This window comes from Anopheles coustani, chromosome 2 (genome assembly GCF_943734705.1).
Source record: "Anopheles coustani chromosome 2, idAnoCousDA_361_x.2, whole genome shotgun sequence".
Taxonomy (NCBI): Eukaryota; Metazoa; Arthropoda; class Insecta; order Diptera; family Culicidae; genus Anopheles; species Anopheles coustani.
Genome location: NC_071289.1, coordinates 57817762 through 57880329, shown reverse-complemented (window position 1 = coordinate 57880329; position 62568 = coordinate 57817762). Strand labels below are relative to the sequence as shown.

General features: G+C 44.6%; 8 protein-coding genes across 9 annotated transcripts; 4 read left to right on the top strand and 4 right to left on the bottom strand.

Moving 5' to 3' along the window:
* The first annotated feature begins 7910 nt into the window (after positions 1 to 7910).
* LOC131266787 (protein anachronism) lies at positions 7911 to 17548 on the top strand. Its single transcript, XM_058269433.1, has 6 exons — positions 7911 to 8212; positions 14148 to 14375; positions 14456 to 14580; positions 14666 to 14890; positions 16748 to 16823; positions 16909 to 17548. The coding sequence occupies exons 1-6, from the start codon at positions 7911 to 7913 to the stop codon at positions 17357 to 17359; spliced, it is 1407 nt and encodes a 468-aa protein (XP_058125416.1). The 3' UTR covers positions 17360 to 17548.
* A 4070-nt stretch (positions 17549 to 21618) lies between these two features.
* LOC131266783 (solute carrier family 28 member 3-like) lies at positions 21619 to 24893 on the top strand. Its single transcript, XM_058269429.1, has 7 exons — positions 21619 to 21663; positions 21745 to 21798; positions 22748 to 22967; positions 23049 to 23226; positions 23309 to 24088; positions 24155 to 24482; positions 24556 to 24893. The coding sequence occupies exons 1-7, from the start codon at positions 21619 to 21621 to the stop codon at positions 24835 to 24837; spliced, it is 1887 nt and encodes a 628-aa protein (XP_058125412.1). The 3' UTR covers positions 24838 to 24893.
* A 1374-nt stretch (positions 24894 to 26267) lies between these two features.
* On the top strand, positions 26268 to 28407 carry LOC131264705 (solute carrier family 28 member 3-like). Its single transcript, XM_058266975.1, has 6 exons — positions 26268 to 26342; positions 26426 to 26579; positions 26641 to 27592; positions 27668 to 27995; positions 28062 to 28242; positions 28308 to 28407. Exons 1-6 carry the CDS (start codon positions 26268 to 26270, stop codon positions 28382 to 28384), a joined length of 1767 nt encoding a protein of 588 aa, XP_058122958.1. The 3' UTR covers positions 28385 to 28407.
* Positions 28408 to 28824: 417 nt separating this feature from the next.
* LOC131266793 (ceramide-1-phosphate transfer protein) lies at positions 28825 to 30018 on the bottom strand. The gene is made up of 4 exons (XM_058269438.1): positions 29913 to 30018; positions 29674 to 29814; positions 29385 to 29596; positions 28825 to 29240 (listed from the first exon to the last, which is right to left on the bottom strand). The coding sequence occupies exons 2-4, from the start codon at positions 29787 to 29789 to the stop codon at positions 28945 to 28947; spliced, it is 624 nt and encodes a 207-aa protein (XP_058125421.1). The 5' UTR covers positions 29790 to 29814; positions 29913 to 30018; the 3' UTR covers positions 28825 to 28944.
* A 1170-nt stretch (positions 30019 to 31188) lies between these two features.
* LOC131266794 (large ribosomal subunit protein eL14) lies at positions 31189 to 32863 on the top strand. Of its 2 annotated transcripts, none has more exons than XM_058269440.1 (4): positions 31189 to 31211; positions 31590 to 31691; positions 31976 to 32170; positions 32500 to 32863. In XM_058269440.1, the coding sequence occupies exons 1-4, from the start codon at positions 31209 to 31211 to the stop codon at positions 32713 to 32715; spliced, it is 516 nt and encodes a 171-aa protein (XP_058125423.1). In that variant the 5' UTR covers positions 31189 to 31208; the 3' UTR covers positions 32716 to 32863. The 2 variants fall into 2 exon arrangements, with proteins under 2 accessions (XP_058125423.1, XP_058125424.1); XM_058269441.1 differs by lacking the exon at positions 31189 to 31211 and adding an exon at positions 31225 to 31267.
* A 70-nt stretch (positions 32864 to 32933) lies between these two features.
* Positions 32934 to 35723, bottom strand: LOC131266784 (cytochrome P450 302a1, mitochondrial). Its single transcript, XM_058269430.1, has 8 exons — positions 35607 to 35723; positions 35127 to 35333; positions 34976 to 35058; positions 34656 to 34899; positions 34354 to 34580; positions 33772 to 34290; positions 33377 to 33699; positions 32934 to 33293 (listed from the first exon to the last, which is right to left on the bottom strand). Exons 2-8 carry the CDS (start codon positions 35210 to 35212, stop codon positions 33177 to 33179), a joined length of 1599 nt encoding a protein of 532 aa, XP_058125413.1. The 5' UTR covers positions 35213 to 35333; positions 35607 to 35723; the 3' UTR covers positions 32934 to 33176.
* Positions 35724 to 40497: 4774 nt separating this feature from the next.
* On the bottom strand, positions 40498 to 43784 carry LOC131264703 (uncharacterized). Its single transcript, XM_058266974.1, has 4 exons — positions 43764 to 43784; positions 43050 to 43203; positions 42819 to 42940; positions 40498 to 41604 (listed from the first exon to the last, which is right to left on the bottom strand). Exons 1-4 carry the CDS (start codon positions 43782 to 43784, stop codon positions 40498 to 40500), a joined length of 1404 nt encoding a protein of 467 aa, XP_058122957.1.
* Positions 43785 to 45674: 1890 nt separating this feature from the next.
* Positions 45675 to 46580, bottom strand: LOC131264702 (uncharacterized). Its single transcript, XM_058266972.1, has 2 exons — positions 45989 to 46580; positions 45675 to 45922 (listed from the first exon to the last, which is right to left on the bottom strand). The coding sequence occupies exons 1-2, from the start codon at positions 46578 to 46580 to the stop codon at positions 45675 to 45677; spliced, it is 840 nt and encodes a 279-aa protein (XP_058122955.1).
* Between the last annotated feature and the right edge of the window lie 15988 nt (positions 46581 to 62568).

The window sequence follows — 62568 nt, the reverse complement described above, 5'->3', positions numbered from 1 at the left end:
TTGTTTTGAATGAAATGATAACGAACCTGCTTTCTCCGTATGGATTTGTTTTGAAGCATTGATTTGTTCATTGTATTTGCTTCGATCGAAAAGTTTTAATTTCTTTTTTTTCATTTCAAAATTAGATAAAGTTTAGGTTTCTCATAGCAACAGAATTATTTAAACCTAATTTTAAATTAAGTAATTTTTCACATCAATTTGATCAATTCAAAGTTAGTGTAAAGGTATACGTGGGTTTGAACTGGTGAGTTTTATTAAATTTTCTTCGTTTGTTAAGCTTACGCATTTTCGTCCGATTTGAAAACACGATCTGCATGAACATCCCTTATGTGGTGCGGGTTTTCCGGTTATTCATTACTCAGAAACAAACGACTTTGCCCAGAATGAAGCTGTCGAACATTTTGGGCGGATATAAACGAAATGAATGAACCCGTTGGCAAAAACCAAACCTTTCCAAAACAGGGCCTACCGGAATTGATGCCAAAAACACTTGTTGTTTCACTTTCCATCCACGAGAAGCAGAACCCTGACCAGACCAAAAAACCGTTTGCGACGCAATTTCCTTTCCAAAGCAAACGGACGGTGGCGACATTCTGGCTCATTATTTCGGGTGGCTTCGGTTGGACCAATTTTAAGGGTCTACCCTTGCGGGCAACAAAACAGGTTCAACAATGTTGGTGAATTTCCGGTTTCCGAATCATTCGGCTGCACATCCGACGACGTCATGAACCATAATGTGAGGCCATTCTGGTCATTCAAGGGGCTTGTTCACTGTTTTTGGGCCCCGGTCTTTTCGGGGTCTCGGCCATGGCCGGTGACCAAACTTGGTCAAACGAGGGTCCTCTACGTCCACGTTTGCCCGTTTCGTCATCGATAAATGTTGTTATTGCGTATGTGATGAACGTTTTTGGGCAAAACTGCAACCGAAACGATCGTTTTCCCCACACATCCACCAAGCACAAGCGTTGCTCTTCAGTCAGGTGTTGTCTGGTGCTCAAAGATCAAGCCATCGAATACAGCTTGCACGTAACGAAACGAGTCACGAAGCCAGGGCGTGATCTGTTTCAAAGCCATCGTCTTCCAGTCGTGCCCTGATGCTAATAGGATTTCTGCCTGTTTTCCAGACAGACAGTGTTGGGAAAACAAGGACGAAAATTCAGCGCATAATTTATGCGTCGTTGGTCAGTTTACATTTCACGCTAGACACCACCCGGACAAAACAAACAAACAAATTATCTTGGGGTCCAAACGACTTAATAAGTGTAGCTCAGGTGATCATGTTGGCGATTCCTGCGAAGGGTAGATCCGATTTGCGATTTGAATTGCGAGGTCAACTCAATTTTTGCATTGGCGGTTCGATTAATGGCTGAACAATCGACGGTTGTAGATTTCGGAGCCGATCGGCAATTCAAATGAGTTTTGGAAGAATTTCTTACTAGCACCAGACATCGAGGGCTCCGTACCCCAAACACTTATTTCAATGTTACTACGCTGGTTTGTTTAGACGTGATCGAAAATGATGCAAAAAACACGTGTCCCTCGTCGGCAGGACATACGGGAGAAGATCATCATAATCGGCACCTTCGAAGTCGTCCAGAGGTGGGTGAATATTCATCGCTTTTACCGTCTAGACACCCATCGGGGGTCTTGTCCGATAGTATCATGCAAAACCAATCGGATGTAGCATGGTAGTAACCAATTGATTATGAGGAGCTCCCCGACAGATTCCTCTGTATCCTTCTGTTTTACATCGTTAGTACTGTTGAAACGTAGGAAACCGGCGCCTGGGAATTCTTGCTAGCGGCGTGACGATTGTATTATGAGCAATTGAAACCATATCCAAATGCGACGCAATTGCATACCAAAGGTTAAGCTGACGCAGAGTCGGCCGATGGGAAGAAGGAACGTGTAAAATGAGAACTAAAGTTGAAAACTATGACATAAGCATATCAACATTTACTTTCCGTTTTCGATCAACATTTACTTCGATTTTTAGTCTCTTGAATTACAGCGATTGATAAGTGTTTTTGGTGTTAGATTAACAACATGAAATTGGAAAAATTGGACTAGTTTTACTTGAAACAAGGTTGAACTGGTCCAATGAGGACATGTATTGCTTGTTCGTGCTTGGCAGTGTATTTGACTACTACAAATAATTCATTGAATTGAGATCTGATGATTTTTTTATTGTAGTCTTGTAGAAATAGGCTTACATTTAAAGACGCAAGAATCTAGAACTTTAATGTCAATCGCAGCGTTATTGTTTGCATTGATGTTAGTTGGAAGACTAACGTGAAACAGAGATTCGTTTTTCCGGGCTAAGCACAGTTAATGTTGGAAAAGAAAGACTATTGAATGAGGGTGAACACCCGATTGATTTTCCTCCTAATCGCGGCTGCACGAGTTCCAAGGACGAAGTGACTCGTGGACACAAAGCAAGTTTGTATTCCAGGGTATCTGCACACAAATAGTTAGGATGCGGAATTTTCCCCATTTTTTTTAGATTTTTCCCCATGGGGCAAGTTTTTATGTGCCACCATGAAGAGTGTGGTTTAATAATAAATATATATAATTATATATAAATAAATAGCCGGACGTTCCGGCGATGCTCCGTGAAAAAGGGATTGAGAAAAGAATTATGGTTTAACTCTTTACTTGGGAGGTAAATGGTTTTAATGTTTTCATTGCAATAATGGCGTATTTAAAATAGTTGATATTTAATTGATTTTCCTGTGCGTTATAAACCGTGGTGTATATCTTTGGTGGATACACTTTGACATATGCGCTGAGTTTCAATTGTAAAATGTACAAGATTTTATAAAAAACAGAGATCAAACAAATCTTCAACAACATCTGCAGTGCTTAAACGTGTGGAAAGTTCCAGAATGAATGACATACTATATTTGTGATCTCTTGTGTAACAAACATTGGAATAATTAAAGAATATGTGAACAGTGTATAAACTGCGGGGTGAGCACTACAGCTCTACGAAAAGTGTACAAGGAAGTTCAATATATTCTGTATATTTTGAACTATAAAATTTCACTTTACAGCCTTGAAAAGACAAAAGTATAATTTAGATCAAAAAAATATTATTTAACTTTGTCTGAAAACACAGAGGGTTTGGCTATTTGTAAACCTGTCCTTGGCTGTTTTCAAACATTATCTTCACTACCCCGGGATCATGTTCACTGTCTTCATTTTGCTACCTCATAATTCAGAGGAATTGGCAACTTAAAAGTATATTTTAGAAATACTGCACGGCAGTTTGCTCACCTTACCAGCTCAGTTGAACCGGAAGTAAATGTTACCTCTGCAATCGAAACCCGCTCGGGGCACGCTTTTGGCGCACGTTGTAGGCCTAATAGTGCAACGAGCTAACGCTTGTCAACCGTCCGCTGAATACGGCGAACGGCTACGACTGCGAAGCAGCAACATTGTAACTTCAGCTCGCGTCTAGCCATCGAGCGAGAGTGTGTTGTAATTGGAGCAGGCGCGAACGTGCGACACCGCGATGGCTATAGTAACAGGGATAAAGCAGATTGACCATAGACATTTAATCCAATCAACGTGACCGCACAAGGGGGAGAGGCTTCCGTTGGTATCCGTGCGTACCTATTCCCTTCTAGAAAAGGATGTTTACATTGGCCACGACGGGGCATGTCAAAGCAATTAATTGTCCGCTACCGAACTGAAGCGACACCTCACCTCCGTCCTGCGTGCAATGGAGACGCGTGGTGCTACACGATTGGGTTCGTCTTATCTTTTGAGATTTACCATAGAAGCTACTGGAAAAACTTATGAGCAACTACCATTCATGCGGCTCGTGGTCCCGATTCGTGGCGAAGCGTGGCGTACCTCGATTATTCATTCATTTAGCTGCCTAGACCGCCCCTACCAGGCGGTCCAAGGGAAAGGATGGAGGGGGCCACCCGGGGTCTATTTTGTGCAATCGTCTGAACAAGATTGCTTTCGCTCTTACGCTAATAGAACACAAAATTACACCAAATCACCAGCTCTCGGCAGACACCGAGTCCCAGCCCAGACGGATGAGCTGGCGGCTCACGGGCCGCTTGGGGTGGGGTGCGGGTGCACGTGGATCGGGCGGGGGAGCACGCGGCCTAGGTCGTTAGACGCTGCCGACGAACCACCGGCTGTCTCCGACATCGCGCCGAGGAATGGATAGGAAGCGGAACGGCATCGTGGCTGTTCCGTGGATGGCAACCCCAAACCCCGTTTCGGCATGACGGCTTCGGGTTGGCGGACGGTGGCCGACGGTGATAACTATGCAAATCGGGCGACCAATTTCTATTAGCTCACTGCTCTAGTAGGCAGTGTCAGTGAACTTGTTGAACGGGCGAGTTCATTGCTATCAACTTATTTTGACGGACGATTTTGTTTGCCCTTTTTCTTCCAAACGGGGTGGAGAGGCCTATCTTTCCGCCGAATTGTGGGATGCTGGGATAAGTAACGTAATCTTGAACATAACATTATTGATAGTTTCATACTAGCTGCTCAACCGATTCACACTATTATATCATTGGTTTATGACGCGCCACCCACAAGATTAAGCCACGCTTGCTGATCAGATTTTGGAATAAATTTTTCAAAAATTTAAACACAAAGCTTAGCACATTAATTTAATTTAGAAAAAAGACATACTTTTCCAAACACGACATGGTGCTGATTGATGGAGGAAAGAAAAATGGACGCCCCGATCGAGGGAGTCATTGTCGCGCGCCACCCAGGCCACGGGCCTTCCCGAATAGAGTTTAATAGAAAAATATGCGCGGTCACTGCCACTTGGCGCATTCTGCACAACCAATTAGATCTGTTATGCTACGTCGCAGAGTTCACACCACGCCGGTCTAAAGCTGTCGGCTAGGTCAGAAAAATATCACAACAAATTTCTCCTCCCCCCAAAGCCACAGTGTGGAACACATCTGAAGAAAAAGAGAGAGAGCAAGAATGTAGGAGGCTGCTCGAGGCAGGGGGACAAGAAATTCTAACCTAGCCTAGGAGTGGAACGAGTGACAAATGCCATCGTTGTCGCGGTCGTTGTCTATAGTGCAGAGATCGCAGACAGACGAAGTGGCTGGCGATCGACCGGGGAAGGGGACGTTGGTTGGGTGGGTCGATGACGGTGGTGTCTAGCGTTACCCTATTGCCGGCCGGCAAAACCAGCCCCTCCGGTAACCTTGAAAAGGAGTCTGGCCGGCCCGGCTGGAACTAGGCGGTCCAGGAGAGTTACTGCTGGGTGCGAGGGAGGACCGGTGTGTTCCTACGCAATGGGACTCGTCGGTCTAGCGGTCGGTCTAGGCAAGACTAGACAAATCGCGATTCTGTGTCTCGCAGACGGTACCGCCGCACCGGTGACCCTCCCCGGCCTGGCGGTTGCGGTTGGTGACGATCGGCAAGTCTTGTCTATTTTGCCATTAAATGGCGGCCAGACTTATTTTGACTGGCACGATCGTGCGACGTACCGAAGGCGTAAGTGCTGCTCTGCACCGATCTAGCACATTCTCCAGGAATATATGGAAGCGCAATCTTAGATCGTTAACTTTGCCGTGCGGATGCGTGTACGCATCAGGATAACACCATTGGTTCGCACGCAACGGGCGAACGGATTTTTGGAGCTGATCAACCGAATCAACGACTTAGGGTTTTATGATTTTCGGGACGACTCCGTGATTGCGCGGCATTGGAAAATTGTGCGTAACTTGCGTTTGGCACTGGCCAATTTCGGTCCCGCAATGGCCACTCGGTGCGTTAAGTACGGCTTCCGGTGGGGCCTTTTGTGCGTGCTCCGGTCCCGGGTTGAATAATCCTGAACCGGGCTATACCAAAGGTGACAAGAAGACATGCTACAGACGTGGCCAATCGCTAGACGAAAGGTGGACGAAAGGAGAAACGCAACATTGTTGCCAGAAAACCGGCGGCGGCTGACGAGTGCAATTGGCCACGTCTAATGATAACATATTTGCCGTTTCCTGTTATTGTCGACCAGGCTTCGGGGGGACAGGGGCTCCACCTAGGGGCTCATTATCTCTGCCTAGACCGGCGAGACGGATCGCCTGGGAATAGATCACGCCCGGGATGAGTTTGACTTTGGCCGCGAATAGTGCTTGGGCGAGAAGGGGGAGGGTATTGCGATGAGGCCACGGTGGCTGTTGCGTATTGACAGACACCATTTGAGTTGCAAAGTAGCATCCAGGTTCACACGGGACGGCAGATGAACTCATGCATATCCAGTATCGGCAGTATTGGTCGTCTGGTGAGTTGGTGATTGTTGGAAAATCCGGAATAATTCTATTGGCATATGCTGGATTTCGATTTTCGTTGTTGTTTACCACAATAAACGAGTTATTGCATCGGGTTTTGTTGTATACTCTGATTTTGCTCTTTTTTATTAAATGAGTTTCCTTGTTCGCGATCCAGCATGCGTGAGAATAAAGATACTCATTTCGTTATAATGATTTATGCGCAATTATTAATTTTTAGTAAAATATATTTATTTATTTTTTATTTACTACCTACCAATTAATTATCTAGACAATATTGCGTGTTGTCAAATTGTTTTAAGTATTGCTGTTTTTATCTGCACTGTTTCAAATTAATCAAACACTTCTATTGCATTTTCACTATTGATTTATAACTTGTAATAAACGTACTATGCAGGACGAATGTGAAGTGTTATTTAGCAAAGGTAAATTCAATCAAATGTAATCCTGCAAAATTGAAAATAAACTCTTGTAATAGTCAAATAATCAGCCTCTAGTGATTAATGTAAATAAATGAATGAAAAATCATTTCAAAAACAAATTCCATCGCGAGTTTCTTACTTTTGAATTCCAAATTATTTAAAAAAAATATACACTTCTCTAAACAACTACATACACATACTAACAAAAATGGTGTACAATGGTTATACGTCTTAAAAAAACATGGTTTAATGAAAAACTTAAGGGATTCCAGTTAAATTTAATCGAAATTACACATTTACGTTCCAGAAATGCGAATATGCATTACATAAATTAAAACCAATTTGTTTAAATGTTATAGATACGAAAATAATATTTAAAACCAACTTAATCAGACAATGAGTATTATACAGAAACCTGCAGAATTTCATTCGGATCATTCCTGTAATGATTTTGCGAAGCACAAAGTTATAGCAGCTCTTGGATCTACTTGTATTTGCAGCACGGTGCTGCTGTTTTGCTCTGCACACTTACACTTCTCGGTTTTATGCGACGAGAACTTTTCCTACGCCCTTCACGGCACTGAATATGGGGAAGAAAAATTATGGTTATGGTTTTCCTGTTGGAAAGCTTCTTTTTAACAATATCCTTTAAGCTCTCCTTGTTATTTCTCTCTCCCTCTTTTTCCTTCATTTATCTCTTGCAATCTCTTAATTCTCTGGCCGTTAGCAACCGGTCCGCTAAGTGCCGGTTCGCGAATCGGTAAGAACCGGTTCGCTGAGCCAATCACAGCTCCCCGGCCTGTTGGGGCCGGCGCGTATAAATATAATACCGTCTTCGGCAGGGATCATTTGATTCGTAGCTCTTGGCAAGCGCAAGTGTCCAGTTCCGGCGAAAATAGAAAACTGAGCGGCAAAGTATTGGAAAGTCGACGGCAGGCACAACGTTTTTCTTGCGATAGTGTTTTACTCCGCCCCAGACGTCGCCAAGACGGCTCGTGGAAAAACTTTTCAAACGATTCAAAGTGATCCCGTAGAGAGAGAGAGAGAGTGGTTTGGTTTTTCTTCGGCAAATTTTCGATCGATCCCCGATCGTGCTTTAGCTAAAGGAACAATATCAGTGCGATCCTCGTTGAAGGGGAAGTTGGGAAAAGGCTGCGTGCCAGTGTCACTTTCTACGGCAAGGAAATTCAGACATTGACTTGTGACGATGAAGATGCTCATTCCCGTGGCCCTTTGGTGCCTGTTGCTGGCAAGGCCGGGCACCGGTGCGCCCTTCACCCTGCTCGATGAGTCCATACCCGTGCCGGAGTCAAAGATGATCGATTTTGAAAATCTGACCGAAAGCGAACGCGAGCAGTTCATGCGGGAGAACGTCAACATTACGGCGCTCAAGATCCAACAGCGGGTGCTACGGGAGCAGCAGAACAAGAACCGCACCAGCGGCCAGCCCCCCATCACCCAGAGCACCCACGAGCAGAACATTTCGGATCCCGTGAAAAAGCGGAAAATGTAAGTACATGTGCAGTTTTCTATTTGGTTTTTTCGCACAATAACTATTTCGGTCAAAAAGAGGCGTTTGTGTTTGAGTATGGTTTATAGCTGCCGTCGTTGGCTAGTAAAATTAATAGCCGAAAGGAAAAACCGGTATGGCGCTGGATAGATTTGGCAACGAAATCGAATCGTAACTGTGAACTGCAATAGTTCAAAAGGGGGCGTATAGGAACTAGAGGGCGTAAAAGTGGACGAGAACCAGTTTTCCCTATTTTTAGGCCCACACGTTTTTCCGTTTTTCATTGCGTTGACCATTTTTTTTTTTTCGCGCCTCAATGTATTCCTCGTGTTTTTGCGATCGCGGAAAAGCGCCAGCGAAACACGGTGCGAGCTATGAAAAACTGCACCGACGCAAATGAGAGTCACGAATGAAGTGGCATTTTACCCGTTCCTTCCATTTAGGTTCCGCGTATTTTCGAGGAAATTTTCACACGCAACATTTGCATTGCCTTTTTCTTCGCCCGTTACGTTTGCTTTTGCATCGTTAATGAAAATTTCCACAGCCTCAACGCCGCGAGCAATGCGGTGAAATTTATCACTTAACTGTACACAAAAATGAAGAATTAATAATCGCACACGGGCCGCGGAAAGGTGAGACCCCGAGGGCGCATCCCGATGATAGATTGCTTACTGTTGCAGCGGTTGGCGAAATGTCGGCCGATTGCGATCCGGGTGATTTATGAAGTGCCCGACGTTGTGTGGCCGATTTTCCGACTAGATTGCAGCGGACACTGAGACGCGCGGCCGACGAAGGCATTAGAAAATAAATTAATCGCTACTGTGACTGAGACACTAGTTGGTTGTTTTTGAATCTAGGAAAAAGAAATAACCATTTCAATACCATTTTGAGAATGTATTTGGTTGTGGAGTCCTGAAATGTAGCGGCTTGATTTCTGCAATTGAAATCAAATTTGCAATCATCTTTATTGGAGCTGCAACCTCTGGCATCTTTTCCTCCGCTGCATTTGCCTTTGGCATGCATCGATCGGCCAAACCGGCCGCGACCGAGGAAACCGATCCGCGTGAATGTTTACCAGATACTATAGTGTGCGTGTGTGTGTGTATAATTTGCACCACTTGTCTAAAGTTCAAATTCGGGTTGAAGTCGGCCATAAATGGATGTTTATCTAGTAGCGGGGGAAAATTTACCGACATTCCAATCCGAGTTCGCCAAATCGAGTGCAGCCGACCGGATGCAGTGGAAAGAGGGGGAGGGGAAGGGGAATGTAAAAGGTCCCAGGCGGCCACTTCGATTTTCATCGGCTCACAGACTTCATACCGTACTGTTGGGACGATTTTCCGGACCCGACACACCCCACTACCACTACTGCGGTAAAAAGAAAAACAAAAAAGCCGATGAAACCAACAGCTGATGTGAGGTAGATAATATTCTTAGAAAACTTCCCGGCGGAACCTGTTTCTCACGGCAACAGCGGACACGGCACGAGCATGCGAAAGGTGAAAGGTATGCCAATGAAGAGCAAGAAGAAGGCGACGCCAGCATCAAGCTGGCGGGCCCGGGTTGCGTAGACATTGCGTAGCCGCCGGCAACGAGCACGTGGCTACCGGCGACCGGCTGATGAGTGATGAAGTAGTGCTGCCTCGTGTGCCGCCTACGCGACTAGCGCGACTCAGCTGATGAGCAGATTGGGGGAGATGCAAGAGCAAGTTGGTGAAGGTCTTTGGCTGTATCTTATTTTCTCCTAATTAATACGCGTGTAGGAGGATTTGGGGTGATGCCACTAGGAGGAGTGAAACGAGGACACTTCGGGAATACCGTCATCAAAATGAACCTGAGTAGTTCTTGGAATGATATATTTAAACAAAAATTATAATACGGTTTCTTTACTGGTTTTTGACACTATCAATCTTATTTGTAAAAAATATACTTTGTATGAAATCTACTGGATTTAGGTTCAATGATTAAACTAAATGCTAATAGATGTGTAAACGCATAAGAAAATGTAAAATTGTTAAATTATTTTAAAATATTTTTTTAAAATTTTGCTTAGATTTATAAGTAAATTACCAGATTTCCACATCACACGCAACATTTACAATTTAATGAAAATCAGTGAACATGTGTTTAGAACAAATTTAGTTTAGATGTTTGAATGTTTACTGCTGCTTTCTTCTTGAAATCGTCGAATGCCTAAGTGTATGACTAATACTGCAAGCTAACCACATGGCTGCTCACGATTTTGTTAGAACCAAAGTACCTTTGTCCCGAACCAAAACTAGATGCAGTTTTGTTGCACTTGTTCTAATTTTCCAGCACATTGCACTCAACATGCGTCATATTCGTTGGCATCTGGTCAAGAGATGTGCGCTTCAAAGAGAAATGAAAGGTACAGTTTACCATTGCTTAGCATTATCAGGTGATGTTTTCCCGACAGAATTCTAGGGGATGATTGTTTTCAAATTCATCCTTCAAATTTGAAATAATCTAATTTTTATCGTTCTACCAGTGCATTTTTGTAGAACATGAACATATTTTGAAAAAAAAAATCACATTTTCTTAGTTATCTTGTTTCTCCGTCATGAGTATCTCCGTTTCGTTCGCACCATTTGCACCTGTTGGTGGGAAATTTCTCGCCAAACGGTTTCATCGACGAGGCGGGATGAAAAATGGTTCCCCGTTTGTTCCTCACCATGCATTTGATGTATCATAAAATGAATGGTCTGATGCATTCCTTCGGTCTGGCATGTAACGCGTCGACGCTGCCTAACGCTACAGGCTGGAGAGCATTTAAAAATCTTCCACACCACGCAGGGGGAGTCTGCGTTTCAAAACGATCCCGACCTTGGGAGTCGCAAACCATATTTTATCCACTCTACCAACCGGCTCCTCCAGATGGAATTTTCCGTTAAGCAACAATTAGCATCTGGATCCCCGTATTCCCCGTGGCCGAAACGCGATGTAAGCAAGATTGCATCGTTTCACCGTCTAAAATCACTGTAGTGCAATAGGAAAAGATGAGATGTGATTCCGTCGCTGGTGCAAAGTGCAGCTCGCCTACCTCATGCCACGATTGCCTGGTCTTCCACATGGTGCATTCCAAAACTGTGGTGCTTGCTGATTGCCCGTTCCCGGTCAGGAAAAGTGCATAAGTGCACCGCATTAAGCCGGCTATCGAAGCGGCGGATGACGAACACAGTTGTGCGACCGGCTTGCATAATAGGTGCAAAGAAGAGGGAGACAAAAAAGTGCATATAATCGCAACCGCCTGTCAGACACGACAGACAGTGCCATCCAGACGAACATGATGACTCAATGTTGTCTCATTGCTGGTCCCGGCACCAGATGTGCGTCTACGATTGCCTCTTCCTTAGCTACTGTCATTATTAGCTTTGCTTCAAGCCACAGTTTCCATCGCGAGCTATGCACGGTTTTTGTGTGTTTCTAATAAAGCCCAACAGATTTTTCTGTCAATCGGGCAGCATTCTTATGAATTTTCCTTTTATTTCATACTGGTTTTAGCTGAAACTGGTTTTCAGACATTGAACAAAAATCCAATGTGGCCCTTGCCACTCGTACCCCATCCCCAAGCTGGCGGTCGGCATACTATATTTTGTGAAGCACTATTGTCCTTACCTCGATTTTCCGGAGATGACGTTTCGCTTGAACAGAGTACCAAACCAAAGCAAAAAAGAAATCTCACTAGAATGTAAAAACCACGTTCAAGGTTACTATGTTGCGTGATAAGGGAAGAAAATTTCCAGGGAAGAAAGAGAAACAGAGGAGTAGCTTGAAAAAGGAGGAATCTAGGTCTCGACACGACACGACAGAACCAATGTGTCTGGGTGTGCGTGCGAGTGGTATGGGGTTGTTGACAACTGCTGCAGACTCAATTCCTCGGCTTTGCGTGGAAAAATCAAATGCAAACTATGTGGCAACATGTGTATGCATTCTTGCCAGCTGAGGTGAACAACACTGGGGAAAACGGATGAAGGAGACGAGCGTAGTTGTTTGTGGAGTGCATACCGGTATTCTAGTCTAGTCGTTCTAGGCCAGAACCAGACCGTTCAATTTTTGTTTTTACGCTTTGCCCCTCGAGGAAAACCACTCACGGAGGTGGCGAGGTGTTCATTTCCGACCAGAGATTAACAAACTGGCCGTCGCAACACCACGCAAACAACGCGCCGCGCGGTTTGTGCCCTGTCAAGCATTACGACGACCCGCCCAGTAGCCCAGATTGGTGGAATAAATCGCTCCTCACACCCACCTCCACTCCCCCTTGCAACATGTGTGCGAAGGCACGCAGACGATTCGCACCCGAACGGACGTAGCAGGGCCCATTGGAAGCGGGAAACCAGAACTATCCGTCTAGACAGCCGGCAGACAGACGGCCTCTGGTGTTTGTGCATATGTGCACCGAGGCGACGGCGTTGGTGCGTTTTCTTGAGGCCGGCGGCTGAAGCATTCCAACGGACAGGGTAGGTGCGGTCGATGTGGCAGGGACGCTGGGAAGGGTTCGGTGGTCTCGCGATCGACGCGGCACGTCGTCTTACACCTTGCAGTTGGTCGGTGCGGCATCTGATGCTGCATTTTCCTAGCATTCTTGACACGACCGGGGTTCGACAGTGGACAGCGTCGGGGAAATCTGATGCCGCTAGTTTCACGATGCAGGTGATAGTAGTGTGCTGCGCCGTCCATTCATCTAGCGGTGCTTGCTCTATAATTTTGCCAACCATTTGCGTCCTCCTCGTTGAAGCTAGCGACAATGTTGACGACGAGTTACCCGCGCTATCATTATCTCGTTCATCGGAGTAGGCTTTGAATGAAGCGCCATGGAGATTCCACCACGGTGTCCGTGCCACAATCAAAGGCAAATTATGCAGCAGACGATCCCCCGGCTAGGGCAGGGTGGAGGACGGCTAGAGTCGGGGATAGTTTGAAGAGGTTCACTTTGAAGTGATAGTTTCATCCTTCTCAACGGCATCTGTTGTCGCCGGTCTGGGCGTCTTCAGCATCGTTTGGATATGAAATAGTGACTTCCTCACCAACTATCATCCTACTGGACCTCTCTTTTCTCTTTACCCTTTCTTTCTTCTTTTTTAATGCACACATTCCCGCTTCCATTGGAATGCAGATTTATGTTGTCGCGCGTGTTTTTCTCTCGTTTCGCGCCACCCCCAGCATTCATACGGCCGATGTCCACACATACACACAACGACTCGAAACGGTGATCCATTTATGGAACGGGTGTGCTCTGAGCCGGTAGGGCTGGTACGACGATGGCGGCAATCGTCTAGCCACCGTCTGGAAGCCGTTGTCGCATCTGACATGGAGTTATAATAAACACGCGACGAGCTAGAATACTTGAACGGAAGGAACGATCGCAAATGAGACAGGGCGCCTAATGGAATTATCCAAGGCAGATCATTTTCATCTTGAAAAATCAAAAAAATTAAAAGCAGCTTGATCAGCAGCGTGCTAAGGGGATTTCGAATAAATTTCAAAACGGTAGTAGTATGAATGAAAATCTTAAATAATTAAGTGTTACATGCAACGAGCAGCAAATAAAAATATGTATCCCTATCAATCGATCTACTAGCGTATTTTGTTGATTCAGGACTAGCCTTGGAAACGACATCGATGGTACCAATATTTTATTACACTATTAGCACAAAGAAACACCAAATTGTGGTTTATTTTACGGATATTTACGGTGACCAGCAACTTTCAAATAGTCAGGAAGTTTGTTGTTATATTTTATGATTTTATCCTTCAAAATTACTTTCCCCCGGAAAAGAACAAAGAAAAATATAAAGAGATATAAAACCAAAATTAATTGGTATAATGAAAACCTGATGAAAACTTTTACTAAATGAAAGATTAGTTCTAGGCTATTACTTTAATTTATGTCTAATGCCCAATACTCACCAACAGATTCGCCGAGCACATTACTGGTAACATTAAGCACATCATCGAGAGCAACCTCATGCGCAATGATACCGTTGGACAATTGGCGACAACGCACGAGATGGCCTTTTCCGCCGTCTGCGAGATTCCCAAAAACACCAACTTCAGCCAGTGGAATGAGGACAACACCTGGAATCTGTACTTCCGTCTGCCTTACAATAAGCAGTATAATTCTGTCTACTCGGCTGTACTAAGGTTGGTAGTGCTGATTTGTGTGTCAAAAAAGAACACGAGTTGGAGGGTTTGTTTATCCTTGTCTAACTCCCTCCTGACAGACTCTATGTGAACGGCATCAACTCGACTGGTACGCGTAACCTGCAGGAGTCCGATAACTGCAAGAACCCGGCGGATCAAATGATTCGCATCACGACGTCGGTTTACTACCGTAAAAATCGTAAAGGTAAGCCAGAGGGCACCAAAGTCGATCGAGAAGCCCATATCACTAATCCCGTTTGGTTTTGCATTACGCCTCCATTTTGCTGCAGATAACACCTCGATCGAACGCAAGAAGCGCGTCTGCAGCTGCCTCACGATCCCGGTGTCCTACCGTGGCTGGATCTCGATGGACACCCTGCTGGCGGTGAAAATGTGGGACAAGCCGAAAAGCAACTTTGGCATCGCGATCGACGTCGAAGACATGGACGATCGTCCGCTCCGGGCGGCCGACTTTTTCCAGCCGACCGACTGCTCGGAGGCAAGTAGAGGCAATGGTAAGTGTGCTTTGGCTGGATCTGGCTTTCATTACTAGTTTAATTGGTTAACCCAAACCAAAACCCCACCTCAAAACCACCAACACACATCATCGTACAGCAAAGTAGCAACCAGAATGGGACCTCTATTAGGAGGCCGATGCATATGGACTTGCCTATGACGGTACGCCTCGGTTTTGGCGCAAATTAATTGTAAACCCACCTGTCTGTGTCCACATGCCCGGAAACTGGTAAGCAGAGCGCATTTGTTGTAAACAACTCAACGTCAGCGCCACAGAGCTCGAAGGCTAAGCCATGGCGTTTAGGCACGAGACACACCATTCCGCTCGGGTGTCCGGTCTATATTCGACAACAGCAGGTGTTGGCAGGGGCCGGACTCGTATGGGCACGGGTAGGGAATTGTAGACAGACAGACAGAAATTGTATCAAACGGTGAATTCGACACCGACGCATTCCTGAGGCGCATTATTCCCACGTTTGTTTACGCGTACTGGCTAGCAATGTTGGGCGAGGGCGCCCAACATCAACTGTGCATCGCGTCGGATAGCACACCTCATCAAACCGTACGCCTCAGGTGTAGAATAACGGCCTACGCAGGCAGGAACTTTAGCTTGCCGCAGGGAGACTCTTGCTTGAGGTTCATTCCAATAGTATACTATAGCTACAGCTCCTTGTCTATGTACCGCAAGTCCTGAGGATACTCACCGAAAATTCATTCATAATAGTGGACACATAAGGGGCCGGCCAGCGGTTTGAATTCGATATCCGAGCCAGCGGGTGCCTGGCAACACACGCCAAGGTTCAACACATTTGGCCATTGCGCTTAGGTACGGACTTTACTGATCGGTTGCTTTGGAAAGTTGTTGTTTGCCTCATGTCCAACTCTTCCCACTTGGTTCCCGTTTTTGGCCAAACTATTTCAGGAGAACGCACTCTTTATCGCAACAGCAAAATTCTGCAGACTGTACGTCTCGCGATTGGATTGCATTTTCGTGCATGGCGTGAGCCGATTTCCCTTTGACCATTCTAAGCCGAGCACGTTTGCTGTGTGGACAGTTTTGTTTGTCCATCGGGAAGTGGTTCCGATGGCATCGCCCTTACCACGTTGCGACGGTGTCTGTTAGGTTAAACCTCGGGTACCCGTTCTTCGGGAGTGCCTGGAAGGTCCCGGGATTTGACAACCATCATTGTTATTTTATGATGACTCGTAGATATGTGACAAAGGCACACGTACTTATTTGTCATAGTGCATTTTGATACGTTGAGTTATAAAGCCATGTGTAGGGTCCACTCGCTATAATAAACCGGAATGTTCACAATAGTTCACAGAAATTTTACAAAAAGCTAAAACAACACCTTCAGCACATCTGGTATGTACTGACAGCCGAAAGGTAACAACAACAAACAACGATAATAATTATCAGTTTTTTATGGCTTTCTCGCTGCTTACGCCGTTTGTTTGTGTTCTGACGTTGTGCTACATAATATGTTTTAAATGGATTGTAAATTTCGTTTTTTATAGCTTAATTCGTTTGATACTTTAAATTTTCCAAAAACGAATCTCTTATTACTCACTTATGTTTTTGCTGTTTTTATTGTTTATGTTTTCTTGTAAGTGAAGGGATTCAAATTTGACACTGCATGTGCGTGTACCCATATGAAATGGATTCAAGATTTGCCTTTTAAAATAAAACTTACCCAAAATTAACCTGACATAATTTAATAAGCTGTTTCGATTTTCCTAATTGTTCTGAAATGCTTTTTGAACATTTGTCGAGTGTGTTGATATTGTTTATTAAGAAAGGAATTGTTACAATGAATCATCTAATGTCGTTACATTTTAATCGTTCCTTACAGTTACAACCTTACTTCCATGGAGCTTTTTCCGAAACTCACTCTCATGGACCCCTAATGAAATGGACAATGTGCCACAGTAAGTAATAAAATTCGTTTCATTTCGATCAACGACCGGTTCTAACTCGACTCGACGGATTTGTTTACCCTTTCTATCTGATTAGCGTCCCGCGAATAGATATCGGCATCTATAAGACTATGCATCACAATCATCGCCCGTTCCTTTCCAAGAGCCAATATGGATACAACGTGCGCCACCATGTGCCCAACGGTGCCACTGCCGGCAGTTACTCGGGCAACTCGTACGAACACGACGTCATTGACGGCATGGTACACGTCTCTGGCAGCACCAGCAGCAGCAGCAGCAGCAGCGATATTTCTGCAATCAACCACCACCACCATCAGCATCATCATCAGCACCACAAGGTGCAACGCCATAACCAACAGCAATACCAGCAGCACCCTGTAGCCATGAGCAAAACGCATAAGAAGCGACGCCATCTGAACTATCGCGTGGGCGAGAGCGAGGAAAACCAGTCAGCGTCAGCGTCGTCATCGTCATCGGCCGGGTACGATTCGTCGGCAGCCACATCCGGGGAGGACCGAAAACTATGATTCAACTATTGCAGGGAGATCCCGACAATGATCACTCGGTTCTAGAGGATGCCAAGCAGCAGAACCCGCTTTGGCATAAACGGTAGCGAAAGCGTTGGTAATTTTGTAGGTGGTAGTAGGCGTATAAGCACTAATAGTAGTACCTATAGACGTAAGTAATCGGGCTCGCTCACGAATGCCCGTGGAATAATGCGCTTCCTTTTTGAGTTCCTTTTAGTTGCTCGTTTCTCAGCATTTTGTTCTTGTAAGTGCTGCTCGTTATTCGCTTTCTTGCGTTGGGTCGATGGATTTTGAAAAAGAAAGGATAAAACACATAGTTACAAAACACACACACATACACGAGCGTACGTTAATCGGGGCACCAGCTACGGGTGCCAGAGATGCTGAACTCCTTAGTAGTATTGTACTTAAGTTGCTTTACGTAGGCTAACCCTGTTATACGCGTTAGTCTTTTACACATAAGAGAGCACCACTGGACTCAGTTCAGCAGGATAAGCATCATCTCAAAACGCATTCGTACCGCTCCAAGTGCAACATTGATTGAATGCGAATGACGATCGCCTTACACGCTTCTAACTTTCAATCAGGTTAACTTTACACATAGGCTGGATAAGATGAAAAACAAAACCCGGGCTCTGCCTGACCGAACGACTGACCTACTGAAAACTTTCGAGGGGACGGACGACGCGATCGGCTGCATCTGGTCGCACCAAAACGTAACCTGGTAACAATCGTGTAAATATTCATTTCTCATCTATTTTGCTTAGTACTTTGTGTCACTGAGCACGCCGTCGGCTTCAATTTGCTGCCCACGTATGTGCCTAGTTGTATTATTTATTGTACTGAAAGGCCCTCACTGTTTCCGACTATTACAAACTTGGATTTTCCTCACTTTCGCACAGTAACTTTGTGTTTTTCCTAATATGGCCGTCTAATTTTGGCCACCATCGAAACTCTTTCTCATACCAAACGAAACGAACTGATATCAAAAACTGATTTCGAACGGCTCCATCAATGTATCTTCATTACTGTTTCTGCTTAAAAATAATGGAGTCCCGGGGCTACTTCGGGGCGAATTACCGACGCATGGATTGAACAACCTGTAAATATCTGAAGTGAAGGAATCAGCCATTAATCACGTTTATTTTCTGTTACGGAAAAATGACCTGTAAGAATTACTTTTATTTCTATAAAATGTATGCTATTTCGTGTAATAGTACGATTGTTAAGTACTGATGCGTAGATGTGTAAGAGAAAGAGACAAGGCGGGAGTGAGGAAAGATGAAAGGATTTATTGAATCGCTCAAATGCCGCTGTTAATGGCAAAACGTAAGTTGTGTTTAACATTAAGAAACTGACAAAATAAAGATTTCAAATCAACAGTAAATTATGATTTATGAAATTATTAATTATGATTTAAAATTGTAAGATAACTCCGAATCCTTTCAATAACTAACTCAACAGTTAACTCATACCATAACTCAATCATTCAAGTAACATTTAAAATAGATGTTTCTTCGATTCTTGTCGGCAGTACCTATTTATGAAAACAGATTTTTTTTAATGGACATGTAACTCCATTATGGAAGAAGAAGGTTTGCGAGAGGGTATAGTATCTTGAAAGGCTCATCAATAAAACAGCTATTTCAATTTCAATATTTAACCTATTTAATTCGCTATTAATTCCAAATAGTTGTTGATTTGATCAACGAAACAAGTTGGAGTAATAATCAGTTCGACTATCCTCATAAATTTATCACAAATTGTTTGATGGTACAGTTTGGTTCCCCCTCCTTTGGTGGCTTACACTTACTAAATACTATTTATCTAAGATTGTTTATTCAACAGATTCGTTTTTGGTCTAATGAATCAGTGGTTTCCCAACATGAGCGGTACAAATCGATATTTTAACTGTATATGCAGTCATCACTGGACTTTTAACTCGGATCGTTTATCGGTTTCGGAAGTAGTTTCGTCAGGTCGAGACCGGTCAGCGGTTGTAATGTCAACTAAGCAGTAAGTAAGATTAACTGGATATTTTACATTTCCATTTGTTTGATATAAATTGTGTGAGTGAAATGCTAGAGAATACATAAATTAATATTAACTTAACAGGCTAACAAGAACACAGGTAGACACTAGGGGAACGCAATTGAGAAATGTAAATGTTATAGTCAAATGGACCGCATATGCAGTGAAAGATGCAGGGAAGATGGGAAGTAAACCACGTTTCTAATACGTTTTAAAAAATAAACATCCTGTAGGGACTCATACCGATAATATATGCCCACGTCATTGAGTGTTGAACTTTAATCTGTAAAATTTTTAATCACCATATTATTGTCATGTGGCCACTTTTCAAATGAAATCAACACTTATTTATAACCGTATTCTAGGCTACTCTCTCATAACAGAGAAATAGATCCTATTGATATCTGGATAAGATTATTTGTCCAACCGGTGCGATATCGAAACACTTTTTACGAAAAGTTAGACGTACGAGCAGGATGTCGAATATTTCGTGAATGTATCATAGGCAGTACCGCCTCCAAAGTAATGAGGCTGTTTGCCTTGAATGTCGCGTGGTTTTTGAGTGGCACAATGAGCTTATCATTGATAAGACAACAAAAATCTGTCGTCGGACTCCATTGATAAATGATCCGGATATTACGGTGCATTTGAAGCTCTAGGGGGGGCCAACGGTGTACAGCGGCAGCTTGGTTTGAGCCATTCGGCAGAGCAAGACAAAGCCCTTATCACCTGAAGTGGCCGGGCGCATGAGTGGAGCGCGGTGGGTTCTCAGATAATTTCTTACGGATGGGTTATCGGGCATGCCGCTGGAGGCTTCGAGGGTAGTAGAAGGGCTTTCGAAGGTGTTGCTGGCTATTGATATGATACGCGACTATCTACAGCCGCAGTCGATTCAATAGAGTTCGCAGGGTTGTAAAGGAATATTTGAACCGCCATACAGCTCAGTCCGATGGTCAGTTTGCTTGCAACCGGTGCTCGATTAGGACGGTTTGGTCAGAGCTTGGTACCTCCGACAAGCCTACGGATTGGTGAGTAAAATCGTTAGTGTATGGGTGTTGCAACGCAAGCGTGCCAGTAGTGATGTAGAAGGTCAGGTGCGTCATTGAACCGTGGCGCAAATATCTGAAATCAAAATATGCGATAAACGAGTACTACCGTGTGAACGCTGCGCCCAGCTCTTTAGTGTATATGTTTATCGGTTTGTGTTCGTGTTGTGTTTGTTTACGATGTGAATTTGAGGCATAACATGATGCTCCAAACAGCTGGCAGCTGTTCTGAAGGACAGGGAAAGGAATAGCCATATCCAGAAACGTTACCAGGCTTAATTTTGTAACTATTTAGAGAGAAAATTACCACGTGAATACTCCAGCCAAAAAGCACTCCATCGTATCTAAGATTCAGCCGGCGCATGCCAAATATTGGAGCACATCCAATACATCATTGTCAATGGCGTGGCGCATGATAATGAACAAGTAGCAGGTGATGTGTGATGTGAAGTTGGGGTACTACTTCAAGTCCACTATCCTCATCCCAGTCCAACATCAGTGCCATCCGATTTAGATAGGTTTTTCCATGACTAAACAGGCAGCATAATTACACGTGGTACGATTCCTCCCACGCAGTCACGTTCGAGTATCGTGAAGTATCGGCATTTTTTCTCGTTAGCCCTTGAACCAGTTCGGAATGGACTGCAGACCTAAGGGCACGTACCGACGACCAGGAGAACATTTTGTCCCGCCCAGTTCTGCAATCTATCATCGTAAAACTCGTTTTGTAAACGAAAAGTAATAAGTGAAAGTAACTGGATAAGTTATTTCATGCGTAATTCACGCATTACGCGCCATTCTGCAACGTTTCAACTCAGTGATTCGGTTGGAAGTTTTAACCATTCGTGAACGGTGACAATAAAAGATTGTGAAATGAAGCCATACTTGAACGACACCTTGACAGTGAATGAAACAAAACAAGAAAAACCCACTTGAACCATCATTCAATTGAAACTGAACTAACCAAAGATATGGATTGAACTTTACGCGGAGTGATAACAACGGTTCCAAACGTCCGTGTTTGCTAATGAATTGCGTTTGTTTATAGGTTTTACCCGATTTCCAATTTAGTGTTCACCATGCAATAATAGGCTGTGTGATGACCGCTGAGGTTTTATAGAGCGATCGGTAAAGGGCACTGTGTTGAGATATTACGTCCTGGTTCGGTAGAGACATTTCACGATGAGTGGCATACAAAATGAAGCATTCCTAACAACGGAACAGGAGGTGGGTGTATAGACTTTGTTCCCAGTTTAAACAATTCCCTATTTTAAATCGGTTCCCAAACGTGTATTTTTATTTTAACAGGATGGTAACACACTTACGAAACGCAAGTCCAACGGTTTCACGACGATCGTGGAGGTATGTACTGTCTGTTTAAGACTCTACGCCAGTGATGTCAAACTCGTTTCACCTTGCGGGCCGCATTTCCTCCCAAAATAGGTTCGCGGGCCGCATTTTCTCCCGAAATAGGCTCGCGGGCCAAACCATATAATTGTTTGGAGTGATAAAAATACGTTCTTATCAATGTGGTTTTATCTTAACAGTCAATCAAGTTTTACATTTTCACATTTTTTCATATTATATTACTTCTTTTAAAATTTACAAATTTTGAGTAAAAGAGAGGGTTTGTTGCTCAATCGTTTTCCAAATTCGAATTCAAAGCAAGTTTATTGAAATATATGTTGCAGTTCAACACTATTGTGTATTTTGTTAATGATTTTAGAAAAGTAAAGGTATATAATTACAATAGCTAACTTATTGCTCCGCATCTGTTATTTTGTTTGGAATGGTCTTGTAGTTCATCACGTTTGTTTTCTATAAACACTATTTATCCACTTGTCTAGAAAAATGTGTGTAAAACCTTCGTTCAGTTCTCTTGCAATTCGCAGTTCGTGAAAAAATTTACATTAAATATTTTGGTATTTGCTATAAGCCAATACTCAAGGATCCAAACTTTCGATGTAATGTTTCAAAGGGGTCGCGGGCCGCACCCAATGTTCTTGCGGGCCGCATGTGGCCCGCGGGCCGCATGTTTGACATCCCTGCTCTACGCTGTTATGGGCTGTTAAGTCATAAACTCCAAACAATACGTTTTGCGTTGTTGTTTTTCTGTTACCCTTATCTTGAGACGGTAGTAGAAGAGATCTATTGCACTGTTATCGTCTTTCTTTTTATTTGCAATCATTAACTCGTTATCGCGGCTGCACTCGTACTCGTCCCCGGTCGTCATGATAGACCTTTGCCAAAAGCTCAATGTTCTGCCGAGCCCCAATTATACGTACAGCTAAGCATGGTTGTGTAATCGTAGGGAATGCCAGCGATGTCGTACCAAAATGATGATGGGCCTGTCTCACCGCAGGACAGTTCGATGGCGAAGCAAACAGCGGGACCAACAGAGACACTCTACGACAGACTCAGCGGGGCCATCGGGCGCCACAAGAAACACATCCAATTGGGCGTGTACATCATACTCAACGTCATCGTTATCGTGTACTTCGGTTTTGCCACCAATTATTATTTGGAGTATGGTAAGTTGATCGATGGGCTTCTTGTGTGAGGCCGGTTTTTGGAGGATTAAATGGTCAACATTGGATTTCGGTACCCTCCAGAGCAAGATGACTGCGGTATGCAATGGTGCACCGGATATGGAATGTTGGTGCTGCTCATCGGTTTTGTCTACTTGGGACTGCTGTACTACTATGTGGTAAAGCCGTTGCTTGGGAGCCATTTTAGGAGCTTTATTATACAACCTACAACCAGGGTAGTGACTCGTTTTTCCAAATTATGGTATGTGTTAGCAATGTGTGACTTTAAAAGCTCGGTTTAAGAACATATACAATACTGTTAAATTTAACATATTTCACTTCAGGTATGTTCGAGTAGGAGTGGTGTGCTTAGTACTAGTCGGGTTCGGTGTATTCGTGTATTTTGAAACGCGCGATCAAACCGAACGCCTGATATCCCTGGCCGGAATGGCCTTCCTGATGGTGATATCTGCCCTGCTGTCCAAGCACCCGACTAAAATAAACTTCCGTCCGGTCGTGCTTGGCGTGGTTTTCCAGTTTCTACTCGGATTGTTCTGCATTCGCTGGGAAGTTGGTCGTAGCATCTTCTCCTGCGTCGGCAACAAAGTGGCGACGTTCCTGAACTACACCGCCGCCGGGGCCTCGTTCGTGTACGGATCCGTGCTGGTCGGTGGGGGCGAGAATGAGTACGCAATCTTCGCGTTCTCCGTCCTGTCTGTGATATACTTCTTCAGCTTTTGCATCTCGATCCTGTACTACCTGGGCGCGATGCAGTGGGTCGTGCTGAAGCTGGGCTGGATCTTGCAATCGATCCTTGGTACAACGGTGTGCGAGAGTGTGATTGCGGCGGCAAACATCTTCCTTGGCATGAGCGAATCACCGCTGCTTATTCGGCCGTACCTGAAGGACTTGACCCACTCAGAGATTCATTCGATCATGACGTCTGGTTTTGCGACCGTCTCGGGTACGGTGCTTGCGGCGTACATTTCGTTCGGTGCAAACCCGGCCCACCTGATCACGGCCAGCGTAATGGCCGCACCGGGGGCCCTTTGTTTCGCCAAAATGATCTACCCGGAGACGGAGGAAAGTAAAACCCGCTCGGACAACATACAGATGGAAGAATCGTAAGTAGCACCAGGAATGAGAAAGCTACGAGTTGATTTTCATTGCTTCCCTATCCTTCCGTACAGCACTGACTCGTCTATATTAGATGCGGCTAGCAACGGTGCCAGTGCTGCCACTCCACTCGTTCTCGGTATTATTGCCAACCTCATAGCGTTCGTGGCATTTGTTGCGTTCATCAACGGCATGCTGTCCTGGTTCGGTTGGCGTGTCGGCTGGGAGGACATATCGTTGGAGATGATTTTCGGTGCCATCTTCCGGCCGCTGGCGTTCGTCATGGGTGTCCCGTGGGACGACAGCTACTACGTGGGCAAAGTGATCGGCATCAAAATGATCGTCAACGAGTTCGTCGCCTTTGAACGGTTAGGGGAGTTCATCAAAGAGAATGCAATTACGGTAAGTGTGGCAATTGGAATAGTTTTAGCTAATTGCGGTGGCTGAAAATTTGTCTCTATTCTCTCCCTTCTAGCCACGTTCGGCCGCGATCGCGACGTATGCCGTCTGTGGATTCGCAAATCCTAGTTCGATGGGAATCATGATTGGCACGATGAGTGCTATGGCACCTGACAAGCGTTACATCATCACATCCGTCGCCGTAAGGGCCTTTTTAACCGGTTCCATTGTCTGCTTCATGACGGCTAGCATCGGTGGGTTGCTAATGGATGATACGATTTTCAACAATTTCGGCCGCGCCATGGAACCATTGGTGGTGAACGGAACGGCAGGGGAATCCCTTCTTCTTAGCCATTAACTATGTTAGAGTGTAGTGCGATGAAATAGAGGTAACGAATAAAATACGAGATAATAAATGCCATCAGTATTAAATTGATCGTATTATATTTACTTAAAATCGTTTTTATAAAAATGTCGTTTTTGTTAGAAGTATGTTTTTGTTAGCAAGAAAGAAAATTGTGAGAGTGAAAAAATTAAGCATGTTTGAGATTTGTTTTCTTTTTAGGTAATGCGTTGAATTTATTCCCTTCCTTCTTATAGTTTCGTTGGTCATTTTTCGGTCTAATCTGTATGAATGGACTGAGTACGAAAACGGCAAAAAAGGAGTTTTATTTAGAAGATTTTTATTTAGAAAACCACAAAGAACCAGACTCATATACGGGGCCAACACGTGGCGTTGAAAACACGTGGCACTTGAAGTTAAAAGGCGGGAAAAACAATCAATGAAATGAAGCAATCCATGAAATATTTCAAGTTATCGTCCAACGGTTCATTCAATTCAGAGCGGTAATAATATTTTACAAACCGTTGAAAACTCTAGGAAAAAGGTCGTTTGAATCAGCTTTTTATTTTTCTCTTGTACAATTGTTATTGGTTAACTCATCATGCATTTCTTTCCGTTATCTTTATACAACCCTTACAGTTTCGCAGAAAGCTATTAAAGGGATGGCCGCGATAAAATGATGAAACCAAGAAGATTACCGAAACAAACATCATTCCCCAAGCCACACGCCAAATGAGATGCAAGCTTGCAGTGTTGTTCTACCGTTTAGAAGAAAAAGACAAACTGTGTTCGGTTGAAAATTTGAAATACCTACTACACGAGACACATAAGAAATTGCTGTCGCACCATGCAAGCGTTAGTTCATTCATTCATTCGTGCTAGCCTTTATAAAAGCATCACGGAGCGCGATCGAGGCCGCAGTTGAATGGCACACTTGCCGGCACGTTAGGTAGACAGAAACTTGTTTCAGTGATGCGTGTAAATCCCCAACTTTGTCGTAGGTTGTGTGATGGTTTTAGATGACGTTTTGGGGCTTTTTACCATCTCCACTCGTTGCTCAAACACAGGTTACAGCTGCGTGAGCCATTCGGCCAGCAGTGTTTCGCTGGGACGTTTTCGAAAGAGTGTCAGTGCATAAAACGGATGTGAAGTTTCATTTAAAAAAAGCATAAAATACACATAAAAGTTCGCGTTGAAAAATAATTGCTGTGAATACTGAGCACGTCTCTAGAACATTCAAGTTATTGCACGTTTGGAAATGTTAAGCGATAGTTTTGTAAATATGCACGCCACTGCACGGTAGTAGAGAGTGGATACTAACAATAACAAAACTCCCCCAGTGCATCCGGGTCTTGAATAGTGGTTGAAGAATGTGATGTTTAACTTATAAACTGTGATATCAATCATTTTCGAGAACTGTTTACAACTCATACGGTTTACACAACATGGCACTGAACGAAAAATACATCCACAGCACGGAAGATGCTCAACCCTCTGTAAGGTTCGCGACAGAATCAACGGTATGAAACACGATCTTATAAGATACTTCTCCATCGTTTCAGCAGGTTAAGTGACAAGTTTGTTTGATTTGGAATTCCCACAGGAAGCAATAGCGTTATCTAACCTCGACGAAAGCGAATCACAGCCACGTGGAGAGAATAAACCTTCCAGCATCAGGCGATACGGAACGATCACGGCGATAAATGGCACCGTTACAGTATTTTTTGCGTTCGCTACCCACCATTACATTTATCTTGGTAAAGCCCACACTCCGTTGTCCTTGAAAAGGCCTTGTAATTATTTTTTATTCTATTGCAGAAAAAGACTGCAGCACCAACTGTACTATGCAGTGGTGTGATGGATACGGCATGCTGGTTCTTCTGCTGGCATTTGTCTACTCGGGGCTGCTGTATTTTTGGTTGATCAAGCCAAGAATGGGATCCACAGTCAGCAGGTTTTTGTCTCCTACAAAAACAACCTTATCGAACATATTCCATAAGAAGACGACAAAAGCGATCGTGGGCGCGATCGTGCTGCTCGGTTTCGCGCTATTCCTTTACTTTGACTCCCGCCATGATGCGTCCCGGCTGATGTCCCTAACAGGGATGGTTGTTTTGCTTGGCCTTTCTTTCCTGTGTTCGAAGCACCCGAAAAGGATCAACTATCGGCCTGTTTTTATTGGTCTGCTCGTACAGGCTCTGCTTGGTCTGTTATGCATCCGCTGGGATGTGGGACGAAGCATTTTTGCCTGCATCGGAGCGAAAGTGGACACATTCCTGCACTACTCGTCAATCGGAGCCTCGTTTGTCTATGGCGATGCGCTCATCAACAAGTACTCGGTGTTTGCGTTCTCCGTGCTAAGCGTCATATATTTCTTCAGTTTCTTCATCTCCATTCTGTACTATGTCGGGGCGATGCAATGGTTCGTGTTGAAGCTTGGCTGGATTCTGCAGTCCATCATGGACACGACCGTTTGTGAAAGCATCATGGCTGCGTCGAACATTTTCCTCGGCATGAGTGAATCACCGCTGATGATCAAACCTTATGTGAAGGACCTTACGCACTCGGAGCTTCATGTCATCATGGCGTCAGGGTTTGCGACCGTCTCGGGGACGGTGCTGGCCGCGTACATTTCCTTTGGCGCCAGCCCAGGACATCTCATTACGGCCAGCGTTATTTCGGCGCCGGCCGTTCTTTGTGTGTCGAAGATCATCTATCCGGAAGTGGAGGAAAGCAAAACAAGCACGGATAATATTCAAATGGAGCAATCGTAAGCATCTCTTGGGTATTAGTGATATTTTAAAACTTTCATTAAGTTACATTTTAATTTTCTATGTATTAACAGAACAGACACCTCCATTGTCGATGCTGCTTGCAACGGGGCAAATGCAGCCACCTCATTGATCCTTGGCATCATCGCGAATCTGATTGCGTTCGTCGCGTTCGTGGCGTTTGTTAATGGCCTGCTCGGCTGGTTGGGTATGCTGGTCGGCATAGAGGATGTATCGCTTGAGTGGTTCTGCGGGCATATTTTTCGCCCGCTTGCGTTCGTGATGGGAGTTTCGTGGAAGGACAGCGAGCACGTCGGTAAAATCATTGGCATCAAAACGGTTGTGAACGAATTCGTTGCCTATCAGCAACTGGGAGCCCTGATGAAAAATCAAACCGTAACGGTGAGCAGTAAATTGACGACAAACAAGCCCAATTACTCATTACTGTTGTTTTCCTCCTTTGATTAGAGCCGTTCCTCTACGATCGCAACGTACGCCATTTGTGGCTTTGCCAATCCAAGCTCACTGGGCATAATGATAGGAGCTCTTAGTGCAATGGCTCCATCACGACGAAGTGCCATCACATCCGTTTCTTTCCGTTCTTTTATTGCTGGTTCGATCGCTTGTTTCATGACAGCGTGTATTGCTGGTATGTATGCAATGCCTTAGACATAAGATATATTCACAGTAACAACGTACTGTTGTGTCTTCCAGGTCTATTGATTGATGATTCACAATCTATAGCGATGCAGGAACAGACACTAGGAGCACCGGCTAATTTAACATTCTAGTATGAATAAATTTAAATGGCGGTTTATATATTGTCACGACGTTGTTCAATTTATTTGCCAACAAGCAAACCATTACAATTGTTCTTATTACTTTTTCTGTCTTAAGCGGGTGTGGAATGTAGGGCATCTAAGCGGTCTTTATCGTTGACTATTCTAATGTCCTTAAGATTCTTGCTTAATATGTTTCTTTTTTTGTGTAAGTAAATTGAGCAAGTGATATTACAACGATGCACCTTTTTTTAGCAACAATATCTTAAGCACTGTTTTGCGACAAATCGGTCCGGCAAATTCAGCATATTTTTCGTGAATTCTGTCCACAAAAGAATATCATATTCCTATGCTCTAAGCATTACTCTTCAGCTATTTGATTGGTATTTTGTTTAACGTCGGGGGGTTTTAAAGCAGGTCAATACAACATGTACAATACTTTATGTTACAACATTGACTAACTTAAATCGACAATTGTAAAACAAGTTAAAAGCGCGTAAAACAAAACGTACCCACTAAGCGTAATCTTAACATTTGTTGTCGATCCGATCCGAACCAGAAAAAGAAACCGTTCATGGCAACCCGTGCAGGTCGTACTTGGTGTAGAGATCTTGAGTGCGATTGTATACGTCCCGTGTAACGGATAGCATGTCCGGCAACAGTTTTATCGCGATGGTTGCATCCATGCATACCTTATCTAACAGTTGGTCCCGATTTGGAAGAGCGTACATTGCAACGTTGGCGCCTTTCCGTATGAGCCATGGATGAAATTGAGCAAGGGTATCATTGTAAGCGGCCTGGCAAACTCCGTTGGTTTTTCCATCCCCATCGAGTTCGCCTAGGCGCCTCAAAAACTCCTGTATAAAATCTGTAACAACGAGAGAATAATTATCGCTAATTGATATCACAGCAGTGATGCGATGCAGCCAACGTGGCTCATGACGATAGCTTTTAATGGAACACGTTAGCACGATAAGATAATTCACAAGTACGTGGAAGCGAATGCACTTACCCAAACCACGGTGAAGCCGTAGCAGTGTTCGGCTGCCGGATACGTAGTCTTTTTTGCTGAGCAAATTCGATTCCCGTTCGTACTCCATCATCGTCCGGATCGTGAGAAAACTTTCGGCATTTTCCTTCGCACGCAGCTTTTCCAGGATCTCTACCTTCTCCTTGACGTCACTGCTCACGAATCCGAACACCGTTCCCATGAGCTGAAAAAATCTGGCGCGAACGACCAAAACAGAACAGAACCCATCATTGATCGAGGCAGTTTGGAAGGGGGAAAGATGCTGATTTACTTATATAATTCCTTGAACGCCTCCAGATATTGGTCCACGTAGACATCGTCATCTCCCGTGAGGCTTTCTGTGAACTTTTCGTGCACCTTATGAAGATCAAACTTTTCCGTCGACATTGTTCCGATGCGTGAAAAATCAAGGCTACGGTGGTCCGAAAGAAAAACGAACGTTCCACGAAGCAGCTGAGTTGAGCAGATATGTTGTTGATACGAGATAAATTACGTGCAGAATCTAGCTACCGGTGCTATCGTCAGCAGCGTCTCGCAATCGTCCACACACTAAACACAAAGATCCTCTTTCGGCTAAGTTTTGCTTTGTTGGTCGAGACAATTTACTACAATGTTTTTTTGTTGTTGTTGTTTTTGTTCTTATTCGGTTCTGCCATCAGCTGTTTGTTGCTGGCAGAATCGGGATTCGGAAGATTCGAAGATTCGATCCCTAGACGGATTCTAAAGATTCGAATCCCATTTGACAGATTCTAAAGATTCGAATCCTATCTGACGGATTCTAAAGATTTGATTCGATTAGGATTCGAATCAGATTTGATTGATTTGGGACTCGATTTGATTCGATTCTGACTTGATCCAAAACTGTTTGAATCGACTCACAATGATTTGAGTCGAATTAGTCACATAACTAGTCGATCTAGAGACAATGTAATTGATTTAAGTATACTCAAATCGAACGCTGGGTAGAATATCCAATGGACATCAATGGATCCATCACTCAATGTATTGAGGTTTTTGCGTAATTTGCAAGTTGAGCTCTAGAAAAATTCCTGGAACCAATTTTTTACAAACAAATACAGTAGAATGTCTATTATCTGAGTTGTTCTACCCAACCAAACCTATTTCATCAGGACCAGACTATTTTTATCGGATTCTGAATGGGATTCTGGGGATTTAGATTAGGACACACAATTTATGAAACATTTTTACAGCAAAACTTAACTTTTGAATCGACCAATTTTCATATGAATAAATTCGAAACGAAACACTTTATCTTTTATTTTGATCACGAATAGGCTTTGATTATAAAAATCACCCCAGCCAGCAATATCTGTCAATTTTTGGTGACGGTCCGCAATCGGGTCTAACGGAAGCACGGATTTTCCTTCTACTCGCCCTCGCCTATGTTTTTGACAGATAATGCTGGCTGGGACTACCTTATTTGTGGGAACATGAGTTTATAATCACAGTTTACGGAGTTTTGTCAAACGTTCCTTTAGTTTACAACACATGTTTCAATACTTCGTTACCAGCGAAAATACTAAAAAGGCCTTTTAAAAACGTTTTCCCGTACGTGTTTAACCACTTAATTGCAATGTATTTAAAATATTTACCAATATTTTTGTATCAAATTCAGTAATGAGTCTCGAAGTTTGTTGAATTTTAAAAATTTATCAATTTTCTAAAAGCCCTTTCTGGAAGCAAGTTTTCGGGGTTCAAGAAAGTGCCACCTCTAATCACATCAATCTGACAGCCATTATTTTCCTGCGATTATAGGACCGCTGTCAACGTTCTTTCCGGTTCAAGATGGTAAGCTGTGATGTTCTGTTTCTCTGCTGCTCCTCCGAGAATTGTCGTAGAAAATGGTGAAGTTACGCGCTGTTACTCAAGGAATGTGCAATACCATACAGAAAAATGATATTGCCGGTGAAGTTGACTTCAGTGGCGTTGGTGGGCTGTGAATATCGGTCAATATTACAGGAAACCGCAAGCCCTGTGCCACATGTTTATCTGTCAATTGTTCGCGTTGCTTTTGGGAACGCTTACCCTACCACCAGCCCATGGGGAAGTGTGAAAGCCGAATCGGGTTTGCAATTAACTTCACCGTTTTCTAACGACATCGGCTTCGAGCGGATTGATGCGAACCCTTGTCAACAACGTACTAAAGTTTTCTTCACTTGATTGTAGCCGTTCAAAAGGTTTGTGGAAACTGGCCGCGTCGCCAAGTGCGCCGTTGGAAAGTACAAGGGACGTCTAGTATGCATCGTCAACGTGATTGATCAAAATCGGGTAAGTGTTGTGCCAATCGTCTTCGGATGACTCTCATTTTAGCCGTCCACCTAAAAGGCAGGAGCGAATAAAATACAAACCTTCGCTTCAGTGATGATGTTTTCTACGGAAAACTATTATTATCTTAGGAAGAGCCGTCCGATTACAAACTGAAGAATTCTTCCAAAATCTGAAGCCTTCGCGTTAAAATGAAACGAGTTATTTGAGACGTTCTTGATTGCTGTAGCGCTGTACTAATGTTGTTCGTCGTTCATCCATTTCCATTCACCGTCATCTGGATGTAGGTACTGATTGATGGCCCCACCAGCGGTGTACCACGGCAGCAGTACTCTGTGAACCATCTGCATCTGACGAAGTTCCGTGTCCGCTTCCCGTTCACCGCTAGGACACATAGTGTCCGTAAAGCTCTTGAGGACTTGAAGATCAAGGAGAAATTTAATGAGACGAGATGGCAAGAACGTGCGGTCGCCAAGTATAAGGTGGGTATCTCAAGTGCATCCGTATGTCCATCGTGCAATATCCGGTTTTATCCTCCACCGATTTGTATGGCTCGAAAAATTCGTGAATCTGATCCATAACCGTGATGAACCCTCTTAACTAAACACATGATAGGAAATGCCGGCTGATACAAATATGAAGCTAACTACTGTTCTGAAATAGGAAAAAGGATTCAATCAATCTTTCGAGTGTAAAACAATTGGGTAGAATTGCAAAATTGCGCGATCGGCGAGATAAAACACCGGCGCCTTTAACGTATTTACTACTTGTCAGTATCTTTAACGTTGTTACCTTCTTTGCTTCTGTGTAGCGTTTCCACATGAACGATTTCGATCGGTTCAAGCTCCGCCTGGCCCGCAGCGAACGCAACCGCATCGTGACCGCGCAGTACAAGAAGTTGAAGCGCGAGGTTGTCAGCAACGGTATGCTGTTCGGCAAGCCTGTCAAGGGCACCAAACCGCTGCCCAAGCGACGCAACCGTGTGTCGAAGAAGGATGACAAGAAGAAGGTTGCGGCCAAGAAGTGAGCGGTTAAAGGGGAATGCTGAGCGTCGTCGGGTGTGTGTTTCCATCGACTCCAGGTGGGGAATATATAATTATTAAAACCGTTCAGACTAAAATCAACACAAAAGCGTGGAACATTCTGTGGAGAAAGTAAAGAAAGAACACACAACACGTTTGGTCTCGGTTTTCTTTATTTTCGGATGGCGGCTCGTTCAAAAAGCAGGTTGACGATCAATTTGTAGATATGGCATAAATATTGTTCTATTTATTTTAAAGCAAATTGATCTAAAGCTATCGTTCTTAATCGTCTCAGTTTATTATGAGGTTTTCTCGTATTCTTTCTTTAAATAGCAAATGGTTTAAAATTCCTCTGTAGGCTATTTAACTTTTACCATTCATAATTTAATTTTGTAATTTATCAAATCCGTTTACTATGCTTGCATTGCATCGTATCATAACATTGAAATAGATTTTCTTCCCATGTTTATTTTGGTCTCGGCTTGAATCGAAGCTTAATGGGTTGGTCTGGTTGATTAATAAGTTTCGTCTTCACGTCCATTGGAACGGTGCCGGCCCATTCAATTTCGAAAGAACGCACTAGCTGTAACGAAAAGAAATATTGATGGAGAAATTTGGTAAATGGGAAGTTCGTCTCAATCGGTAGCGGTGTTGATGGTTGGTTACCCTTAGCAATAACACTAGCATGCTCTGCTCGACAAGTCTACGTGCAATACATGATCGCATTCCGTGCCCGAACGGAAGCACCAGGTATGGGTTCACAGGTTCCCTCGTTTCGCGAACCCAACGTTCCGGGATGAACTTATCCGCGTCGCGAAAAAATGTCTCTTGCCGGCAGGAAATCATATTCTGCGTTACAACCACCGTTCCACGCGGTACTTGATATCCTCCGAGAACGTGATCACGGTTCAGGATCCGCCCGACGCCGACCGAGATGGGATTGAGTCGAAATGTTTCCTTTAGCACCGCCCGGCAGTATGACGCTTCCGCTTGATCGAATAGGGTAAATTTTGTTTGAAGTTGTTTGGTGTGAAAGTATCCTGTCATTCGAATTTACTTACAACCCAACGCGGCAGCTCCAATTCGATTATCGCGTGGATCGGGTAAGATTGCTTTCGCCTCCTGATAAAGTCGTTCCTGGACGGTGCTTGCGTGCCGTCCGAGATGGTACAGCGCAAAGGCGATGGTATAGCTGCTTGTATGAACCCCCGCGAGCAACAAATCGGCTGCCATGCCAATGATATCGTTTAGCTCCAGGTTCGGATTGCGCAAATATTCTTCCATCAGCGACTTGGAACCATGTTCGCCACTGGCCAAACGTTGCTGATCTTCGTCGAAGTACAGCAGCTTCTCCGAAACGAGCTCGACGGCCGTCTTCTCCATGAATTCCTGCGCTTTACGCAAACGTCTGTAGGTGGGCGTTTCGAAGTAGCGCCACAGCTGGAAGCCCTGATCAGTTGGAAGGATACAGGAGTTGGTCGTTTCAGCCGATTCCATCAGACGGCTCGACAGTGAGTTTGGTTCCATTTGCTCCTCAGAGAAGCTATTGAGCCGCACGTCAAAGGCCAGCAAGCATATCACTGCAACGGAAAAGAAGGTAATTTTTCGAGCGATTCAACATTCGAATAAAGCCACCTTCGTACATTCCAGGTTTAAGCGAGAGATGGCCGGCATAAAATTTTCCATCAAGACACCGTCTGCATTGTCATCGTTTTGGGTGGTTTGGGCCGAATCTTTCAGCATTTTTTGGGTCCGTATCACGAACTCCCTGGTAATCTTGTCGGTGGCAGGTAGAAAGTTTCGTACGCTTTGCGGAGAGCTAAGCCCCTTTTGAAGTTCTGATCTGATTTTCCACCATTCTATTCCATTCCTTAAAACAAACATCGAAAAACGAAACTCCATCTTAAATTAAACTTTCATGCCTTTCAATTATCCTTGAACATACGTCGGCAAAAGTCCCGCCGTTCGGTACACATTCGGACGATCCTTTCGATACTTTTCCAGTGCGGTATGACTACGACGCGATGGATAAATGCCGGGTGTGCGATCGTCCAGGATGGTGGCTATATCGGCTGGATCGTACAGCCAAACTATATCCTGCCCAGGAACCATCGTTTCTCTAACGATCGAGCCATACTGGGCGTACTTATCCTCCCCGGAACGGTGCAGTTCGTCGAAGCTGTAGCGTCCTGCGCATGGGCAATTCGATTTTAATGTAAGTTTCGTGGTTTGCGAACTGTAAGCCATTACAAGATTTATGCTCACCAATCCCTGGCAGGTATTGATACAGGTTACCCAAACCGAGTGGGCCTCTTGGTCCAGGCATTTCATCGAATCCTTTGACACCCCTGAAATGAGCGTTTAACCAAACTCTATTACCAAATGTTCGAGCTTGAAGGCCCTGTTTTCTGCATACCGGACGCTGCCGGAGGAAAGTTGACATTTTTGTACGACCGGCGATCGGAGCAGCTTGGTGATCGCACGTCCTCGGGGAAGATTCATTGTTATTGCACAATGTGAGGTCTCTCTACTAGATCGACACGGGAAAAGTACTGATCACCGGTCGGGCCCTGCCGGTTCACTGAAAGATCCAACGTAGCGATAATCGGTGCCAGTCACAAGCCTGGAAAGCAAATAAGATCGTCTCTCAACGCCTATGCATTCGGTAAATGTCCGATTGATCAGTTGATTAGCCCTTCGACCGCACGCACACTAATGTTCGACCCGAAATCTGTGTGATCCACATTGCCTACGTCCGCATCCAGCGGATCCAATAGCGCGAAATGTGCGTTCGATGCTTTCAACAATTTCAAATATAAAACTAACAATTGGATTCTAACCAGTTTCTATGTTAGTTTATCGATTGATTTCACATTTCAGTTTCTCTCCGTAGTACCGGCATTATGTTATGTTTATTGTTGATCTCTCCACCATGCGAGCACGTAACGCATTGTAAGCGTTTTTATACAGCCAGCTCCAAACTGACCGCGAATGTCTTACACGCACACCACAGCAACGATCTTCGGTGCGATCTATCGGTAGAGTCCGCGGGTTGGCGGTGGAATGCATTGCTAGGCGCACGCATTTGACTGACCTTGAATAATAACATATGAGTCAAAACATTCGTGAGCAAGATCCAAGAAAAGCGAAACGCGCCCCTCGGGAGAGAGAGAACACCACGATCATATGATCGCCATTTGTAGGACAGAGGAGGGAGAGTTTGTTGCTATTGTGGACGGAAGCAGAGAAAAATTGTCTTGGCTTAACTGTTCCTGTTGTGACGATGATCAGGAGAGGGAGGAGGAGGTGGATGTGTTAATAGCCAAACAATTTGATGAAGTTATTTTACGAACAACGTGACAGAGTTCCGGATCGTTGATATTTGCATATCATGTAGGTGGCAATAAACCACATTTGTTTAAAGATCAATTTTAATGAATTGGGTCAAGAATGAAGCAGTTCTGCTTATCGATATTGTATTTCGCGAAAACGTGGTTATTGTAAAGGTAAAAGAGAGGAGATTGTAATAATTTTTAAATGGATGAAAGGGGCATAATTTTGCAAGAAACAATTTAGTCTAATTTTAAGATGTACAGTTTTATGATAACCTTGCATAAGTTCAACGCACATGTACTCTTAATCTATGTGGCTTCTTTACAAATTGTATTTCTTTTCCGGTCATGTTGAACTTTGATAATGCAGAGTGGTAGGATCGAATATTGTAGAAGAAGTGGCCGTAAGTCGTATGAGTTGTTAAACATATTTCGACTGAATTTAGTATTAATTAGCCTTAACATTTTTTTACCTTCGCTTGGGTGAATTGTGCGCATTGATTACCCATTGACAGTTAAAAAACACTCCATTAGTGCATGGCTATCTTTAAAAATTAAACACATTTACTTGCATACAAGTTGTAAATCCATGTTCTCAAGTCACCATTTTCTAGTGAACACATTTACACTAAAATTTAATTAATTCTTCTACCACAATCGCCCATCGCTCGGTATCTCCATGGCTGGTGTTTCGGGTGCCCGGACCTTCTCCTCCAGCGCGTAGCAATCAACGGTACACAGCACATACTGATTCACTTCCACCGGTTGCTCTCCTCCAGTAAGTCCATCCACTTCATCGTCGTTCAGCTTGCCAAATTTGTTGTCCGTTCGCTTGAAAGTGTGAACAAACCGTACCGAACCACGCTGCTTGGTTTGACGATATGGTGATGTTCCTTGCGTGGTATGGTGACTTTCCTTCGCTTTCAGCACAGGATATGGCTCCATGCCGCGGACAAGGATTACCTGCGACTGCGTAGACAACACGTTTGAGGTTTCCTTCCTGTCCTGAGCTCCCCGTAAATCGACTAGCGCTGGTTCGTCGTAAGCCTCCCTGGGAACAGACGGCACAGTTTGCAATGGTGCTTTGGGTTGGGTTTTGAGGAACTCCAGCGGGAGACAATCTGGCACTTGCGGCTCCGGTAGAGGAGCAACAGTTGTCGGCAGAGTCGTCTCCGGGGGATTAGCGGGGAGAACTGGATAGACAAGCGCTGGTAACTCGGGAAGCTGAGAAAAGGTACAGTCTGAGCACCCGGAAGCGACGACACTTGGTGTGGAGTCATCAGTTGGGTCAGTAGTTTCCCCTACATCCCCCTCGAAGACGTTCCCGACAAGCTCGGTGAGTTCGTACAGGGAAGTTTTAACTGGTTCCTGCCAGGTATTCCCTGACAAGTCTTCTTCGTTGTTCTGCTCCACTGGTGGCACAACTGGAAGATTAACTACAGGAAGTAGGGGCAACAGTTCACTTACGACACAATCTGGACTATCTCCCCAGGTTTTCGACTCGCAAGGTTTCGATTCCGGCTCCCCAGGGGGAAGTCCGTACACTTCGTGAGGTACTCCCGGAGTTGTCGTTGGCGGTGCCTCGGTTGTAGTGGTGGTGGTGGTAGTGGTGGTGGTCGGTGGAGGACTTGTTGGTGGTGGTTCGTAGTGAGTCGGTGGTACCACAGCCGGTGGATATGGATATCCCTCACGTTTCACGATCGATCTTCCCAAGAAACGTCTTAGATCAGGAACCTGCGATCGAACACGTTCCAGATTGACGTGTGCCTGCCGATTAAAGTCGTGCTTTTCCTGATCACGCCCGAAAAAGTGGTCCCCATTGAAGTCCAGCTTGTCACCGGCTGCGTTCTCGATGTGTGTGGTGACCGCGACGGGACCATCGGTGCCATAGTTTACCACAGCCAGCTGTTCTACGAAGGAAGGTACGGGCGGGACAGCTGGGAGATCACCACCAGGGGCGGCCAGTATATCCCGGGCCAGCACCAACAACAACCCAACAGGAAGAAGCGTTCTCTGCGTGAAGATCAACGTGAATCAGGACAGGTACTCCTGTAAACTTTACCCTCAATACTTACCATCGTGAGAACTATTCGCGTTTGCCGATGGAATTGACAACCGTGGAAGATTTTTATACCTCAAAAACTGTGGCATCCACGAACGCAAGGTGGGAGAGGTGAACAAGGTCGCTTCCGGAAGGAACCTGATTTCATGATCCCGTAGGGCTTTCGGATAGGCGCTAAACATACCATGTCACTGAACATGTTTTCACTGTGTTTCATGAATTCTCTCGATCAGATCGTTCTCTTTATTGAAACCTACCATTTTCCGGTAACTTTCCGGAAGCGATGTTTCGTCTCTGATGTGTGACTACCTAACACTAACAGCAAGCTTTCGTTTTATTTCTCGACATTACTGCGCTGCACTGGAGCTCGTTCGACTATTCGTTATCGGGGTTTTAATATCATCTTTAGGGGCTTTCAAACGCTCGTACATGACCGCCATGTTGACTATCGCCGTATTGGCTACGACGGAACAGTGCGGCTTTCTCCGTAACGGAAGTTCATTTCTTATGTGCATCCTTACTTTATGTTTCCTCAACGGTGCCATTTAACGTCAATGTCAATGAAATGGAATCTTGCTGTTTGATTTGCGATTTTGTTTTGGATGTGATTTGGTTCGGAAGCATGGAATAAAAAAGCGGTTTTAGAAATGAAGATCTATTGCCGGAGAAATGTGGCATACGAGCAAGCGTTACGGTACTGAGGTGTGAGTAGTTAAAGCAAAGCGTATTCGGATCGAAGTGCGTTTTACTTGCGATCGTTTCTAAAACAAAAACACTCACACACGTGGTGTAACGCAGATTCCCTGCTCCTTCATATATCGCATTGTTTTGCATATATCCTAACAGCGTGCTTCTACTTCAAGCTGGTATGGCAATTTGTTGTAAAATTCTGGTTATAGCTTGGTTACTTCTTCAAGCATTTCGTTTCCTATGGTACGATATGACGTAACGGATTTTGAAGATTTTTATCTTGAAACAGGAAAAGCAAGTAAGACGGAATCGGGGGAGAAGGAGTGGAATATTACGTTACTATATCATCATAAGTTAAAAAAAAAAAACTATCCACCGTAGCTCATGCTTAGTTGCGACTCTTAAAACTTATCATTAGACTACGCTTAAAATTATGGCAATTTGCAAAAGTACAACTAACCGTACGGCTTGTGGGCTAGAGAGGGTAAAATAAACGGAAAGACAAACGTTGACAATGAACACGTTGCTGTTGACTTATGCCAGGCACGGGGGTCGTGGAATGTTTCCCGGTCAAACAAATAAAATAAGGTTCATCTCATATGGGGAGTTAATTTTGATTCAAAAATGTAAACTATGACAATCGAACATCTCATCTATGTAATGGTGTGAGTAGTTTGCTAATGTTCAAGATAAATGACCATCAAGTATGTGCCTACGCCTTCACATTCGTGGTTACCAAACGCCACGGGAAACTTGCTAGCAAGCAATGACATTTAAATAATGTAAAGCGTGATCGTGATCAAATCAAATAGAGTAATCAAGATCTATCACCAACAAGGGAAGGGTGTCACCTGTAAATGACTTCATTTGGTTCTGTAAATGACCTTTGCAAAGAAGTTTAAAAATGTATTATGATGGATCCATTGAGTTTACCAAAATGAACTGCCGCCATTGATCATTCAGGCGGTTGAAATAAGAAATAAGTTCGCTTCCACAATTTAGCTTGATGGAAGCTGCAACGCCGAAACGCTACGAAATGGCAGAGACATCGATGTCGATGTGATCTTTTTCTAAATGAAATTGTGGAGAGTTGCACTTCTTCGGATACTTCACCTTTGCCGGTGGAGTAAAGTTCTTTTGCCCTCTCGTCCGAGCAACGTGACGATCTCTTCAAGTGTCTGGCGGGAGATCGGCGCCCGCTTCGTTAATCTGATTTGTAAAACCAATCAGCCCAACCGCCGGCGAGGTCATCGTCGCCTGTGAGCTAAGTGCAATCGAATTTCATGAGCCTCCCACCAAATCTACATATCGCGGGAGATCTCCGTTCGCAATTCGACCCATTCCACGGACGGCCGCACAGAGTCCACCAGCCTACGTTCGTTGCCTTCGGCTTCAAAGTCATAGTCGTCCTCGGTTTGTTCTTCCATGCGGACACTCGTGCCCGACCCTGGCCCAAGAGGGAGGAAAAGGTAGTTCATGTTAATTGCATCTAGTTCGTCTGGTCATGGTGAAATCTATGCTAGGTCGGGTGATACGGAGGCGTTGAAGACATTCCTTCAAGCACGCACCGTGCGACTATGAGGTTCACGTGGGCCTTTTTAATGGGAAATAAATAATGGAGGTATTCGGAATTGATCCTCAGTTGGGACGCAAGACCCGGGTGTTAGTGTGGCGAAGGAAGCGAACGGATGATACCAAGCGTTCTACGCGACCGGCCTTGGGTCGTACGGTGTCGCGTCGAACCCAACGAAGCGGTTGTTTTTCCGGTGGACGAAACCCTTGTTGGGTCCGGTGTTGTAGTACACGACGCGCCGAATCCCGAACGGATCGATGTACCCAAAGGAACCATCCCGGGTGTCACTGCCCGAGTTGCGCTCCTCGTGGTACTGCCGGGGCAAATAATACCGGAAGCCATCGTTCGTGACGGCCACGCCATCGTACGGGTGGCTTTCGCCAGACCTCCGCACGGTTACCTCCTGCTCGGGAACGACGACGTCGCCGTAGTATCGGCGCTGGTACTGGCCAGCGGATTGCGGTGGTGGATCGATTAGATCGCGGTTGAACGAGGGTTGAGAGTGCTCGAGCAGCTCGTTGCCGGACTCGATCGATTGCAGCTGCACGGCCAGCGGTTTGAGATGCACCGATGGTGGGGTGGTGTGCTCCACGTAGGGCCTCGAGGAGCTGATCAGAATCGGCTCACTTGACGACGGCCGACGGCGCCTTTCGGCTGGGTGAGGTCTCCTTCGCCGGTGCGGTGGGTTGTAGGTTGTTGCCGCCACATACCCACCATGATCGGATCCGGGAACAGACGGTGCGTTGTGGTTGTAGATCACGAGCGGTGGTAGATGGGCCTCCGACCTGTCCCTCAATGGCGACGGCGTGGACGAAGGAGCGTATACGGCGATGGGAGTCGAAGACAGCTCGTTGCCGGTCAGAGGAGTGTATGTGGTTGAGGGGACATAAAGGTCGAGGGCCGGTGGTCGCGCGGAAACCGTCGGGTAGTATCTGCTGGCTGGAGGAGGAGCACCCACCGATGAAGGGGGCAAGTATTGGTGGTCCGTTGTCGGAGGGAGATAGTTGGACGCGACCGGCTGTGAATGAGGCCGGATGAAGACCGCATTCAAGGATGGTGTTGAGTGAACGGAAACGGGGGTGGGAGTCGAGGGAACGACGGCGATGGGACGGTTCGGTGGTGGACTATGCTGATGCTGAGGTGGATGGGACGCAGGCGCCGGAGGTTCGTAGGAAGGATCCGATGGTACCAGGACACCCGAATCTGCTGGCTTATTTTTGGCCACCTTGATAGCATCCTGGAAGAGGGGAAGAATAGGACCATAAAAATGCTTTTAACGTGTGAGAATTTTCTTCCAAAATATTGGTTTACAAAAGAGATTCATTCATTCATTTCATTCTTTCAAAAACAAGTGTTTCGGCGTAAAACTTTGCTCTTTCCTATAATCCGACTCAAACTTTAAATGAATGAATTTTCATTTTTGCAATCATGATACTGTATGCCAAATTAATGTTGATAAAATTATGTATACAAATAAAAATACAATTGTTGTCATCTGAAAGTTTTTCCTCAACAATTAAATTATTAACCTTTTAGAAAACATATTTTCAACATTATCGTAAAATCTGCAGCTGTATTAATTAAAAAAAACCTATTTAAACGATATTCTACACCTTATAAATAACTTAAATAAATTTATTTCTTTATAGTGTTTTTAGTTTTGTGCGTGCGTGTTTACGCATTTATAACGTTCAAAGTAAATTGTTTAAGACAACTTTTCCATCCTTCAAAGTTCAAACACGGTCAGCTCTCTGTGATAGTGGTTGTAGTGGAACAAAATTCCAGCTCTACGACGAAATACAATACTATGGAGATATTTGTTCTTCTATGAAATGTTCTTTGATCTTCTGCGAAGTGTTTAAACGATAAACCTTCTCATTCCGTAAAAACTTAAGGCTCCACAGGTTGTACTAATATGATGGATTTCTGAAGAATTTATCAGGTATGCCAGGATTTCCTTAAGGCTATAAATCGCTGCAAAATGCATTGGTGTATAAGAGGTTTATGAGGCCAATGCATCGGTCTATGACCAGGACAATGCATTGGATTATGAGTATTTTGCCCATTCTGTTTGAAATTTGCTTCAAAAATAAGTCACAGTCAAAATTTACTTAGTCATTTCCAACCGCTATTACCACTATAGGAACATGATACCACAACTATAGGAACCATACCACCGTTATAGGAGCAACCAACTCGGAAGAAATATACGCTTGTTTACATCCATTTTTAATGTTATACGGTGCAAATAGATGATTTCTAGAAGGAAAGTCGTGTTTCGATCATAATTGGTACAAATATGTAAGATATTGTGTTCTTAACACTTATAAATTAACAATTTGACCATTATTAAAGAATGTCGTAGAATGTAAATACCGAAAAAAAATTTTTTTATTCTTCTTCCTACATTTTCTATAAAATAACAGAATCGATAAAGTTTATTCTCCTTACCTGAATCGGTCGATCCCGGCCAACGAATACCGTTTTCGACTTCAGAATCCGATAGCCCTTGTGGTCGGCGATGTAGTCGTTCTGTCGTAAGTAGCCCGACGCGTCAATCCAAGCATCTGTTCCTGCGGGTGGAATAATAAATAAATAATAAAGACGAATTAAAATCTCGAATTATGGATTGCTGAAATACTGTTTCTTTAAACTTGTAGTCATTTTCTTGTATTCACTTACCAATCACCGTACCATCCTGCAACCGCTTCTCCTTCCGGAACTGACCGTTATCCGTCTGGTAGCGGAAATAACGCTCCGGACCTTCGTCGGTCTGTATGTGGTACTGGTTGCTTTCGGGCGATCCCCACGAAGCGTTGGCACCCTCCAGGTAAACCTGAAACGAAAGTCAAACCCAAACAAATGTCCATAAATGAAAACGTCCGGAACCGTTAGGATCGGGAGACATAAATCTACAGTTCTGGTGCAAAGAGTGGTTTGCTTCCGTCATCGAACAGAGACTCTCTCAAAGCAAGTTCCCCAAAGAGTCTCCGTGGGAGTTCGGCCTCCGGTGAAGTGCTATGAACTTAAAAGACAAACGGGTTCAATGGATCGTTGACCGAATTTGGATTGCCATCGGATTTGATCTTTGGATGAGGAGAGTATTCGGAAGGTTTGGGTTCGCGCAAAAGGAAGCAGGGTCACAAAGTGATCATAAGTCAATGGTGGGGGCAAGTGTTGTCGACACCCAAAAGCGGCACCCGGTCTTTTGGTGTTACACTTTTAGTTCGAGTTCTCGGAGTTGGCTGATTTTGATCTAAACCCTGAAGACCCTGCCAAGTGGTAAAAGAGGCTAGAAGTAATGACTCGCCGCCCGACAGACCGTAAACGATCAGGTTGAGGCCAATTGCGTGGGGAGTACTCTTTCGTCGGTGGGTGGGTGGGTGTTAGTCGTACTAACTCGCACCGAGGCCACATGTTGCCGTAGTTCTTTGCGGTGGAGCTGTCGCCGTCAAAATGGGTTCAGACCTAAGTACCGGGGCACTTGTCGAACGTTTCAGCCTCATACAGATGTTCCCGGCGTCCGGCCAGATGGTTGGTCATCATAAATTCTCCGTACGCAAGGGTACAAGATTAACGATTACTGTACTGCGACCCACCGAGCGAGGTTGCGTATTTTGCAGGAAAAGAATTGAAAAACAGCAGCAGTAGCAGTGGCAAAATGAAAAAAAAAATTAACTATAACAACGCCGACAATCTGCGCCGTCTGCGCATGGCCGTTTATGGAAGCTTGGACGATGGCTGGGCCATGATGTTAAATAAGCCCTGATTTAATAGCACATGCCCCGGGGTTGGACTACACGAATGGGGAATAAGGCAGGGCGGGTATCTTGGGGGCGGGAAAAGCGACGGCTGGTAGACGAATCGGTTCGGTCGTCGCTTGGACGGATGAATATTTACGAAGGGATTCTGTAGCGATGAAGTAATCATGGCCTCAACTGAGGAGGTGAGCATGTGCCATTTGTCATCTAATGACTGCTGCGTCTATCGATTGTGGCGTATTTAATTTTTTGTTTTGCAATTTGCTTAGGTTTTTCTACCATTTCATGGTCTTGACATTGAGGATGATCGATCAACACCTCAAATTTGCGCGTTGGTACATAGCGGTTAACTTGGTAGGTACGAAGTTGATGAATGTTCCGGATAATAATTGAAAATTAGTTCTCACGGATCGTATCTGAAACCAAATTTAAGGGTAGAGTTTGAATTTGGCCTTTTTGATCGATGATGAAATTAAATGCTTTTACATTTTCTCGTCCTTGCACAGGTTCCTCAAAGATTTAGGCAGTGATCTTCTGGAAAACTCAATTTGCTATATTTTTATTCTTAGGTTACGTTACATAGCGTGCATTAGATATTTTTTTTAAATACTTCTCAATCATCAATGTTTCATTTCTAAAATTTTCCACGTTTTGTTGATCGAAAGTCATTAAAAGATAATAAATAGAAGTTGAGCATTTACACAAATTTTAGTGAATGTTAGACATATCAGGTTTCACGTAAAAAAAGTTTATTTAAAAGTTAGAAAATGTATCACCAATGTTTAGGTAAAGTGCAAATATCAAACAAAATACAATGAAAACATTGAATTTACTCCATTACATGCAACAGGCAAGGCACTTCCTTAAAACTGGCATGATTTATTTATTGTGCTTTAAATTTAGATTCAATTTAGCCTCCAACTAGCAATAGACAGCTTATTCCTACTCTAGGGACTTCTTTTCGATTTAATTTACCACAGCTTCTTTGGCAAGAAATGTAACAAAGATAAGAAGGATTATCTAATAAATATCCCCACTTTATGTTTCTCTAAAAAACTGCTTTCTTTTCACCATAGTAGAAAAGCTTGTCGATAATCGTTTGATCAGGCTAAATTGTGAGTGTGATCGATAAACGTGTGATAGCAATATTTTGCAACCACCTCAACATCACATAATCACACAGCTTGGCACCGGGCCGAATGAACCGGTCAGTAACTTTTCTCAGCTCATTTGAATCGCATGCCACACCTTCGTTAACCGCTCCGACGAACCGAACGAAAGGAAGCAGTGGGAAGAAAGTTATACCGGCGGAGAGTGAGTGGAGGCCAACTCGGTGACGGCCAGTTTGTGATTTCATACCGTACTAAATCGTATTACGTGCACACATTTTTGCATCAACAGTAACGAGATGTGACCGGCTTCGGAATATTGGAAAACGCCACCATCGGCGAATTTGTGGGCATTACATTGTCAGCATTCCATTTTGTTGTTTTCTACTTCGATTTGCCGTGGCGGTGTCCAGTTCCTGCTCATACGTGCATCTCCATTAGTTCCCGCCGAAGGTTAAATTGACGTCGTACTTTCCAGCCTCGAACACATCGTACGGTGTGAGGTCTTTGGGAATGGGCCAGATGCGATCCCGGAAGCTTGTAACATCCGGCAGCTTCCCGTAGAACGCCGCGTACTCGGGCACCGTGAAAAGGCAGTCCAGTCCGAGCAGGTATTCGAGCACGGTGATATCTGGCGTGTGCTCTTCGTAGTTTTCGTCCAGATATAGCGACTTGAAGGCAGATCCTGAAAGAAGAACGGTCCACCGTTAGCGAAGGCGGGCTATGGGTCAGAGGGTCTCTTGACACTTGCGCTCGTCGAGCTCTTCCTCGCGGACCATCTTGCACAGTCGGTACACCTTCACCAGGAACGCGTTGATCGTGTTCTGTGTCAGGCGTGGATCCTGCTGGTCCAGCTCCGTGCGTGGCAATTCGTTGAGGTAGTCGGACGCACGCCACACCAGTTTCCGGAAGAAGCGCTGGTTAATGTTGTTATACACCAGGACGACGCGGCTCGCCTCAAACAGGTCACTCGCCGCCAGGTGCTGCATGTACTCGCCGATCGTGTCCTCGGCGCTCTCTATCATGTGCACCGTGTAGCCATCGAAGTTAATCATCAACCCGAACAGTTTGATCTCGTTCGTCGTGTGCTCCTGTATCTCCTTGATCAGCTTCAGGAAGCGGTCACGCAACGTCATCCCGGTTACCTTTGGGTGCCGGCCGACGTAGACGATCCGCTGGAAGTAGCTCTTCCGTCCGGCACAGAGCATATTGTCCTTCACATGATCCGCCAGCGTGCGCCGGTTCTGGAACGAGGGCATCGCGCAGTCTTCCGACTTCTGCATGAAGTACGGCAGCGGTTTCTTCTTCTTGTCCGGCGTCCGGCCCGTCGATGGTGTGGACATCTTGATGGGAGATATCTTTCTATGGGGATCCGTTCGTTTTCAAATCGCTAATCACTTTTCTATCCTCTTTCGTTAACTTCTGACTGGCGTTTACCTTCGATGCAAGTAGCTTGTTAGTTGACAGGAAAGTGTTGCTATGTCGGGGTAAACTCAGCAAACCGTTGTCATGGCGCTTACTCGATGGTTCCATGCTTATGCGGTAACCAACGCGATTTCGGAGTAAGAAGCAACGTAAATACGGTAGCCACTGCTCGAGTCGTTTAATGCTCTTCGAGCCAATTCTACACCCCTCCCCCCTTCCATTCGACGGCCGCTTTGACGTAACACAGATAATTCCAGTCGTACACTCCGCGTGTGGAAGGTCTCAATTAAAGCAAGCATTATCCGTCACCTTTGGCGAACCAAACCAGAGGGTCGTGGCGGTTCGTCGTGCGAGCATTACCTCCACTATGAACTTCAAACCCACCGGTGCACCGACAAGCAAGTGCAGGAATGCAGAATGGCACCCGGTGCGGAGCGGTGTGGATGCCACCGCTGTTTCCTTCTAGTTGGTGTTTTTTTTGGCGCGTGCGAATGCGCACAAATTACGCGCATCTATTGTTTGTTTCGTGCCGTTCGTTGCTTTTTGCCAGCGGGGTTTTTGAGTACACTGATGGTGGCATGGATGACCCCAGGAAAGTGCTGCCGAAGAGCTGTTACTACTTACCGCCCGAGTTGCTGTACGCTTGAGGCGGTTGCTTGGAGTGTGCTACCAAACTGTGTTTCGATGTCTCGGACGATTGGGTTTTCTTTTCACGCCAACCTTGAACGGTGGAGTGGTGAGTGTTAATTCGATTAAACTCATCCACAGAACGAGGAGAGTCGAAACTTTTCTTTTTTTCTTTCGATGGAGATTTTAATTGAACAATGAGATTGTTTTTCTTTAATGCACTCTATACTTTCTTTCGTTATAAGAGAGCGAAAGAAATTAATCTTACTTTCAGTGCCAAAATTGACGACATGTCGAGTATCTGTTATGCAATTGTTTTGCAGTCCTTATAGGTGTCTTTTAACATTAACTTGTGGCAATTTTTTTATGTTATACGTTAAAACGTATCCATACAATAGTTCGCCAGACATTATGCAAATATTGATATTTTCAGCCAAAATAACCTACATGCAAAGATTTTTACCTAGTTTATACTTTCTATACTTCATTAGCTGCTTTTTTATAATTTTATTTTATTTCTTAAAATAATGGAGCTTTTACGGCAAAACTCGCTAAACATCATTCTGTTCATGCATAACATTGCTATAGGGGACAGTAGGATGTGTATCAAAATATCATCAACTGGAAAATATAATACAAGTTCATTAAACGAATGCCATTTTAAGATATATTTTCAGATCTTCTTAATAGTTGGGAAACTCTTTGCGGTTTTAAGAAGAGTGTTGAAAATGATACGTCGAAAATTTATAAATTTATTACAAAATCATTAATTAAATTAAACTTTTAAATTGGAAGTGAACATAAGTAAAGCTCTACTTATATTTTTATAACATGTATGTTTCAACCATAACCCATGATTTTGAAACTCAATTTATTCTCTATACTTGGTTTATTAACATGTCTTATCATAATATTTTTCCAATGTTTGTTTAAAACATTATTGTAGAACAACGTGTTGTTGTTAAAGCAGTTTATTTTCAGTTAACCAGAATATAAAATCAATGCAACTACTGTTGTTGAATATATTTATGAACTTTACATCGCAAAAAATCCCTGTAATCACATTATCGAGCCGAAGAATCTTATTTTACCGTTTCGTTGATCGTACTTCGACAACTTTTTCATGTTAATTCTTTACCTCAACACGATGAAGCGATAGATTATTATTAGACGCCTTTTATGTTTCGCTTCGACTGTCTAAGAGAAGAAATATTCGCATACCTTCGCCTGCAAGCCAATTTTGCAGCTGACTTTGGCAAACATTTATGCAATACCACACCGGGGGAGGCTCTCAAAATTGCAACGCTTATGAATATTCAAGAATCGATTAGTACTGCACTTTTTCGGTTCCGGAACCGTGTGCGCCGTTCGGTTTTGGTGCCGAGCGGTGGAGTGTGAGTGATGCATGATGTGCATTATTTTCCGACCCACTCGATGGCGCCCTATGGTTCCATGGTGCCAATTATACACCCGCGCAGACAGGAACTCCTTCGGTGCGGCTTTGGCAAACATGGTAAGTGTTTGAGGAAAGGAACGGAGGTACCGTTTGGTAGTAGGTTTAGTTTCCCGGATGCTTAGGAGGATCTTTTAGGCAGGTGGAACTCACTATGCCATTCCCTTCGACCAGGTGAACATGTGTATCTGGATTATTCATACTTTCACATCCTCTCCCGTTGTTAGATTATCCGCTCGAAGTGGAAAGCGTTTGTTTTCCCTTTCGGTACGCTTGTCGCATAAAGTGTTCGTCACATGGGACGACGCAACGATCCGATAAGCAAATGTAGTCATTTTTTCTTCTATTTGAATATTCCCAGGCTTGGCGCAACTACAATGCACCATGGGAAGGAGCGATAGTGATCGAAAGAAAGTAATTGAGGGAAGAGACTCACTGGTGGATGGTTTGGCCCGCGGAACCATCGGAACCGGAATAGAGCGATCGACAGGAAGGCAGGGAGTGGCGAAGAAGAGAGGGTAAGAGAGGGAAAAATAAGCAAATCCCGGAAAAGCGCGCCACGATTCGTTCGGCAGAAGTTCCCCATACGGTGTGCAGTCAAGTGCAAGTGCAAGTGCATCGAAAAGGCAATGCACAAATTCAACTAGTCAACGAGTTTCCCGGGCTCGTCGGTAGATGGGTTAGTCAGGCTCGGGTTGTGTCTGGAGGAGTTGACAGTGAAAGTTCCTACGGACGATTTATGCGGCACTACCCGGGGGCGGGGGAGCGGGGAAGATAAGAGAGAGAAAGAGAGAGAGAGAAAAAATCTACTAGAGATGAAAAAGAAGCTGAACCTGAACCGGCCTATGGTTCGCATCGAGTCGCGCGTAGGACCGGATTTGCCGTGAGCAGATATGTGATAAATATGCTGTTCATGCTCAACAGGAGGCCCCCGAACCTCTTCCCGGCAGGGATGCTGGTGACAACTCCGCACCTTTCTCCCCAATGTCATCGTTTCTTTAATGTCATTTTAAAAAACGGCCTTTTTGGCACCGACCGGCCACTTTTTCCCATCTTCGGCCGAATCGGTCCGCACCGAGGCCGGTTCGAAAGGCCAAACGGGGCTCGCGCGAAAACGTGTCGAACAGGAAATCCTTAAAAATAAAATACACATCTTGTGCATCTGAATGGTAGTGGAATCACGTGAATCAGCCCCGACGAAGGTGGGTTGGAGGGAAAATCCGGTCCCGGTAATCTCGCCGAGGAGACGCTGCTGGCTGATGAATTTCTATGTTTTTTTCCCCTCCATTCGAAATATGTATTACAGCATCGTGTCAATTCCGATTGCATCAAACCCCTGGCAATCGGAATTGAGGTGTCGGCGTGACGGGATGATCCGGTTTTGTGGTTTTTACTTCCGAACGGCGGACGTGAGACGCGCTATTGCGCTTCCTATTGCGCTGCCCCGGATTGCTCTCACGATGTGCGTAATGTGTGTAATCAAATATTGTAAGGTTGCGTCGGTTTCATTGCCTCGGGAAGGCAAAGGAGATTTTCTTATTGCCCGCGCACGCTTGGTGGAGCCGATGGGTTGGGTTCGATCGAAACGGCCAGTTTTCCCAGCAATGGATTTCTCTTTAAGGACGGCTCTTGGTCGGTGTTACTAATAGTGCGAGCGCGCGCCGTCAGCTGTCAATTAATTAAACGTTAAGACGTGCAACCATGCAGTATGGACTCGACCACCTCGGCGTGTGTCAGTTCCAGGGTAGCTAATTTTCAATTTTGCCATATTATGCCTAACCCCGTGGATGGCGGGTCAAAGACTTCACTGTGGCCAGTTTAGTTTTTTTTTCTAGTTCGGAATGAAATAGCGATGTCTTTCGAAACCCAATCCCACTCCGCCTTCTCAATGCACCGCGGCATGGGGGGTTCCCTGCCGGTCAAGAAGAACGTCGAAATCTCGTCGAAATTTGCTCCTTTCTCTTTTGGGTGAGAAGCTAAGGTGTTAAAGAACGTTGGTCTCATGTTTTTTCAGGTCTTGTTTTTGAGGGTGTGATTCAGTAATTGCGCCACACACGAGAAAGGTTCGCTACGATTGAGTTTTTTTTTCTGCCACAATATGGAACGATCATTGACCAGATCCGTCCGGCGATCGAGTTTGACCATGGTCGCCTCAAATAAAGCACCCGATAGCAGTCAGTTACCGTTTTTTTTTCTGCCCTCCGGAAAACGGAATGTCGGTCAAATCGGGCGGATTTGAGATCGATTGTTCAGGCGGGAGGATAGACAGCCACGGCTGCCGACGGCGCCAAGCAGTTCAAGGTTTCGTCAGGTTCCGGCCAGGGCAGTTGGTTTCGATTTTGTTTTTTTTTCGGTTTTCCTCAGCTCCATACACAAATTAAACGGACAGCCAAATGAAATTGCGCGGGTTGGGCAGCAGTGCATTGCATAACCGTACGAACTAAAGGTCGGCGGCCAGCCGTGGGCTTAACCGATGACTTTGACTTTGGCACGCACCTTTGGCATGGAGAGCTGGAGAGTCTGGAGAGGAAGTAAACAATATCCAAATGGGGGTTGCCGATTGTTGGATTATCCGATTGTTTGTTCGAGATACTTTAAATTGGATTATTGGTTTGGTTTCTTCAACAATGAATCTTGTAATCTTGCGCTTTTCCATATTCGAGTGACTCATGGTCGTATTGCATAGATTGTTGCTTATCCTTAAGAGAAATCTTAATCCTTTGAAGGTTGCCACTCTTTGAATATGAGGACAATAGAAGAGGACGGGATTTGAAACACGATCGAAAATTTGCATTTTTCCTAATCCGCTTGCTCGTAACCCAAATATTTCGGGCATACCACTGATATGCAAATGGGCAGAAATCCAACCTGATTTAATAAACAATGTAACGCTTTTCGGGCACGCAATGAGCCGTGTTATTCGTTTACGTTATTGCACTTACGGTAATGGGTAGGTTCGCTAATAGAATTGTAGCAACATCTGTCTGGACGTAAATCACGCGTGCCTATGTTGTGCCGGGCCGTTTGATGCCGCCTCGTAAAACCCGTCTAACGGCTCGCTTGCTCCCAAACGCATGCTTCCGTTTTGTAACGAGCCGCGGGACGACGGGAAAAGCACGCCGTGCAGACTCGTTATGACTGTTCAGCGGGTTCACACGGACGGAAACTGGCGATGAGTCGCGGGCCGCGCACGCCACCACCAGACCACCATCACTCCACACTGCCGTGGAGTCGCGTGACGACGGTCGGGAGCAGGAAAAGAAATGGATCGCGAAATGGAAGCGCAAAAAAAAACAACACGGTTTAAAAACGAAAGCGAACCGCGCGAGAATGGCGGAACGGGCGACCACAACATCAGCTCCCATCATCGACCGCGGGGGATCATCACCATCGTCGTCATACCTTTTCGGGGCATTACGTCACAAGGCGAGCGTGAAATCGGGGTGAAGGGGGAAGCCCGACCGACCGGCACGCGGAAAGCGATGTTAAAACAAAAACTGGACCAAAAGAGGCTGAATGCGAGCGAAAACCGCGAACGAATCGATTCACTGGCGGTAAGATGGTTGAGTAGGGCTCACGGTTAAGAGCGTGTGTGTGTGTGTGTGTGTGTGTGAGTATGTCCCATAACGATGATCAAATGAGGATCGGAAACATAAACAACAAACGGCAGGCTCGCCTTAGCGATCATAAGCGAACTCCTCGATGACTCGGAACCCTTCACCGTGCGATTCGCGAATTCATTTCGATCGTGAAGGCTTTCGATTATGATCATGCCGATTCGGGTTTAGTGTCTTGTGCAGATCGTTTAGTGAAGTGTCCTGCAGGGCGGGCTGCACCTCATTTACCACGCACACATACACACATACACATACACGCCGTGAGATCATTCGTCGATCTCTTTCGCATAATCTGTGCCCGGTACCCTACCGGTTCGTCGCTTTTGTTTTGGCATCGAAGTCTTTCGTATTTCTGCGAATGCAAGCGGGATGCCGAAAAGTGCGCGAAAGCGAAAGTAACCGGCATCGATCGTGCATTTCTGTGGCGTTTATTAATGAATGAACAGGCTTTCCCGAGACTGCGCGCGTGCACACACATACATACGCGCCTTCAACGATCCGGATCCGACCGTGGCTGGGTTAGAAGAACATTTGCAGAAACGAAATATTAATCGAATGTGGTCCCGCTGCGCGGAACATGGCCACTTTTGTTCAGACCTTGATTGCGAATTCATGTAGCCGACATTTGATGTTCCTCCCTTCGCACACCCCGCAGAGCTTCACTCCAGAGTCCAGTGGCCTTTTCGGGGATGGAAAACAATCAACCCCATCTGTTTGTTTAGAGTACCGGTGCAAATAGCACAGCAACATCTGTGTTGGGCATTCGCGTTCGGTAAGATTGACATAAGCTTCGTCCGCGATGACAATTGCATAAGGTTTGGTTCCTCTCACCGGTTTACCGTCGGCCTCGCAGCATAATTATCGTTCACTGCAAAACGATGCAAACAATCGGTAGCCCGACGGGTGACAATGGCAATGTGTCACGGTCTTCCGATCCGGTCCGGTTTGGGTGCGTGTTTGGGCGGCGTGAAACAATGCCTCGGTGCGTGGCGGTAGTGACCCACTGGAAGGACGGCCCTTAGCAGCCAGAACCCTTGGGGGTTGAGAAAATTCGGTGGGAAAATGATACGGTCAAAGTAATTCAAGCTGATTTCGAAGCTCAAGGTTGGGCTTGATTTGTTTTTATCCGCGTTGTACCATTTTTACTAATACCTTTTTTAATGGACAAACTGTACAGTGATGTCAAAGAAGATTTTTCTTTATTTCTTACTGATGGTTTTCATATTTTACGCCGTGCGTTTTTGCATTCAAAAGACAGGGTAGATATGGAACCCGGAAACGAAATGGAAGCCCCGCAATCATGAAAATGTGTGATGTACGGATGAAGTGTATGGTGCACATCTAATAACTTCACTTCGATAATGGATCCGAATGGATCACTTAACATCTCGAAGCAAAAAAAAAAATCACTTACAATCACAGAAAAAAACCCTTTTTAATCTATGTGGTAAGATACAGATAGAGTTAGGAAATACATTACATTGTTCCGTATTTTTTCTTTTGTCGTGTTATGAGAAGATTTACAATACACTGACCTCTTTTTTGATCCGCGCAACGTCCGACGTTAAATACAGTATCGTTGCGCAAAAGCAGGTTAAGATTCCGCGTGTCTTGAATATTTCAGTCAACACACCGCCGATCCAGCTGTAATGCGGCCAATATCATCCAACGGGAATGTTTTACCTTGTATGGCCGTTCAAAACTCGACCAGCTTCGAAAGGCGATTGCAAAGGAGCAAAACCATCGACCACCGTACTCGCTTCGTTCACATCTCGAGCAAGCAGGGAAAGCCTCGAAGGAATTCGAGCGTCCTTAGGTGGTCGAAAACCATTTCGGCTAGCGATACTGAACAAAAAATCAAACCGAGCCCGTTGAACCAGTTCTACCGCGCACGAGGCGTCATGTAAGAAAAACGTGACCAACATGCGCCATACTTGCCGTTCTGCCCGTTTGCCCTTTCACCATTTCTCAGTCGTTTCAACTTTTGCTCGAAAATCGTAAAAGTAAATGGGTGAATCGAACATCGGGCCGAAAATCGAACCAACCAGATGGGAAGGAAAACTCCTTCTGGAATTCGCAAAACACGATCGATAGTGAAACCGATCCAGATGGATCGGTTGGCATCCGTCGATGATTATCGCTATTGGGAGATAAAATGGAAAAGAAAAATCTCCTTTTGCGCGATCGAGAATGATGTTAATTATCAGCACGATCGATTTCTACCGCACGACTTGATCATGGCATCCAGCGTCTTAGAAAACACCGGCTACGGCGTAAAGTGTCCAACAATGTAGCCCACAATAGAGTAATTTTCCAGCATCTTTTTCCATCGCGCCAGAAGTTCGCGATAGCTCCCTTTCTTCGCGTCCCAATTTTCGCCGCACAAAGGCTCATCAGGTGGAAAAAGAGACTTGCATTTGATGATTATGACTATCGTGATTCTAATGGAACTCCTTTCGAATGTCTTTGTCATGACGTGGTGCACGAGGGAGCAACGGGCGGGCAGTTAAGTGATCCTCCCATTGCAACAGCTGCAATCGATAGCTATAATGATATTTTTTTTGTAAGCAATTGGCAAAGATTGCCGCTCGCTACCGATTTTCCGTCGCTACTTTCTTGTCCAGTCATCGATACTGGAATTATCGAGCAATCATTTCAATTTATTTGCTTTGCACTTTTGTATTCCTCCCGCGGTGATCGCGGGCGATTGAGATGTAGCGTGATTCATGTAAATTAAGTGTTTTTCTAAGAAAGAAAGTCTTGAACCCGGTTCAATTTAGTTTTATTAATTGACGAGAACTCTCACAAGGTACAATTTAACACAATAGTACAATAGCAGTTTGGTACAATAAATATAAAATTTATTTCAGTAAATAACAGTTAAACCGTTTTAAAATTTGAAGGGTTTCAAAGCAACATGTGTCATCCAACATCCATCTGCTAGCAAATGCACTCACACTCAATCTCTCTGTTTGTTATCGAACTCTTTCATACTTCTTGGGACTATGGCCTGCCAACTCCAACGTCGTTATGTCGTGCGCGTGGGCGCAACTAATTTACTCCAGCAACTAATTTGTCCTAGCAGCTTTTGATCGAACGAATGGAACGAATCAGCTCTACGCGAAATGTGGCGCCTATGCTCCAGCGCTAGGTAACGAGACTGCCATTTGACAGCGTGGGTAACTCCACAAAAGCTGGCGAACGACCGCCGGCAGGCCTCAACGATCATGTTTTCTATTTCTATACAATCTCAGTCGAGAGTTCGGGAGAATCACTAATGGTGACATACCTATTCGTTCACAAGACACAGGCAGTAAAGTTCGATTAAACTAATTATATTGAAGTCATTTTCGATCTGTATCTCATAGCAAATTGCGCTAAATAGTTTATGTTTCGCTTTGGATCGGTTTGATCATAACAATTTATTAAAGATTCCGATCGTAGTAAGATAAATATCAAACTGTAAATTCGCAATTTGTACAAACGAAAGTTTTTTTTTAAATTCGTCTTTACGCTGTTTTTGTGTTGAATGTGGTCCAGTTTTACCTCCGGTGACCTCAATGCAATGCATAAAACATTCACCAACTGGTTGAAAAGAGCATTCATCAGGTGGCACGTGGACGGGAAAAACAAACATTTTCTTAGCCTTAAAATAAACCCCGGTAGGCATTGCTTAACGGAGCGAAAATTTATCGACCACACGACAGCGACCATTCGCCGATCATTAGCAGATTTTTTGGATGCCCTTGAAGATAGGAAATGTACATTTTCTCCCCCCGCTTCGGCATCCATCATCCTCCAAGGAGCAACGCGCCGGACCGTAAAGGAGTCGGTGGTGCTTTATCTGCGGCGAAAGGGGCCAAGCGGGAAACGTCACTTTTCAAGAGCAACGCACATTTGTAAGTTATCGATCGAAGAGAGAACCGCACGGCGAAGACGTGTGAAAAGAGGTGGTGCGCATGTGCTATTGCATCATGTAGAGGTTGTTCGGGCACGGACGATGGAATTAGTTTTCCATTTCAAAGAGACTGCATTGGAGCGTTTAAATCGATCCGTTTGTGGAATGATATGCGTATTTCGACTCCCCCATGCTTCGAGGCGCATCGAAGACGCAAATGTTGCCTTTGAAAGGGCTCGGATCGAAGCATGAAGGCTAGCATTAAAGCGTGTGGCTTTTAATCGAAAGGCGTCAATCCATCTGCTACAATTAATGCTGCTCGCATTCGATCCATCAATTTCCATTCGATTCCGCGCAAGATGCCTGATATTAGAACTTGCCCAATTGCTTGGTAACGCTTTTAAACCGGGTTTTAAATTTCTTTACCATATGAATTCAATGCAGTACAGACTGATACAAAACAACAGTCACTTGTGACAGACTTTAAGTCACTACGAAAATTGAGATTCACTTTGATTTAATTTTTCATGCGTTGATCAGAGAATCTCCATCGCTTTAAAAAAGAGGAAAAGGGAACATGGGTAAACTTATGACCATGCATAATTATAAATAGTAAGATTTAAGTAGTTTTTTTTAAATATGCCTTCAATTTCTTTACTGTTGAGCCTTTTTTATGTGCACCTAATTATTTAATTTACTATAGAAGAAAACAAAACCTTTTGATTCTAGAATCTAGGGTAGAAATGTGTTGTTTAAATTAATGTATCTATTTGTCGACAAATATGTAGATTCGATCGCAGCGTTTGCCGATGAGATTGGCGATAAAACATCGGTTTGTCAAAGTAAATTATTCGCGAAAAAAAATCCGTTACTATGATCAACCGATGGAAAATGTCCGTTGTATCGATTAATACTGCAGGTCAAAGAAATTTAATCGAATTTCAAATTGTTGTTCATGTTCATGATATGGCGAGATTTGTTGAGAAGTTTCTTAAGGGAGTGAAGTCATGGTTCCCGCATTAGAGCAATATTCAGATATGCTAATATAGCAGTACCGTTTTTATTTTGGGTGTTTATCATTCTTTAAGATATGTAAAGTGGATGCACAGTCATTAGTATGAGAATGTCATTAACTCGATAATTCGTGCATTACTGCAAAGGTCACTGCTGCAGAAATTATTCATCACGTCAAGTATGATTCAAATCAATTTCCGGCGATGGTAATTACATATTAATTGTACATTGGAGAGGCTAATTACACTATCTTGACATTAGCGCGAGATCGGAAATGGGCTTGGCTGATGACATTAGAGTAAAGTATGCCGATGATTAATTTAAAGACTGTTGCTGATCATATTCCTGGAATGTTTAGTTTGTCTATAAATCGGAAACATTATGTTGAAAATTCAATCTACCACCATGATTGTGCAGTATCTTCAAGTAATACCCAATCCAATGCTTTTTAGTTCAATGAACTGTTTATATGCCTCATGTAGTTTTTAAAATGGACGAAGGTTGTTTTTAAATTAATCGAATCAACTTCCCCAGGAGCGGGATCACAAAAAGCTGACCAGCTGAATGAAGAGTAATTACTAAGTCTATCTTTCAACTCATAATAAACACTCACCAGATGCAGCCCAAACAGGAGCAGGAAAATGTTGCCCATATTTTCGGTCGATTTCATTCGATTTGATGCGCTTCACTGTTCCTCTGCTGTAGTAGTTCCGCACAATATACCGGCTGCAGATGTGGCTGCTCCCTGCTACCTACGGTTGTCCTACGGTTTTGTCCACTTCGCCTCCTCCTTACCCTTCGATCAACGCAACGGTTGGTGGTCGCGAAACGGCGCTGATGAGTAATGGTTAATTAAAAGTACAAATCAATCAACATCCAACCAAGCCGGTGTCGATGGTTTGCAGTTATATGTTTGTTTTTTGCACAGTTCGAAATTCCACAGTTTCGTTTTCGTTTGCCTGTTGGTCGTTCAGTTATGTTTTCGTGTTTGATCCCTTTTTTGCCCTCGTTTTTTTATGGTTCACAGATTTGGTTTCCTCGCGCAAGAAACTCCCTTCGATCACGGTGGCACCAGCGCTCTGCCGGTTGTCACGTCGTTAATTGGTTCGTAAGGCAGCGCGCCACCTTCGGTGCAGCGGCAACTCGGTGTTCATAAGTGCAAACCACGCAAATGCAGAAGAAAAGAAAATCGCGAATCCACTCAACCTGCGTTTCGCGTTCGCACGAAATCGTACCCGATAGCGATTTGTTCTACGATTCGTTCACTTTCGCCCGGGCAACAAAAAAAAAAAAAACCAAAATGTGTGTAAGAGTGTGTGCGGTAAGGCCCATTCCCCGAAGGCTCTTCCTTGAACCTTGTTTTACGCAATTTTCATAACCGACGTCTCCGTCACGCGGAAGATAGTCGCTGGCGGTTCTTGTTTACTACCGATATCACATAACACGACCGCCCGTGCAAACGGGTCAGAAGGCGCTGCTGCGGGCACCGGAAAATAGGAGTTACTCATCAACGGCCCAACCGAAACTACCCCACGGCGACAAGACACGATCGGACACCAGGCCGGAGGTGATTAACTGAGTCAGCGAAGAGTCCGGCCGAGTTGCTCCGGATAATATTCTTACATCATCGATCTTACGATCTAACCGTTTCGCTTCCTCCGTCGCACAGGGGGCATTTCCCATAAACCCACAGACCTCCCCAGGCACACTTACACACACACACACACACATACACACTCTGGTGGCCCACTACCCGGGCTCGAAAATGATAAGCTGATGATACCGGAGCAGATCGAATCCGGCGCTTGCACCAAAATCAATGCCCCTCGGATGAGCTTATGCACGTCTCTTCCGTCGTCGATCGCGCTTGTTATCTTCATTAGCGCGTGCGGACGCAAATGTTGCACGGAAAAATTCACTCCACAATAAAACACAGTGTTCCGCTTACCCTACGGATCGAGTTGTTGCCGGTGATCGAACGGCATGCAGACACGGCTTTAATTTTCCTTTCGTCGATGATGCGCGACTTCCGATTTCCGATCGTGAACGCTACGCTTCCTTGATTGTACCGCGAGCGGTGCCTGTTGAAAGTGTTGAGCGCGAGAAACCGTAAGCGCCAGCGCCGTGCGCCCGCACGCTGGTGAAAATCGTGTACCGTACCGAGTGCTGGCCAGAGCACCACTGACCCAAACGGGGGCTGAAGCTTTTCCGTCTGATTTGTTCCGCGCGCTGCGACGTCGCCGTCGACGAGGAGACAAGAGAGAGAAGGCCCGCTGCTGCCGAACGAGGTTCGTCGCCTGCGCCACCGTCGACGTCGAACTCACCCCTTTCGGGCTTACAACAGCTGAGTGCTCGTTGCCTTTAAGGGTTGCGCCTTAGTGGTGCAGTGGAAAGGTAGGCGAACCGAAGGCGAGAGTAAATGAGACAGAGAGCACGCGCGCGAGGTTGCTGGTGACGGGGTTTTCGCACATTTTAGTAGAGGATTTTTTTTTTGTTTTCGAACGAACAAGAGCGCGGGTGGGAACTCACGAACCTTAGTGTACGGTTTGGGGTAGAGCTGTGGAAGGAACTGAACCATGTTTTACTTTGCGGTGGGGTGGTAGGTTTATGTTTTTACGCATAACTCGGAAGGGAAATAATAATAAATAGATTGCAAACTTTAAATTCAACCAAAATAACGCGTTTTGATCGAACAGACACCGGATTTAAATGCGCAAAAGAATGTAAACGCGCATGCCCGTGAAATTGGGAATGCGTGGGCGTGTAAAAACCCCTACCATACGGACATTAAACAAAGTACTTCACCAATATGTTACTCCTTTACCTTCGCCTACGCGGGATTGTTCGGTAGAAATGGTTTGCCGAAATGATTGATTGGCTTCCTGACTGGTCGGACCAATCTCGGTTCTGGATCTGCTGCAAGTCTGTTGGATATTACGGAGGTGTTAAGCGTTGGACTGGGCAGATTTTTATTACGTTCGTTTAGTACAGAAGTAGAACTGGAATTCTGGATTGTAAGAGGAAAACACTTTGAGTGCGTAGGTTGTGTAGGGTAAAATAATCTAATAAGTGGCATGTGATATTTTAATGTTTAGCTGTTTTATTAAAAAGGTAATATTTTATATGTTCAATTCACAACTTCGTCGATACAAAACAGAATTTGTCTATTTGGAATTGACTATTGGCACGAATGCTCTCTCTCGCATTTTTTTGGTTTTTCCGACTGAATCTGATAATTGTTGTATGATAAAAATATCAAACAATTCATCAATATTTTTCATCCATTAAACAGACGAATATAACTATAGCCATTACTTTTAGAAATTGTGAATGCTCATATAGTCATATTACTATTACGAAAAGTTTAGTTTGGTTACATTTTTTTTAAAATTTTGAATATATTTTTCAATGTATATAATCAGTTATGCCTTCGGAATAATTGATTGGAATTCTATAAATTCTACATGTATAAAAAATCGAAGCAAATCCCCAACCCTACCTCAGACCCTCGGGTGGATATAAACGGAAAATATGAATATCCATAGTATTTATCTCATTCTCAATCCATTATTTTGTTACAGTCTCCGAATATGTACACATAATTTTCTTCGTTTTTGTTTCCTGCGCTGTTAATGTTAATTCCTCCACCGCCAGTGGATAACATCCTCTGCTTTACAAGACATAGCAGGACACAGTTGGAAGCAAACATTTTACGATGGGAAATAAGTCACTGTTCCCATCCGAGATATGACCATATATGAGTGAACCCATGCGGTTCGGCAAATGCAAAGGGTGTTGATGGGTTGAAATTCAATTAAAAAGTACACTTATTCCTCGGAATTCCTGACGACCGATACCGATAAACCGTGCTTGGCATGCGGCTTTCCACGCGTCCTCCAACGCGCGCCGGCTCTGAAGCGAAACGCTACAAAGGATTGCATTAGGCGATAAGCGACGAAACCCTTTCTTTGCCATTACGATGCGCCGTAGCTACGTTTATGGGCTGTCGTTGCAGTTGTAGTGTCTACAAATCGGTGCATTTTTCATTGCTAGCGACAATCGGCTGCGTTCGGTTCGGTCTCTGTCACATGCGAAGGCGCTCGTTGAAGAAGTCTTCAGTTTCTTCTGCATGCTTGAGAAGTGAAAATCTTTCCCGCCCATTGGAAACTTGCGCCCAGCGAGCGCCAAAACTTACGCGCGTTGGCGAAGAAGCCGCAAGGAATGTCGCTGTATTCGAGGGCTGATCGTTGAATGTTCCGGCCGTATGAGTCATCTGGAGCGCTTCGACTAAGTCGTGCTGCGGAGTGTGTATTAGTTTTTGCATTTCGACGTCCCGTAATTCGCGGGTATTGTTTTTATTTTCCTTCCCACCCCTGGTGCTCGGGTGAATATCACTTTAGGGTCCGCTGTACTTGGTGCAAACGTGACACGATTTGCGATCGATTTTAATCGTCCTGCTCGCTTAGTTCCGCCTTCCATGGAATGGTACCTACATGACGGGTCTTCTTCGGACACAAAAAACAAACGCTTCGGAGGGTCAACTGGAAGAGTTGCCGGTGTGTATTGCTACTACTTTTCTGTGCAAGGCGTTCAGTTCGGTTGCTTGCTAATTATAAATTATAACGACGCCAAACAATTCCCCAGGGGAGAGGTGGCCACACTGTTCGCTTTGGCGGGCGTAGGCTGCGAAACGGAGGTTGGTCGACCTTCAGCGTGTTGGCACGTTCGTACGCCGAAGCTGGAATCTTAGGGGGATGAGTTTATGGGCGAAACGTTTCCGTTCCCGCCAAGAACGCGCCACCAAACGGCAAGTGGCCACTCAGTTTGCCGAATGGCAAACGAATGGTTCTTATTTGCATGCATCATCGCGTGAGCATCATCATCGACAGGGCTAGGTTACCCAGTGAAGTCGCCTCCGTTTAGAACTAGGCGTTCCAAATGGAGCTGTCGGAATCGGTGTGCTGAGGGACACCGGTAGTAGAATCCAGCCCATCGATTTGCAATCGATTCACGTAAATTAAATCACGCCGAAGATGGTCATAGAGCGAACAAAGAGATATGAGGTCATCCTCAGAAGATTATTTTTTAGAATAGTTTCTAGAAAATATTATTGATCTAATCCAAAAATCTATTCAATTTAAACTAATTTAATCGCGTGCAGATAAAAGTGATTTTGAATGAACCATAATTTAAAACTTCTGAATGGATGAAGTGAAACGATGTTAGTATATGTTCTTCGTGGTTGGTTTTTCATACATTTCCACACACCAGATAACGGTATAATTTGTACGACATTC

What these genes read in the sequence shown, in the direction of transcription:
- LOC131266787 (XM_058269433.1), top strand. Translation starts at nt 7,911, where the DNA reads ATGAAGATGCTCATTCCCGTGGCCCTTTGGTGCCTGTTGCTGGCAAGG. An exon ending in GGAGGCAAGTAGAGGCAATG is followed by an intron (nt 14,891 to 16,747) that starts GTAAGTGTGCTT and finishes CGTTCCTTACAG; the next exon opens with TTACAACCTTACTTCCATGG. An exon ending in GAAATGGACAATGTGCCACA is followed by an intron (nt 16,824 to 16,908) that starts GTAAGTAATAAA and finishes CTATCTGATTAG; the next exon opens with CGTCCCGCGAATAGATATCG.
- LOC131266783 (XM_058269429.1), top strand. Translation starts at nt 21,619, where the DNA reads ATGAGTGGCATACAAAATGAAGCATTCCTAACAACGGAACAGGAG. An exon ending in TCCTAACAACGGAACAGGAG is followed by an intron (nt 21,664 to 21,744) that starts GTGGGTGTATAG and finishes TTATTTTAACAG; the next exon opens with GATGGTAACACACTTACGAA. An exon ending in GTTTCACGACGATCGTGGAG is followed by an intron (nt 21,799 to 22,747) that starts GTATGTACTGTC and finishes GTGTAATCGTAG; the next exon opens with GGAATGCCAGCGATGTCGTA.
- LOC131264705 (XM_058266975.1), top strand. Translation starts at nt 26,268, where the DNA reads ATGGCACTGAACGAAAAATACATCCACAGCACGGAAGATGCTCAACCC. An exon ending in GGTTCGCGACAGAATCAACG is followed by an intron (nt 26,343 to 26,425) that starts GTATGAAACACG and finishes GAATTCCCACAG; the next exon opens with GAAGCAATAGCGTTATCTAA. An exon ending in TGAAAAATCAAACCGTAACG is followed by an intron (nt 27,996 to 28,061) that starts GTGAGCAGTAAA and finishes TCCTTTGATTAG; the next exon opens with AGCCGTTCCTCTACGATCGC.
- LOC131266793 (XM_058269438.1), bottom strand. Translation starts at nt 29,789, where the DNA reads ATGTCGACGGAAAAGTTTGATCTTCATAAGGTGCACGAAAAGTTCACA. An exon ending in GCGTTCAAGGAATTATATAA is followed by an intron (nt 29,597 to 29,673) that starts GTAAATCAGCAT and finishes CGTTCGCGCCAG; the next exon opens with ATTTTTTCAGCTCATGGGAA. An exon ending in ACGGCTTCACCGTGGTTTGG is followed by an intron (nt 29,241 to 29,384) that starts GTAAGTGCATTC and finishes TCGTTGTTACAG; the next exon opens with ATTTTATACAGGAGTTTTTG.
- LOC131266794 (XM_058269440.1), top strand. An exon ending in ACGTGATTGATCAAAATCGG is followed by an intron (nt 31,692 to 31,975) that starts GTAAGTGTTGTG and finishes ATCTGGATGTAG; the next exon opens with GTACTGATTGATGGCCCCAC. An exon ending in GTGCGGTCGCCAAGTATAAG is followed by an intron (nt 32,171 to 32,499) that starts GTGGGTATCTCA and finishes GCTTCTGTGTAG; the next exon opens with CGTTTCCACATGAACGATTT.
- LOC131266784 (XM_058269430.1), bottom strand. Translation starts at nt 35,212, where the DNA reads ATGAATCTTCCCCGAGGACGTGCGATCACCAAGCTGCTCCGATCGCCG. An exon ending in ACGGCGGGACTTTTGCCGAC is followed by an intron (nt 34,581 to 34,655) that starts GTATGTTCAAGG and finishes GTTTGTTTTAAG; the next exon opens with GAATGGAATAGAATGGTGGA. An exon ending in TGGAGCTGCCGCGTTGGGTT is followed by an intron (nt 33,700 to 33,771) that starts GTAAGTAAATTC and finishes TATTCGATCAAG; the next exon opens with CGGAAGCGTCATACTGCCGG.
- LOC131264703 (XM_058266974.1), bottom strand. Translation starts at nt 43,784, where the DNA reads ATGTGGCCTCGGTGCGAGTTA. An exon ending in TGTGGCCTCGGTGCGAGTTA is followed by an intron (nt 43,204 to 43,763) that starts GTACGACTAACA and finishes CTTTCGTTTCAG; the next exon opens with GTTTACCTGGAGGGTGCCAA. An exon ending in GCAGGATGGTACGGTGATTG is followed by an intron (nt 42,941 to 43,049) that starts GTAAGTGAATAC and finishes TTCCACCCGCAG; the next exon opens with GAACAGATGCTTGGATTGAC.
- LOC131264702 (XM_058266972.1), bottom strand. Translation starts at nt 46,580, where the DNA reads ATGTCCACACCATCGACGGGCCGGACGCCGGACAAGAAGAAGAAACCG. An exon ending in CGAGGAAGAGCTCGACGAGC is followed by an intron (nt 45,923 to 45,988) that starts GCAAGTGTCAAG and finishes TTCTTCTTTCAG; the next exon opens with GATCTGCCTTCAAGTCGCTA.